The following is a 69,940-nucleotide window of genomic DNA, read 5'->3' as shown; positions in this document are numbered from 1 at the left end:
TGACTGTGTTACTTCACTTAGCATAATACCCTCCAGTTTCATCCACGTTGTTGCAAATGGCCAGATTTCATTCTTTCTCATTGCCAAAGTAGTATTCCATTGTGTATATAAACCACATCTTCTTTATCCATTCGTCAGTTGATGGCCATTTAGGCTCTTTCCATAATTTGGCTATTGTTGAAAGTGCTGCTATAAACATTGGGGTACATGTGCCCCCACACATCCGCACTCCTGTATCCCTTGGGTAAATTCCTAGCAGTGCTATTGCTGGGTCATAGGGTAGTTCTATTTTTAGTTTTTTGAGGAACCGCCATTGTCTTCCAGAGTGGCTCCACCAGTTTGCATTCCCACCAACAGTGCAAGAGGGTGAGGGAAGAGGTTTTTAATCTTTAGATCTGTCTGATGTGATATGATGTGGGCTCTGGGAGCAGATGGTCAAGAAAGAATTCTTGAGACATTTTCAGTGCAGAAAAGTGTTGTGCCCAGAATTCGTGATCCCCAAAGACCACCAGGGAGCCGAGTCCGATGCAAAAGCAAAGAGCCTTTATTTGAGCTAGTTCGAGCTCCATCCCCTACCCGCAGCGGTGAGATGCCGGGGGGGGGGGGGGGGGGGGGGGGGGGGGGGGGGGGGGGGGAGAGTTTCAAAAGCACAAAGGTTTTATAGGGATCTAGGGGCGGTTGGTGGGGTAATGGTCGTGGCCTTAGCCGATTGGCTGGGGAAGGGTCAGAGTCCCGTTGCGCAGGTTGCCGGGTGTGGTTTGAACGGGAAGTTTGAACAGGTGAGGGGAAAGTTACTCAAGGGGAGGAGGCGTGGTCTGAGGTTTGAGCTGGAATTTCTTTCTGTGGTTTTCCCGGAAAGGGGGCCATGTTGGGGATATAGTCACTCAAGATGGAGGACACAGAACAAAATGAAGTCGGCCGGCCTAGGTCCGCCCTTTCAAAAGGTGGTTTTACTAAAGCATGGGGAAAGGACCCATGGGTACAAGGAGCCACCCAGGATTTGTGAGGAATGATTGGTCATACACTTTTAAGTTGAGGAGGGACACAGAGAAAGGAAGTTTCCAAAAGAATTTCCCTATGTTAAAGAAGACTTAACAGGATCCTGGAGGTCTTGCTATCTTAAAGCTAAGGTTGCTTTTTGCCTCTAGCAAGGCGTTAACTTTAAAAGACAATTGTCAGTTTCCGGATGAATGTCATACTTTGCCTGTCTCAAGTATTTGTTAATGGGCTGCAAGTTGTAAGGAAATTTAATTTTACTTACATTTCCTTTTGCCTTTATTCTCTTCCTCCTGTGCACTCACAGAATTCATTCTTCACCATTGTGGGTGAAGAACCCAGTCTCTGCAGGTAGACACATCTGGCTTTATCCCCAAGCTATGGACAAGCCACTTTACCCCTCTGTACCACACTTCCTCAATTGTAAAATGGGTAAAACACAAAGTAGTTGTTGATATAAATATTGTTAAATTATTTTTTTAAACAGACAATTGTGATCCAGCCACTTTGGAAGATAGTTTGGCAGGTTTTGTTTTTTTGTTTTTTTTACAAAACTAAATGTGGTGTTACCATACTATCCAATAACAACACTTTTAGGTATTTACTCAACTGATGTGAATATTAAATGATGAGGTTTTTGGGGTGACAGTAGGGTTTGTGGGGTCCGGAGCTGATGACCAAGAAAGAATTCTTGAAGACATCTTTGGTGCAAAAAGGTGATTTTATTAAAGCATGGGGAAAGGACCTGTGGGCAGAAAAGAGCTGCCGGGGAACATGAGAAGAGACTGGTTATATACTGTGGAGGTCAAAGTCCTGGGGAAGTTTCCAGTGGGATTTTCATATGTTATAGAGGACTCGCAGGATCCTGGAGGCCTACCTATTGTCAGGCTAAGGTTTTTCCCTCCAGCAAATCATTAGCATTAAGACATAGGGAGTTCCTGGAGAAACTTTTTACTCTGCCGACCTCAAGTATTTGTCAATGGGCTGCAGGTTATAAGGAAATTTAGTTCTACCTGTCATTTCCTTCTGCCTTTGTTTCCCACATCACTATGGAGGGGTGATGTTGGGGCTCCAGGAAACGGAGTCTATAGTTTTCTGGAGATTAGGCTATTGATGAGATTGCCTTTTTCTTGTGATTTACTAAGATATTTGTAAATAGATGGAGACTTAGGTCCTGCATGACTGTGATCTCTCCCAGTTAACCATTTGTTTTTCCCCTTTCCTTTGTTCTTGGGCTGCCTGAGGAATATCACACATATCCCCCCTGGGGGTGTGTGGGGGTATTTGCAGCCTGTCAGCTTGCCTTATGCTCCTTCATCACTAAATATACATATAAAACCTGCACCTGAATATTTACAGCAACTTTATTCATAATTGCCAAAATTTAAAAGGAACCAAGATATCCTTCAATAGGCAGATGGATAAACAAATCACACTATGGTATATTGTGTATATACCGTACAATGAATATTACTCCACAATAAAAAGAAATGCGTCATCAAGCCATGAGAAGAATGGATAAATCTTAAATACACATTGCTAAGCGAAAGAAGCCAGTCAGCAAAGCCTACATGTTTTAAGATTTCAATCTTGTGACATTCTGAAAAAGGCAAACTATAGACAGTTAAAAGGTCAATGGTTGACAGCAGTTTGGTGGTAAGGGCGAGAGGGTTGAATAGATGAAACACAAGGAGTTTTTTAGGGTGGTGAAACTATCCTGTGTGATACGGTATAGGAGGATGTATGATACTATGCATTTGTCAAAACCCATGGAATGTCACAGCACAAAGAGTGAATCTTAATGTGTGCAAATTAACCACAGAAAAAGAACCACTTAGGAGGCTGGTGGAATCCCAGCATGGAAGGCAGAATGTGACAAAACAGTCTAAAGGTTTTACAAATATATGAAACAACCTTGCTGAAATGGATGGGAAAAAAAGGTGATGAGACAAGTAACAAGTGAAAAATCATTTGCTATATATGCGAGGCTTTATCTTTGGTCCCTCCATTCTATTATATTGGTCTGTATGTATATCCTTATACCAAACTATTTTTTAAAATTCTCTATGCTATACTTTTCATCTCCATGACTTATTTATTTTATAACTGTAAGTTTGTATCTCTTAATCCACTTTACCTATTTAACACGCCACCCCTCTGGCAACCACGTTTGTTGTCTGTATTTTAAGAGTCTGTTTAGCTTTGTTTTGTTTCTTTGTTTGTTTTAGATTCTACATATGAGTGAAATCATGTGGCATTTGTCTTTTTCTGTCTGACTTATTTCATTTAGCTTAGTACAACCTAGGTACATCCATGTTGTCCCAGATGGCAAGATTTCATTATTTTTTATGGCTGAGTAATATTTCATTGTACACAACATATACCATATCTTCTTTATCTGTTCATCTATCCATGGACACTTTGGGTTGCTTCTGTATCTTGGCTATTGTAAATAATGCTTCAGTGAACGTAGGGGTATATATATCTTTTAAATGAGTGTTTTTGGTTTCTTTGGGCAAATACCCAGTAGTAAAATTACTGGATCATATGGTATTTCTATTTTTAATTAAAAATTTTTAAGTTTATTTATTTATTTTGAGAGAGAGACAGAGAGAGAGGAGAGTACGGGCAGAGAGAAAGGGGGAGAGAGAATTCTAAGCAAGCTCTGCACTGACAGCACAGAGTCCAACATGGGGCTTGAACTCATGAACTGTGAGATCATGACCTGAGCTGAAATCAAGAGTCAGATGCTTAACTGACTGAGCCACCCAGGCACCCCTCTATTTTTAATTTTTTGAGGAACCTCCATAGTGTTTTTCATGGTGGGAAGTATAACCAAGCCTTTGTGGGACCAGAGGGCACAAGTAAGCAACATGAACAGGTAGCCTAAGGCCTCTCTATTACACACAACAGTTGCTCCAGAATCCCTCCTCACTTTGTACCAAAGGCTGTATGGAGGTCCCATTTGACTAGCTGAAGGAGGAGGAAAATACTCAAGCTTGATTTATGGATGACTAGGCTCAGTATACAGGTACAAGGCAAAAATAGACCATAGATGATACATCATAGCTACTTTCAGGGTTGGTCTTGAAAGACAGTAGAGATGGAAGATCTTCCCAATGGGTGGGGCAGTAACCAGTAATCTGCTCTATATGGAAGATAAAGTGGCCCAAGAGAAGAATACACATAGATTCCTGGGCAGTAATTAATGGTTTGGCTGTGGGGTAGATGTATGTTGATGGATGTGATGGTGAAAGTAATAGAGAAATCACTGATCCCCCAATATGCCAGTATTCTTTGAGGCAGACAACTGGCCACTCAATGGCAGTTTAGCCACAGTGTACACTCTTTGTCCTGGAAAGGTCACTGGTTTGTCCTCACAGAGATAGATACATAATCTGGGTAAGGGTTTGTCTTTTCTGCCTGGAGAGTCTCAGCCAGCATCACTATCCAGCAGCCTATGGAATTCCTGATACATGTCATTTCATTCAACCAGGGGACCCATTTCACATGTAACGTTATGTAGGAGTCAGCAGGTGGCCATGGGATTCAGTGGTTGTATCACTTATTGCACCATCCAGAAGCAGCCAGCATCACAGAATACTGGAATGGTCTTCTACAGGCATAGCTGAAGCATCAGGTTGGAGAAAATACTCTGCAACAATGGGAACTCATTCCAGTTATACCCAATGACCCACTGGGAGGATATTATACTTCTCATCCTCGTAACTCTGGGCTCTGCAGAGCTGGAGACCCTGGTTCTCAAAGGGGACATGCTTTTTCCAGGATCCACAGAAAAGGTCCCATTGAACTATAAGTTATGGCTGCCACCTGGATGCTTTGACCTCTTGTTGTCCAGGGACCATCGGGTTTGAAAAGGAGTCACTGTACTGCTAGGAGTAATTGACTCTGACCAGCTGGAAGAAGAGGTCAGGCCACTTTATTCAGTGGGGACAGGGCAATATGTACAGAGCACAGGTGAATTGTGGGAGCTTCCTTGTATTCCATTGCCCATTGCAGCTGTGAGTGGACACATGAATGCCCTGCCATGAAGACAGTTAGCATTCCAAGGGCTCAGGACCCTCAGCAATAAGGTTTGGATTACACCACTGAGTTAGCCATCAAGACCTGCTGAGTTGAGAGCTGAGGGTCAGGTAAATTTAGAATGGATAGTGGAAGACAGAGAGGAGGAGTACCAGTTGCAACCCCGAGAACAACTGAAACAATGGGGTGTTGTAATTTATTCCACGAACTTCCCTCTTTTAAAGTTCTGCTCAGGAAACGAGGCCTGTGGAGCTATTCCCTGAACCTGTGTGGATAAGCCAATATATATAGCACAAGGGGTGGACTGTAATGGCTGCAAAACACACCCCTTAGATCTCCTACTGTGGGAAGCACAATTGTCTGACTGCCCCAGCTGTGCTATGAAGTTTATCACATGTTAGTGCCAAGATGACTCTTCCCATGGGGCTGCTCTCAGCCAATGACTGAGCACAGCAAGGATACAGACTTGTTCCTTAGGATCACAGGACTCCTCTATTGGGTGATTGTTTTGTGTCCATCTCAGCTATTGATAGTGATGCTCTCAGCTACGAATGTGAGGCACTCCTCTGGGGCTGTACAACTTGTGGTGGGCCCCCACAGACATTGCCCAGACTGGAGCCAGTGTTGTGGTCAGACTGGCCCTTGTGCTTCCTATTATGATTGCAAAACATACCTCAACAATAACCATCAGGGAATTAAAAAAAAAAGGCTATTACTCACAGATTCTAGAGGGTACATGACATGCCCAGGGCCATGCAGCAAGGTCATGGGTAGAGGGAGATAGAGCATGCACCAGGGGTTTTGCCTTTATTAGGGTCAAGGATGGGTTGCCTATGGTTTTGAGGTTTCACTCTTCATTGGCAAATTAAAAACATAAGAACAGGAAATAGGGCACCAGAGGAGAAAAGCAGGGTGGCTCAATGGGCAGTCATATAGGTTATCCAGGGCTTAATAACACGGAGACTGCATGAATGGGGGCTGCCTCTCTCCTTATCTGTTTGGTTAGCTAGTAACTGGATCACATAAGTTGGCAATATGTTTATTTCAGATGAATGTCCTTGAAATGGATGCCTTGGCAATCAAAAGTTTAATGTCAGGCACTTCTATTACAATTTTTAAAAAGCTTATTTTCAGACACAGACACTATAGTGACTGATTTGAGGGCTCATTATCAGTCTTGTTAAAACTTTCTTAGAGCTATACACCAGCCTTTGATCTCCCTTACTTATTTCCTTCTTTCCCTCTCTCCTTCACAGGGTTTAGACCTGTACCCAGGCTGATGGGTCCCCTGGCCTCCTCTGGCTCCCTCCCAGAGAATTCTCCCCAGTCAATCCTATGCACCCCTAATCTCATCTTGGCATCTGTTCTTGGAGAACCTGGACTAACATAGCCAGTCATAGGTTCATAGCTTGTTGATGGTTCAAAGTAAGCATATCCATAGAACCAGCACCCAGATAAGGAAACAGAATGTGACCAGCAACCTGGAAGCCCTCCCAACTGTGTTCCCTTTTAGTTCCTATTCCTCAAAGAGAATCACTAATTTGACTTCCCAAATCATACCTTAGCATTGCCTGTTTTTGAACTTTGTATCAATTGACTCTCGATTGTTTTGTTAAGAACTGTGAAGGGTCCAAGGTGTTAACCCACTCTCACAGATATGTAATTTTATATATAAACACTGCAGAAACATGAGGCCTCTGGGTCAGGGAAAGAATTTTTGCTTGATACCCACAACCAGATCAATAGCTAGAGTAGTACTGTAGCATTGGTTCCCTGCACCTAGACCCACAGACAATTCAGTAACAGCTAATGGAGGCTTTCTGTGTGAGTGGTGAGTCATACCTCATAAGTGAGAGATGGAAAACAATGGTTTTTCCCCACTTCTATATGTAGGAAAAAAGCAGCTGCCTTCTCCTTCCCTCTTGAAAGAGAAACATCGCTGTTTATTGGACACTGAATGCAAAAGCTCCTAGGTACTTACCCTAATCTGACAGATTGTAAATACATCCTTCCAAGAACTGGATAAGCCCCAGTATCTGGCTCTTATGATGTAGAGATGTTTGGGGTATCTGGGCTTTATCCATTTTGACAAGTAAGTACATGGGGAGAATAGCACTCCAGTCTTCCTGGAACCTTGGGAGCTTAAGCCAGGGGCCTAGTTAGATTGTACCCACGTGGCCTTCTCAGGGAAATAAGAGATGTTTTATTATGCTTTTGGATAGGACTTAAATTAACTAGACAAATGGCTACAGATTAAACTCTCGTGATACCTGAAAAGTTGAATGTTGAAAGTGAGCATTGCCTATCTTTATATCATATACATGTCCACATCTTAGGAGACTAGGGTTTTCTATAGGAGCACCGAGACAGCCATGGATGTTTTATTTCCTTCCACGTTGTTTTGTTTTTTTGTCTGGCTTCTTTCATTCAACATTATGTTTATGAAATTCATCCTTGTTGTGTGAATGTCCATTCATTCTCATTGCTATACAGAATATGCCATACTTTATCCATGTTATTTTTGGTGGAGACTAGATAGTGCAAAAAGTTCACCAACTGGGAAGATAGGGAATAGTTCACACTTCTGACAATAATTACAAGTTCAGGGGTTCCCAAGATCATCCTCAGGTCTGACAATTTACTAGAAGGATGGATTTTCAAAACTCAGTGAAAGCTGTTATACTCATGTTTACAATTTATTACAGGCAAAGGATGCAGATTAAAATCAGCCAAGAGATGAGACATATAGGGTGGAGTCTAGGAAAGTACCAAAGGTAAAGTTTCAAATTATCCTCTCCTTGTAGACTCAAGACACTGTTAGTACATGGACTGTGATAGCTGATATATTTGGGTTTATGTCTTCTGTCTAACTTTTGTTCTATCTATTCACTTTTTCTAGGTTTCGCCCCCCACCTCTCCACTGCTTTTTGTTTTCTTTTGGATTCATTCTCCCCATACTAATTCTGTTTTTCTCTCTACTAGTTTATATACTGTTACTGTTCTTCTAATGATTACCCCCAAATTTTAACTTACACCTTTGACTTAGCAGATCCTAAAGTTAATCATTATTTTATTCTTCTCAGGAAAAATACACAGACCTTTATTTCCTTTAATTCCAATCTGAACCCTCTACACTTATATACAATTGTACTTTATTTTTATCTTGATGTTATGCCCTGTATATTAGACATTATTTGCATTGTTTTACATAGTCAATATTTGTTTACATTTGTCCTCAAGCTTGACATTTTCTTTGCTCTTGTTCTTTCTTACATCTTAGACTTTCCTTCTGTAAACATTTTCCTTCTTCTGGAGGTATGTTAGTGAGGTTCTGTTTCAGGTAAACTCTTGATTTTTGGTTGTCTTAAAATGTCTTCATTTTACCCAGTTTTTATTTTGAATGATAGATCCACTGGGTATAGAATTCCAGCCAATGGTATAGAATACCATTCCAATGGTGTATTCTCTCAACACAATGAAGACATTAATCTAGTGTGTTTTGGTTTCCATTGTTGCTATTGAGAAGTTATCTGTCAGTAGAATTATTATTTCTTGTAGGAAATGTGTTTTGTTCTAGTTTCTTTTAGGATAATCTCTTTATCTTTGAATTTTAGTTTTGTTATGGTGTATCTAAGTTTGGATTTGTTTATATTTCTCTGGCTTGAGATTCACTGGTATTCCTCATTCTGAGGATTTATATCTTTTCTCAACTGTAAAGTTGCTCTTCCTTCCACTTCCTTTCCATACTGTACTCTTCTGAAGGAAGTCACTATGCATAGCCCATACTTGTGGAGTGGGGAGTTATGCTCCCCCTTCAAGAAGGCAGAATATCTACACACATTATTTGGAGTTCTTCTGCATAAGATATTTGTCTCTTATCCATTTGTCTTAGTCTGTTAAGGCTGCTATAACAAAATACTGTAGACTAGGTGGCTTATACACAATAGAAATTCATTTTTCACATTTCTGGAAGCTGGAAAGTCCATGATCAAGATGCCAGCAGATTTGATATCTGGGGAGGATCTACTTTCTGGTTTGTAGACAGTTGTCTTTTCACTGTGTTCTTCACATGACTGAAGGAGTAAAGGAGCTTCCTGGGGTGTTTTTTATAAGGGGACTAATTCCACTTATGAGGGCTCCTAATCACCTCCCAAAGGCCCCACCTCCAAATACCATCACATTGGTTGCAGATTGGATTAAGTTTCAATACATGAATTTTGGGAAGACATAAATGTGCAGCCTATGGCACCATTTGTTTACTTATTCAATCATTTATTAAATCAGTATGGACTTAATGATATTGTTGTTTTGGGAGTTATATTCTAATACTTCTTTATTTTGTTGCTCAAATTGTTCCAGCTTTGGCCATTAGGGGGTTCTTTTCATTGACTTCTCTATTCCCTTGGCACACTCCATCAGATGCATACATGCCTCTGTGTGTGTGTGTGTGTGTGTGTGTGTGTGTGTGTGAAAGAGAGGGGGGGGGCTGCCATGTACACACTTCTTTACTTTCTGGCACTATAAGGTGTTCCAGGCTCATCTTGTATATTTCTTGCCCCAGTCCTAGAATCAGGCTATTTTCCAGGGAGCCCTCCTCTCTCTTATTGGAGAATAGTATTATAAACCAAAATCTGGGCACTAGGTAATCTTATTGCTACTGTGGTGTCTTTGCTTCTAGGCCTTCACAGCTGATAGCAAAAAATATATGTATGTACGCTGTTAAACTTAGAAGTAAAAGTGCCAATTATTTTACTGGCAAAAGATGGCTTTACTTGGGAATAGCTGAGAATTGCAATCCAGGACAGGCAAGCTACAGCAAAACCATAAGTGAGTCAGGAGAACAAATGAGAGGAACACTTTTTTTATAGAGAAAAGGGGGATTTGGAAGGGCTGTTGTAAATAGTCCATTGGTGTAGACTGGGAGTTCTAAGAATAGTGGCTTCTTATTTGCTGAACTTTGACTGTCTCTCATTGGCTATGTGGTTGCCAGGGGAGGAGGAAATCTTCCTTCCTCCAGCTAGGACACTAGGGTATCCACGTGCAAAGTCTCTTAGAGGGTCTGCAACTGAAGACAAGTGGTAGGCCACGAGAGCTCCCCCTGCTGGCTTCCCAATGCCATTGTAAACAAGGTTTCCTTTTTTTAATTTTCACAATACTGTTCTGTTTTGTACACACAAATCTATACATATTCTATATGTGACCATCTTTGTCTACGTTAAGCTAAATATGACTTCATAGTGATGCCTCCAGCGCTAATCCATTATCATCTGGATCATTCTAACCTCCCCTTGCTTATCTGTAAATTCCCACTCCATCTGTGAGAAACCTACCTTCCATAATCTGCCATCCATTTACTTAATTGTTCAGTTCCAGTACACATGCCTAATAGTATCAGAATTAACTCATACCCTCATGATATACAACTTAGAGTACAGTGCTTATGTGCAAATCCTTTTGCCATTATTCTTATGATCCCACTCATTTTCAAAGTTTCTTAGGTCAGCATCCTTTCCTCCACCCCTTCAGTGAGGTTGTTTCATATATTGGTAATACAGACTAGATTGCTTATCACATTCTGCTTTCTATCCTGGAATCTCCTGATCTCCTCAATCATTTTTTTTTAATTTGCATGCACTAAGTTCACTCTATGTGTTGTAAAGTTCTATAGGTCTTGAGAAATTCATATATTATGTATCCACCATATTACTATCATACAGAATAGTTTTACTGTGCTAAAAAAATGCCCTGTTCTTGCTTTACCTATTCAATCCCCCTACCCTAGCTTTTTCCCCCCAGTCTCTGGGAACTCCTGATCTTACTATCTCTATAGTTTTGCATTTCCTAGAATGTTATATTACAATCATATACTAGGTAGACTTTTCAGACTCTCTTCTTTCTTCACTCATTAATAGGCCTTTAGGTTTCATTTGTGTGTCTTTGTGGCTTGTTTTCCCATTTCTTTTGATTGCTATTTAAATTTATACCATATTTCATTATATATGTGTGTGATAATTTGTTTATCCATTTACCCATTAAAGAATATCTTGGGGGACGGTGCCTGGGTGGCTTAGTCAGTTAAGCATCTGACTTTGGCTGAGGTCATCATCTCGCGGTTCATGGGTTTGAGCCCCGGCTCTGGCTCTGTGCTGACAGCTCAGAGCCTGGAGACTTCTTCAAGTTCTGTTTCTCCCTCTTTCTACCCTTCCCTCACTTATGCTCGCTCTCTCTCTCTCTCTCTCACAAATAAATAAACATTAAAAAATTTTTAAAAAAATATCTTGGTTGCTTCCAGTTTTTGGTAATTATGAATAAAGTTGTTGTAAAGTTACACATGAAGAATTTTGTGTGGACCTCCAGTTGGGTAAATAGCTAGTAATATGACTGCAGGATCTGATAGCAAGACTATGTTTTGCTTTTAAGAAACTGCCAAACTGTCTTCCAAAGTGACTGTTCCACCTTGCATTCCCACCAACAATGAATGGCAGTTTCTGTTGATCTGCAGACTCACCAGCATTTGATGTTGTCAGTGTTTTGGATTTTGAGCACTATTGGTGTGTAGTGGTATCACTGTTGTTTGAATTTGCAATTTCCTAATGACATATGACATGGAGCATCTTTTCAGATGCTTATTTGCCATTTATTTATTTATTTATTTTTAATCTTTATTTATTTTGGAGAGAGAGAGAGACAGTGTGTGAGCAGGGAAGGAGCAGAGAGAGAGGGAGACACAGAATCTGAAGCAGGCTCCAGGCTCTGAGCTGTCAGCACAGAGCCCGACACGGGGCTCGAACTCACGGGCTGTGAGATCATGACCTGAGCCGAAGTCAGACACTCAACCGACTGAGCCACCCAGGTGCCCCTTATTTGCCATTTATATATCATCCTTGATGAGGTGTCTGTTCAGGTCTTTTGCCCATTTTTAAAATGGATTGCTTGGGGCCGCCTGGATGGCTCAGTCGGTTGAGCGTCCGACTTCGGCGGGGTCACGATCTCGCAGTCAGTGAGTTTGAGCCCCGCGTCGGGCTCTGGGCTGATGGCTCAGAGCCTGGAGCCTGCTTCCGATTCTGTCTCCCTCTCTCTCTGCCCCTCCCCCGTTCGTGCTCTGTCTCTCTCTGTCTCAAAAATAAATAAACGTTAAAAAAAAAGTTAAAAAAAATGAAATGGATTGCTTGTTTTCTTAGTGTTGAGTTTTAAGAGTTCTTCGTATATTTTGGATAACAGTCTTTTACCATAAATGTCTTTTGCAAGTATTTCCTCCCAGTTTATGGCTTGTCTTCTCATTCTCCTGTGTCCTCAGCAGAGCAGAAGTTTTTAATTTTAATGAAGCTCAGCTTATCAGTTATTTCTTTCACAGATCATGACCTTGATGTTGTATCTAAAAAGTCATCACCTCAGGGCGCCTGGCTGTCTCTGTCAGTAGAGCGTGTGACTCTTGATCTTTGGATTATAGGTTTGAGCCCCATGTTGGAGGTAAAGATTACTTTTATTTTATTTTATTTTATTTTATTTTATTTTATTTTATTTTCAACGTTTATTTATTTTTGGGACAGAGAGAGACAGAGCATGAACGGGGGAGGGGCAGAGAGAGGGAGACACAGAATCGGAAACAGGCTCCAGGCTCTGAGCCATCAGCCCAGAGCCTGACGCGGGGCTCGAACTCACGGACTGCGAGATTGTGGCCTGGCTGAAGTCAGACGCTTAACCGACTGCGCCACCCAGGCGCCCCAAGATTACTTTTAAAAAACTTAAAAATCTTAAAAAATGAAAGTAAGAAATAAAAAGTTATTGCCTCTTCTAGAAGTTTTATAGCTTTGTATCTTACATTTAGCTTTCATTTTTTAATAAGACATATCCCTACACAGACTTTTTTTTTTTTTTTTTTTTGCTTATGGACATCCAATTTGTTCTAGCACATTTGTTGTACTAGAACACAAAATTACTATCCTTTTTCCATTGTCAATTTCCTTTGCTTCTTTGTCAAGATATCAGTGGACAATTTTTGTGTGGGTCTATTTCTGGGGTCTTTATTCTGTTCCATTAGCCAATCCATTGATTCTTTCACCAGTTCTATACCATATATATATTTGTTAATGTTTATTTATTTTTGAGAGACAGAGCACAAGCAGGAGAAGGGCAGAGAGAGAGGGAGACACAGAATCTGAACCAGGCTCCAGGCTCTGAGTGGTCAGCATTAGCTCAGAACCTGACACAGGGCTCAAACCCATGAATCACGAGATGATGACCTGAGCAGAAGTCAGACGCTTAACTGACTGAGCCACCCAGGTGCCCCAACACCATCTTGATTATTGTAGCTTTATAGTAAATCCTGAAATTAGATAGTGTCAGTCCTTCAACTTTGTTCTTTTTCAGTAGTTGATTATTCTCGGTATTTTGCTTCTCCATACAAGCTTTAGAATCAGTTTATCAACATCCACAAAATAGCTTACTGGGATTTTGAATGGGGTCATTCGAATTTCTAGATCACATTGACATCAGTGTCACCATGACATCTTAACAAAATTGAATCTTCCAGTCCATGGATACAGGATATTTCTCCATTTATTTAGATCTTCCTTGATTTCTTTTATCAACATTTTAGAGTTTTCTACGTATAGATCCTATACATTTTTTTTAAGTAGGCTTCACACCCAATGTGGGGTTTGAACTCATGACCCTGAGATCAAGAGTTGCATGCTCCACCAACTGAGCCAGCCCAGAGCTCCAATCCCATACATATTTTGTTCAGTTTACTGTTGACATTGTTTTATCTCTTTGACTTTTGGAATTCTTTGAAGCCTATGTTTGAAGTACATTCTTTTATTTTTTTATTATATTTTTTATTTTTTGAGGGAGAGAGAGAGTGAGCGAGCTGGAGAGGGGCAGAGAGAGAGGGAGACACAGAATCTGAAAACAGGTTCCAGGCTTTGAGCTGTCAGCACAGAGACTGACTTGGGGCTCAAACCCACGAATGGTGAGATCTTGACCTGAGCCGAAGTTGAACACTTAACTGACTGAGCCACCCAGGTGCCCCTGAAGTACATTCTTAAAGACCTACCATTTCCTTCTGCCATGTGCTGAGATGGTTGTCCAAGCCCATTTCTTATAAAATGGGAGTGTAATACTGTACTCCTAGGTTTCTCATTAGGATCAGATGAGAATGTTTGTGAACTGCTTAGCACAGTGGTAGGCATATGGTTCAAGCTCATTCCATTTTAGTGCTTATTAATGGCTAACTATCAAAATCCAGGAAAGAATGCTACAGGGGAAGAGTTAAATGTCCACTTAGCAAGTTTCCCATCTCCAAAGGTCTGGATTCCAGCTTAGTAAGAGAAAACAGACTTGCACGTGACACAAGACTGTTAGACTATCTTAATCCATGCAATGCTGGGCAACATCAGACAATCTGAGTAATCCTGTCTGACAGCCTTTCCTTCTTTTTTTTTTATTGTAGTTTTTTTTTCAATATATGAAATTTATTGTAAAATTGGTTTCCACACAACACCCAGTGCTCATCCCAAAAGGTGCCCTCCTCAATACCCATCACCCACCCTCCCCTCCCTCCCACCCCCCATCAACCCTCAGTTTGTTCTCAGTTTTTAAGAGTCTCTTATGCTTTGGCTCTCTCCCACTCTAACCTCTTTTTTTTTTTTTTCCTTCCCCTCCCGTATGGGTTTCTGTTAAGTTTCTCAGGATCCACATAAGAGTGAAACCATATGGTATCTGTCTTTCTCTGTATGGCTTATTTCACTTAGCATCACACTCTCCAGTTCCATCCACGTTGCTACAAAGGGCCATATTTCGTTCTTTCTCATTGCCATGTAGTACTCCATTGTGTATATAAACCATAATTTCTTTATCCATTCATCAGTTGATGGACATTTAGGCTCTTTCCATAATTTGGCTATTGTTGAGAGTACATTGAGGTACAAGTGCCCCTATGCATCAGTACTCCTGTATCCCTTGGGTAAATTCCTAGCAGTGCTATTTTCCTTCTTTCACCTGAAACTCCCTCCATCCTCAAAGGCTGGTTGTTCTGACCAGGACCCTTGGAGAGAACACACTGGATCCCTGCTGGCAGGTCCCAAGAGAACTTCTCAGACAGATCCTCGGGACTGTTTTGAATCTGCAGGCTCCTCTGTGGAGCAGAGCAACTATGGGGGTCTGACCACACAAACAGAGAGGTTATTGAAGTATTTGGCAAAAGGCTGTGGTTAGATGAAATGTAAACCAAGCAGTGTTTCGATAGACTCAATGCATTGCAGGGCTGCGTGAGAGGGGTCAACTTCAGACCTGGACAGCAAAGTGGACCCAAAGTCCTGTTCCCTTGGAAATTACAAGGATGGGTGTGTAATGTTGTGTCCAGAAACTCCTTACCTGAGGCTGCTTCTCTGTGTCAAAGTGACTTAGCTCCTCCAGGCATGTTTCTTTCTTATAATTACGATTTCAAATAGCAAATTTATGATTTTAGGGGGAAAACAAAGAAATCTCAGTAAAAAAGTAATAGTCACTCAAAGAACATGATTTTTGGGACACTTTATAGCTGTAACATGACCTTGGGAAAAATGTTTCCTGTTAACATTGCAGCTGACTTTATCGGTACCTGTCTTGATGCATGGACAGGGCAGACTTTCACTTGTTCATTCCAAGCTAACTTTTACTTTCTTGGTGTAGATCCCTAAGTAGAAATCCTGAACCAAACATTTTAGTCATCTTTCTTTTTCACTTTTCTAGACGGTATTACCTAAAACAGCCCAGCTTTGCCCCCAGTGATTCTGTTTCTGATAAGCTATGGGAAATGTGCCTCCTCCCTGGTTGGTCACCACAGTACTTTTGAGTCTGTGGGAATCAGAGGTGATCCTCCTAAAGGAAACTGTTTCTCACCAGAGGCTGGGGGATGGGGAGTTCCTCCATCATGGTTACCTCCTCCAGGCTGCCTTCCTGGAAGTGGCAGGGATCAGAATCACCACCACCCACCACAGGCAGAGGGTTGGGGGGCCAGGACGGTCCTGTCCCAGATCAAGACAACTCCATTGCACACAAATTGCTGAGGGTCCACTGGAGGTCCAAACCTGAGAATCTGCAGATGTTGGGCCTCCAGCTGGCCTCCCTCCTTCCCAAGAACCCCACTCCTATGGGCCACACCCAGTCTTCTTGCACCAGAGAATCTAATTTTAATTTGTAAAGTATTTCTGTAAACAGATACATATACTTGTATTTATCGATGTCAAGAGTTTGAATTGTGATAAGTCAGGCACAAAACCAGATTATCTTGAAAGGCTAAACCTTGGCAATTAGCCATAATATGACTGCATTCCTCATTAGAGGAAATGATTATAGGTGTTTTAAGATCATAACATTTTCACAAGTTGAGCTGGAAAGGAGCTTAGAATGATCTCATCCAACCCTGTCATCTCACACAGAAGAAACTATTTCAAACTCAGAGAGGTTAAGTGACCTGGCCAAGGCCACACAGTACCACCAGGGTTAACTCTTAGACATTGACTCTCCTGTGTAGTTAGGCAGATGAGGAATCCTTTGTTCTCTCTTCTCCTTACAGATTTTTTTAAGGTTACTTTCCTAGACCTAATAAGTAGCCCTGCTACCCAGCGCTTCGTGTCTCAAATGATTAAATCCTGTTCCTTGTTTCGTTTTGTCTTCAGGAGGCCTCCAGCTTTCCTGGCCGGTTGAAAAAACTGGCCCGGGTCCAGCCCCTCCCACCCCCAACTCTGGGCGGGCAGGCAGAGAACAGCTGACGCCAGCAGTCACTCATGTGACCACTACAGCTTTCTGTTTGCTCCCTGTCCCAGAACTGGGTGAGCACTTCCAGGGTCTCCTTCTGTTGGGGGTGGGGGGGTACCAGGTAGGCACCCCAGTCCTTCCTGTCCACAGCTGGAACAGTGAAAAGGATACCACACAGGCACAGTAGGACAGACTTGGGCAGATCAGATGTCAGGCCTCTGTGCTTGCCCAGGGCTCTTTAGGCAGCAAGACAGAATGTGGCTGGCCTCAAGCTGTCTCATACCATTCCTACTTGCCCCCCCTCTCCTCCCCTCCCTCCCCCCGCTGCCGTTCCCTACCTCCAGGAAGACTGCTCTGCCCTTCCTTCCTCTGTTCTTTGCCCTTCCTTTTCCCTCAGCTACAGATCTTTTCCTCTTTCTCTCTGTTGACTTAGCAGTTCGATGCTTGGCGTGGAGGGATTAATCAGTGACAGGAAGCTGCCTCTTCTAGAGCCGTGACCGGCTGTGGTTAGGAAAGCCTCTGCAAGACCAGCCCTAGGAGTCTGTCCAGCTTCCCGCCTGCTGCTCACCCACCTGCTCCTGCCATGGGGCACCTTGGAGTCCTCCTCTTCCTGCTTGGGAGCCTGGGGGCTCTCGCTGATATCTGCGGTGAGTAACCAGATCTACCCTGCGCCTCTTTCCTCCTGGGTCCTTAGGAGGGAGGACTATAATGTCCAAGCCCCTGATTATATAATACCTGGGGAAGTAGGCTGGGGTGTGTGGGAGGGTGCACTATATCTGCCCCTTTGGGCTTCATTAACAGTTGGGACTTAGCTGGACCTCAATGTTTGACACACTATAATGAGATTAGTTATAGTTGACCCTCGAAAAACGTGGGTTAGGGCTGCCAACCCTCCATGCAGCCAAAAATCCATGTATAACTTTTGACTCCCCTAAAACTTAACTACCAATAGCCTACTGTTGACTGGAAAGAAGCCTTACTGATAAGGTAAACAGTCAATTAACACATGTTTTGTATGTTATATGTATTATATACTGAACTCTTATGATAAAGTAGGCTAGAAAAAAATATTATTAAGAAAATCACAAGGTAGGGGCACCTGGGTGGCTCAGTCAGTTAAGCGTCCGACTTTGGCTCAGGTCACGATCTCACAGTTCATGAGTTTGAGCCCTGCGTCGGCCTTGGGCTGACAGCTCAGAGCCTGGAGCCCACTTCCGATTTTGTGTCTCCCTCTGTCTGCCCCTCCGCTGCTTGCACTCTGTCTCTCGCATTGTCTCAAAAATAAATAAACATTAAAAAAATATTAAAAACAAAAAAAATCACAAGGTAAAGAAAGTACATTTTTTTTAAGTTTATTTATTTTGAGACAGAGAAAGAGTGTGAGCAGGGGAGGGGCAGAGAGAGAGGGAGAGAGAGAGAATCCCTGCACTGATAGTGCAGAGCCAGATTGGGCCTCGAACCCACAGACCGTGAAGTCATGACTTGAGCTAAAACCAAGAGTCAGGCACTTAAGTGACTGAGCTACCCAGGCACCACAGAAAATACATTTAAAGTACTGTACTGTATTAAGAAAAATTCACATATAAGTGGACCCATGCAGTTCAAACACGTGTTGTTGAAGGGTCAACTGTGTATGTCTGATAGCCCACCATACAAAAATGCTCCCATTCATTCACTCATGGGTTTATTTATTCATTCAACATGCGTTGACTAAGACTTCTCTGTGTCAGTGCAGTGTTAGACTTTGGGGAAAGAACAAGGAGCAAGACAGGTCCCATCCTTGTCTTCCTAGTCCATCTGTTCTAGTAAAGGGGACAGACAAAAGAAGTCAAGAGACAAATCAGTGCTGTATTTGGGGGCCGTGGTAAGCACCAAAGGAAGTGAGCCAGGCATGGAGGTGGAGAGCTGGGGGCCACTGATTCAGGAAGAGCGTTCAGGGAAGGATTTCCGAGGACCAGGGGTGACAGGGGGATTGAGGCCCAGAGGAAGAAAAGGAGCTGGCAAGAAAAGGAGTGTGTTTGGGGGGTAGAACGGGCATCCCAGGCAGAGGGAAGCTAGTATGCAGTCACTGTTACAGGAGACAAGCCCAAGAGAGGCACAGGTGGCAGGTCATGGCAAGGCATTTGCATACTAGCATAGGAGCCTGGCTGCTTCAGCTCTGTGTGCCCGTGTCCCCAGGAGTCTCTCTGGGAACCCTTGGGAGTCTGAGCACACAGGCCTGGGGCTATTTGTGCACTGGCGATGGGCAGAAAGCAGAAGGCAGGCAGGGAAGCCTCTGTGTTTTGGGGCTACCCACCTCTCCTCCCTCCTTATATTCTGCCCACGGCCTTACACTGTGCAATATGCTTTCACTCCCAGTGTCTCTTGTGATCTTTGGAGAAATCGAGAGGCAGGTTCAGCCATGTCCCAAGTGACAGATGAGTCTGTCAAGGGTTGGAGGAGCCCGGTGACCTGTCGGGGCTTTGTTGGACTCAGTTCTCAGAATTCCAGGCCAGGGTCTTCCCTGAGCACCAGGAGCCTCCAACCTGTGTTCCATAAGTGCAACCAGACCCCTCACTATTGGATCTTGGTTCCTGTCTAGATAGTCTCCAGGGGAGACCTGGGACCCAGTCCTCATCCTCACTGGGCATGAACCATTCAATAGTGGGTCCATAGTCAAGACAGAAGCCCTGGGCAGGGTTTGGGGGTACAGCCCACTACTGCTGAGCCACTTACCTGCCCAACCCTCATTCCCTCACCTGCAAAATGGTCTAAGAATGCTTCCTGGCCTTCCTCCTTGGTGTGGTGTGAAGGATCCCACAACATCTGCTTTACCAGCTGAAAGCTCTGTGCAGTTGTGAAATTGACAAGGATGCTGCACTAATGCTTGCCCAGGGTAGGCTTCTATGCTTCTGAATGTCAAAGCCAGTCAGCTGGCAACGCTGGGTGGCCCTGTGAGCAGGAAGCACCATGGGAGGGAGCTTGCCCAGCGCCACTTTTATTACTGAGGTGAATCTGCCTGGCTCCTTCCTTTTAAGGAGGCTGAATTGTGGTTATCAGCCTCTCTTTATAGCTCTGGCTCCTCTTTTTATCACTTGTAACCCCAGGGCTGACTCATCTGCTGGAGGTCAAAGCCTGGAGTGGGGGTGAGGCTCCCCTACCAGTTTGAAGAAAAGAGAGAGGGAAAGAGAGGTACAGAGAGACAGATGACCAGAGAGATAGGCTGAAAGAGATAGAGACTAAGACAGATCCAGAGAGAATGAGGGAAATACCTACAGAAATGGAAGCAGATACAGAAAGGCACTGAGAAAGAGAAAGAGAAAGAAAAGTCACCCTTACCCCTTACCCCCACCACCTCCACAGGTAGCAACAAATACCTATGACTTTTGGGAAAAGAGGCATAAGATGGTGGGACCCATTAGGCACCTGGCTAGCTCAGTCTGTAGAACATGGGACTCTTGATCTTAGGGTCGTAAGTTCGAGCCCCACGTTGAGGGTAGAGATTACTTTAAAAAAAAAATGGTGGGACCCAAACCAAGAAAGATGGGCCTGTATGAGAGGAACCCTGTCCTCGTATCAGAAGGCCCAAGAGGCAGGTGAAGAGCTCTGGTTGGCAGTTCCATTGCTGAATCTCCTGGGAGGGGTAGCCTGCCCAGCATCCTGAGATGTGGCCCAGTGGAAGTAGCTGGAGCCCTACAGCAACTGGGAGGCAGTAAATGGGGAAAAGTCCAAAGTGCCTCCAGGGCCACCTACTGAGCTCAAGTTTCCTTCCCTAAGGGTGGAAGGCAGCAGTCAGCTGGAGCTGGAAAATATCCCTGAGGCTTCCGCTAGTATGTCAGCATTTTGGTTACACAGTTTCAGGCAAATCCCAAAGCACACAGAGAAATGGTTGTAAACGATGATGACTTTCCAAGGATTCACCCCTCAATCTCAGGTCCCTTTCACCTAAACAGATGTGATAGGAAAAGCATTATTTTGAGATCTATACAGAGGAAGCTCACCAGGCAGCCCCAGTTAGCCGGAGGCAGCCAGCAGAGTTTTAAAACTGTATGTAACATGTTCTGCATGTGGGTTGCAGTTTGTGTAAATGGATAGAACATGAATTTAGCCGAGCACCAGAGAACAGGGGTTTTGTAGGCAGGTTTATCCTTGGCCGTGCAACCTTCTGGAAGACACAACCTGATTCTGAATGGCTGTTTCCTCTTTTGTGCAAAGCAATGATGACAGTACTTATGCCACAGGGCTGGCATGAGGACCAAGTGAGGTCGGGCACAGTGGCTGGGGCATATCACACGGCTTGGCCTCCATTCTCTGTTACTCCTGATGGCAGACTGGTTGCCCGGTACCAGCTTCCTCTGCCCTCAGCCCGCCACCTCTCCCTGGCCCACTCCAACTGCTCTTCTGGGAAATCTACTTTCCCCTATTTACATACTGCCTTTTATTACAGCCATATTTCCCCATACAAGTAGGGTGTGTACTGGATGGAGAGGGAGTAGAGCTGTTTATACCCCGGAGAAGGCCCTGGTAAGGTAAAAGCAGTTCCTTGCTGGTGGCCTAGCCTTGTGACCTCACTTGGTCTGTTCTCTTTCCTAAGAAATACCACAGGTGGATAGCAAGCTGGTGGAGAGGCTGGGCCAGCGCCTCTTGCCCTGGATGGACTGGCTCTCTCTGGAGCACCTGAACCCCAGTATCTACGTGGGTCTGCGCCTCTCCAGCTTGCAGGCCGGGGCCAGGGAGGCCTTCTATCTGCACATCCTCAAACTCAGTTACCAGCACAGCCTCCTGGGGTATTGCTGTTCACTTTCTTCTCCTTTCCCCACACCTTGCTCCACATCCTAAGAGACAGGAGAACTATATTCTCGTTTGGGCTGCCATTGATTTGTTGGGAGATTTTGGGCAAGTTTGTCTCCTTTGGCACTTTCTCCATCTGTAGAATGGGGTTGGCTTGACCAGATTGGAGGCAGACATCACTAATCCATGACCACAGTTCCCCCTCTGCCCCCCATCCCATACTGAGCCCAGAAGCAGCATCCGTCTGTGCTTCCCTCCCATGCTAAGGCAGACATCACTAATCCATGACTGCAATCTTCCATACTAAGCCCAGAAGCAGCATCTAGCAGCATCTAACTCTGTGCTCCCTTTCCAGGGGCATTAAGGAAGACCTGTTCTGAGGCTCACTGTGAGAGTTTGAATGAGAGGTGAAGGATCAGGAACACCATGAAGCCTGTCCTGCTTGGACTCCCTCTCAAAGAGTGGATGCAGGGCAGGGAGAGGGAAGAAAGGGGAGACTGTGTAGGCAAAGTGTGATCAAAATGGTGGGGTAAGCACAGGTCATGTGGATGTGAGAACCCTCAGGGTTTGTCCTTGAGTCTAATTTTTCATCTTTATGAAATATGTGTGGCATGCACCTTACAACTTGCACAGCTGATTACATCTGCTTTGGGCAGTTCAAAGTTTCTTATTGTTAGGTTTTTTTTCACTTTATGATGTTGAGGGGGGTGCCCCAAGCCAGGCTCACCAGGGTGGCACTTTCTTTTCTTTTTTTTTTTTTTTAATTTTTTTTAACGTTTATTTATTTTTGAGACAGAGAGAGACAGAGCATGAACAGGGGAGGGTCAGAGAGAGGGAGACACAGAATCTGAAACAGGCTCCAGGCTCTGAGCTGTCAGCACAGAGCCTGACGCGGGGCTCGAACTCACGGACCATGAGGTCATGACCTGAGCCGAAGTTGGAAGCTTAACTGAGAGGGTGGCACTTTCTTACGGAAGTGTTGTTAACTGGCTTTTTCCTAGGCTTACCTTCAACGATGACAACAGTGACTACCAGGACAAGCCCTCCATGGGCCAGCTGGCCCTCTACCTGCTAGCTCTCAGGGCTAACTGTGAGCTTGTTGAGGGCCGCAAGGGGGACAGGCTGGTCTCGCAGCTGAAGCGGTTCCTGGAGGACGAGAAAAAGGCCATTGGTGAGGGGGACGTGGTCTGCCAAATGTTGGGGGTGGGGCTCATCAGATAGTATTCTGTGGGGAAGCATCTAAGTCAGAACTTTGGGTTTTCTCCTCAGGCTTCTTTCCTATCCCCCATTCTGCCTGTGTCACTATCCACCTAGAGGCTTAGGCCTGCTGCAGTTGCCATCCTTGATCAAGCCTTTCCTGCACTCTACATATACTCTGTTGACAAGTTCTACTGCTCAGCCACCATGACTGACCTGACTGTCGACCCCTGGCACAGCCCCTGTACTACTTACTCCTCAGCCTCTCTCTGCCAACTGTCTTGCCTCCTGATTCGGCCCGGCACATGACAGCCAGAGCAAGCATTTTAAATGTAAATCTGATGTTATTAGCCCTGCTCAAACCCTGCACAGGCTGCCCACTGCTGTGTCCACAGCACCTCAAGCCCAGTCTGTCTGCCCTTCTTCTCCTCTCTAAGACCTGCTCTCCCATTCTCTGGCTCACCCACTCACCTGCCCCTCTGGCTCTGGCCACACTGATCTCTCAGCTTGCAGATCAAGGTCTTAATATATGTTTTCTCAATCTAGAAGATTTCCCTCCCCTTCTAGCTTACTCCTGCTCCACCTTAGCTCCCCCCCCCCCCCCATCGCCCACCATCCCAGCATCACTGTCTTAGAGAATCCTGCTCTGACTCCCCAGCTAGTCAAAGACCTCTACCATATGGCCCCAGAGACCTCGGTCCACATTTCAGTACTAATCATGCTGTCATGAGTACAGGTTGTGTTACTGTTGGAGACCCTGGCTGTGCTGTGGCTGGCCGGTCACCACCGGCTTGGTCATCACTCTGAGCACAGCACCTGACACGTAGTGGATCTTCAGCAAGAACGGATTGAGGGAATGAAGGAATGAAGGATCTCGCGACCCAAAGGAGGGTGTCAGGAAGCATAGGCAAGGGGGTCCTGTGTGCCGGCTGGGATGGTTGTTGGGAGTGGGCAGAGAGGCAACCCCTCAGGCCTGGTATGAAGTCCCTGCCCCATGGTTTTCTCCCTCCCAGGACACAATAACAAAGGCCAGCCCCACACCAGCTACTATCAGTATGGCCTGGGCATCCTGGCCCTGTGTGTTCACCAGAAGCGGCTCCATGACAGTGTGGTGGGAAAGCTCCTGTATGCCGTGGAACATGAACAGCATCTCCACCAGGGCCACCTCTCTGTGGGTGAGTGGGCTAGACCCTGCTAAAGCCAGGCTGGCACTCCTCCAGTCCCCAGCCCCAACTGAGGGCCTCTACCCCTCGGCCCAAGATCACCTTTCCTTGGGGCCCCTCCTCATGAGTCCCTTAGGAGTGAAATGGTGAGGACTCTTGAGTGTGGTACAGTGGTTGTGAGCCAGTGTTGGAGCTGAACTGAGATCCTGACCCCTGTTCTGTCACACACACTGATTGTAGGACACCCTGGGCAAGCCAGCTGGCCTTTCTGGTTCAGCCTCTCCTGTAAAATAACCTCCCAGCAGTATCTTGATAGAAGGTGCCTTATAAATAAAGGACTTAGATTGGTGCTTGGCACAAAGAAGTTCTGGATATATAGTTATGATCTTGTCATTATATGAGCTTGGAAGCCTGAGACGTGGATTTTGGAACTGCTACCTCACTATGTGACCTTGGGCTTCCAGTGCCCTTTCTTGTCACTGTGATTCAGGGTCTCTTTCAGTTCTGGCATTCTGTGAGTGAGTGTGTGTGCCTCGCATAGGGTGGGGGTAGGATGGAGTAGGTTGGGAGGGCAAGGAGGTGCCCCAGAGAGAAGGCAGTAGGAAGCTTTCTCTGCCCGAGGCTTGTAGAAAAACCACTGTGGACACAGTAATCACCTTGGGGCCCAGGAAGCTCCCTGGACCTATTAAATCTAGCTGGAGGTAGACCCAGCTATCAGTGAGTTCCAGACTTCCCTGGTGATTTCAAAGGGCAGGCAGGTTTGGGAATGAGTGGTGTAAGATAAAGTCCTCTTGGATCTCTCTCCTCCAGGTTCTCTCCCTAACCTCTAACCCTTAAATAATAGACAGGGGTAGGGTGACCTATCATCCCCATTTGCCTGGAACTAAGGGGCTTCCAGGACTCTGGACTTACAGTGGCCAAACTGAGCAAACTCTAGGCACACTGGACTGAGTTGTTCCCTTTAGCTGGTGAAAACTTTCTAAACTGCTGATCTGATTATGGCCCTTCTTCGAGGCCTTGGGTGGTCACCTATTCCCCCAGGGCCCTGCCTGGTCTGACCCCAATTGGCTCTGTCCCCTGCAGACACAGTGGCCATGGCAGGCTTGGCCTTCACCTGTCTAGAGCACTCCAACCTCAACCCCAATCGGAAACACCAGATCACCCGGGCCATTGAGAACATACGAGAGAAGATCCTAAAGGCCCAGACCCCTGAGGGCTACTTTGGAAATGTCTACAGCACCCCTCTGGCACTACAGGTAGGAAGGAGAGCTTGGGGCCATAGCCCACCCTGGTGTTTGGTGGGAGGTGGCCTGGTCAGAGGCTGGAAGACCTGTCCCCTCCATGCCAGCTGACCCACCTCACCTCCTCCTTCTCTTCCCCGTTTTGTCACCAGTTACTGATGAAGTCCTCCATGCCTGGGGTGGAGCTGGGCACAGCGTGCCTTAAGGCAAGGGCTGCTCTGTTGGCCAGTGTGCAGGATGGGGCCTTCCAGAACGCTCTCATGATTTCCCAGCTGCTGCCTGTCCTGAATGGCAAGAGCTATGTGGATCTCATCTCCCCAGACTGTGAGGCACCAAGAGGTAGCTAGGCCTTTCAGGGGAGCCCTGTTCTTTTCAGTCTGCAGGGCCCTTCCTGAAGTCTGCATGTGTCAGGGAAGGGAAGTTGCTTAGTCCTGATTTGCTGAGTCAACAGGGGTTTGGGGGTGCACGTGGGACATACTGTCAGCTAAGATGCAGTCACAGCTTCTAGAAAGCCACAGTGTGAGGAGAGAGATATCAAATAGAGAACTCTGGGTGGGCCATGAATCTGCAGCCCCTTGCATGATGCCCGATATAGAAATGTTTGAATGAATGAATGGGAGAGACACATTTTGGGTAGCTCTGATACATCGTAATGAGTTCCAATTAGCAGCTTGAATCAGGGCTTCATCTGGGAGACGGACTTGAGTTGGAGAGTGGGATCTGCTAGTGGAGGAAGAAGGTAGCAAGGGCAGAGGAGAGAGGAGGCAGCAAGAACAGGCACTGAGGTGGAAAAGACTGAAATTTTGGGGAAGGTCTTACTAGAGAGTAGGGTCTGGGAGAATGAGCTGGGCTTACAGGCAGGAGAATGAAGAGAGGAGACCTTCGGAGGTAACAGGGGAGTCATATGAATAAATGCATGTTCTAGAAAGAGCCCTCTGGGGTGCTATGTGGGAAGGGGGATACTGGAGGCAGAAAAACCAGTGAGGGGCCCAACTTTGGGCAGCTGGGGAACTGGGGGGCTAAGGGACAAGGGAGGCTGGGATGGCAGCTGGTGGTGCTGGCTGAGATGGGACCAAGGGGCAGGAAGAGGTTCTGACGAGCCACAGTGTCTTCGAGGGAAGAAAGGAACACCAACACCTGGCTCCTTGCCCTCACACCAGCTGCCCCTTCCTCTCTCCCTGACATAGTCATGTTGGAACCAGTTGTGGAGACCCCTTCACCGCCCCAAGAGGTCATCCGTGTCGTGCTGAAGGTCCCCAGTGTCTCGCCACCATACATAAACTCCATCTCTGTCCCTGCTGGGTCCTCCTTGGAAGATGTCCTTAAGAAGGCCCAGAAGCTCAGAGGATTCATGTGAGACCCCCACCTCCCAGCCCTCACCCCCTCCTGACCCCACATCCCTGAAACAGAACTTGGATGGGACGAGGATAGAAGAGAAGGCTCCCTCAAGAGAGGTGCCGGCCCAGGCTCTGCTTCCACCTTCTCCAACCCTGATAGCTCACGCTGTAGTGGAAACAGACAGCCATGGGCCAGCGTTGTTCTGTAGCTATGAAAACATGCTCTGGAGGCAGAGCACCCACACTGGAATCCCAGCTTCACCACTCCCCAGCTACAGGCCCAGAACCCGTTATTTCCAATGAGCCATTGAAGACACCAGCTGTACCCTGCTCCTCATGGGGCCCATGCAAAGAGTCTAGGAATTAGTGCACAAAGAAGACATGGAACATGCTTATTATATATGCAGGGTCCCACACTTAGTAAGCTCAATACATGTTAGCTTTCATAAGAATAAGAATTTTTATTATCAGATGGGCTTGGTCTACTCCCTGTGATGAGTTACCTACTAAGCCCACCTCAGTTCTCTTCCTGGTAGCTTGCAGCTCATACAGCAATACTGCTGGGAGCCAACACAGTCCCAGACGGCCACACACACCGAGCACCTTTGGCAGGCCACAGTCCAGCAGGCATTGAGATTACCCAGAACCTGCTGGCCTTCCTGTCTGTAAAATGTCATCAAAATGAAAAATAAATAAATAAATAAATAAAAGAACTTAACGTTTTAATTCAGAATTCCAAAGCCTCTGAGAAGACATCAGGGATATTAATCAGAGAAGCAATTCTGTTAGTGGAAGTAGGTGTCTGAACTGGGTGCAGAGGCCAGGCAGGAAGGCCATGTCTGACGGCACATGAATGCATGGCAGGGAAAGCTGGACTGCAGAGAGATTCCTGAGAGAAAGAGAGGAGAGAGAGAGAGAAACAGAGAGACGTGCTCCAAGCAGCCACATGGACCCATAGAGTTAGGGAATGACAGGGCAATGGGGACTGCTCCATGACACCCCCTCAAATAACACTTTCCCTTTGACTAAGTCACCATGAGTGGTTTTCTGTTTCTTAAAACTGTAAAAACCCTCCCTCTCTAAGACAGAAACGTTGATAAGCCTTTTGGGGAGAGGAAGAACATGGCCTATGGATTTAAGAGGATCCCTTTGGCAGCAGCATCCACATGGTCTGGAGAAACACAGAGTTGGAGACCAGGAACTCAGGGTGGGGGTGGTGTGAATAAGGAGTCTCTTGGTTGCAAAGGTCAGAAATCTAACTCCAACTCTCTCTGGTAACGGGGAGCATGGGGTGTGTAGAATCAGAGAGAAGACTGAGCGATCTTGCCACAAGAAGAGGGGAGTGCCACTGAGTCATAAAATTTCCAGAACCAGAGACCCAATGCCACCACCAGGTGTCTCCATCTCGCATGTTCCTGCTTTTATCTGCATGCTGGCTTCACCCTCTCTCATTGGGCATTGGCATCTTATATATGGGGCTGGCATCTTCTGACCGTCACCCCTGCAATATCAGCTCCCAGAGAAGGGGCAGCTGCTGAGTTGTTAATATAATAGGTGTCCCTTCCTGTAGGCCATGGTCCTGGTCAATGCAGAGGGGGTGAAGTCCCCTGGGTGGGCAGTGTCAGAGGGCTGCAGAGGAGGCATGGAGGTGAGGCCTATGGCCTGGGAAGGACTCTGGCCCTAAGGGAGAGGCCAGGACTTTCTTGGTGGGGCAGTTCTGCTCCTGCTGTTGGGTCAGTGGAAGCAAAAGTCACTTCTCCCTCTCTTTGTCCCTTTGGTAGGTATGGAACGCAGAACACCTTGTCAGGCCCCTTCCTGACCTCTGTGATGGGAAAAGAAGCTGGGGAACGTGAGTTCTGGCAGCTCCTCCGAGCCCCTGACACCCCACTGCTACAGGGTAGGTCTGGTGGCCAGCTACCTCTGGACATTTCCCCCATCCAGCCTTGTTGCAGTGAGGCCAGCACACCTCAGCTTTCCTCTGAATCTTTCTGGGCCTCAGCTTCAGATAATCACTGATGCTCAAGGTTGCTTGTACGTTATTTAACTGAATGCTTAAGAATTTTTATGTAAGTTACTGTGGCAACTCTAGGAAATCAGGCAAAAAAGAAGAAAGTTAAAATCACCTATAATTTGCTACCCGGAAATAACTTCTTTTAACTATTGATATATTTTCTTTTCCTTTCTTTTTTCTTTTTTTTTTTTTGTTTTTGTTTTTTCTTTTTATTTCTTGTTTTTAACTGTTGGTGTATTTTTTCTACCTAATTTTTTAAATACATAAGTTTATTTTTTCATAAAAATGGAGCCATGCTCTGTAGCAATACTGTCCAACAGAAGTAAAATGCAAGGCACATGTGTAATTCTAAATTTTCTAGTTGGTGACACTAATATTAATAATGTATCTTATTTAACCAAATATATCCAAAATATTATCATTCCAAGTTATAATCAATGTAAAATTATTAGTGACATTTTGCATGCTTTTTCTGTGCTAAGATTTCAAACACTGTATAGCTGCATGTGGCTAGTGCTAGCATACTGCATGGCAGAGCCCTGTATATTGTTTTGCAACTTATTTTTTTAAATTTTTGTTCTTTTTTTTAAACATTTTGTTTGTTTGTTTGTTTGTTTGTTTGTTTGTTTGTTTTAAAGTAAGCTCTGTGCCCAGTGTGGGACTCGAACTCATGACCCTGAGATCAAGAGTCACATGTTCTACCAACTGAGCCACCCAGACGCCCCTTTTTTCATTCTTAATGTATTGTAGACATCTTTCTGTGTTGCTGTATGTAGATTTCCCCCTTCCTTTGTAATAGCCACGTAGAATATATCACTCATGAGGATGCTTTGAGCTGCAAGTAACAGGAAACACGATGCAAACTAGCTTCCACTGTATGACATCCATTGGGTTGTTGTGACCCAAGTCCAGAGTGTCTTGGACTGAGGACTTCAGGGCTGGTGTAACCTGGTCTCCAGCCCTGCTCCCCTGTGATTCCATACTCCTTTCTCTGTTGGCTTCCACACCCTTCTTATGTCTTCCCAGAGCTGCTCCCTTTTAGAACTTTGTTTGCCCCCAGCAGACAAAGGTGGAATTGGGACACAGGCAAATTCCTGGACCCATCCCTGTTGCTAGGAGCTGGTTCAGGTTCTGCACTCACCATTGGCTGGAGAGCAAGGATTGCCACACACCTGGTTTAGGCCAGTCAGGGCCTGCCCTGGCACTGTGTGCTGCGGTGGGGCATGGAGTGAGATGGATAGGCTGCAGCTTCTTGATTTCTGCTAGATATTTGGGGTGTCTCCAGTTTTAACTCTTACACCTCAAGCTGTCATGAGCATCCTTGTGCATCAGCCCCCAGTCACCAGGCAGACTCTTAAGGGTCATCTGTCCCTGCTCTTGCTACCTGGAGCTTCTGTTGGGCACCTGTCATGTGCCAGGAATTGAGCTAAGTGCTTTCCAGAATGTGGGACTTTCTGAAGGAGTCCAAGTAAAAGCATTCTCTTTCTCTGCCTGGCTTCTGAGAAGATTGAGTAATAAAACAAAGTGAAGGAGTCCAAGAAAAAGCATTCTCTTTCTCTGCCTGGCTTCTGAGAAGATTGAGTAATAAAACAAAGACGTGGCATATGGAGACCCCAGATCTGGCCTCTAATTACTGAGGCTGGGCTGTGGGGAAGGAAGGGGGTGGCGCAGGGAGGGTAGCCTGGGACAACTCAATCATGAGGCAGATGTGGGACATGTGTCCTCTATCTCTCACCCCCTAGCCCTCCAGTCCAGCTTGAACCCCCTCTCATGGGGAAAAAGGAATACCTGGTTGTTGATACCATTATTGTCCCTATTTCAGAGATGGGGAAACTAGCACTCACAGAGGTTAAATAACTTGCTCAAAGTCATACCACTGATGAGTGAAGAGCTGGGGCTTGAACCCAGGTATCATGCTGGAGCCTGGTTTGTCTCTAGTGATCAGAGGCTGGCCCTGAAGGAGACTTCACTCACGGTCTTGGTTCTTCCTTCAGACCACACTGAGCAAGTCCCTCTTCCTATTGGCCCCACAGGGGACTATGAAGACAGTGATCCTGCCCACCAGGTGTTGTCAAGGGGTCTCTGGCTCCTTTCACCCTGTGTTAGTTATCCAGAATGCTGTCCTGTATACCCCCCTGGGGGGGGGCTCCCCCACCTTAAAATAAGCCTGTGGGCCTTAGGGACCTGAGGTTACAGCTAATTTCAGTTTCCAGACTGGCTCTGGATTGTTCCCACTTTCCCACCACCAAGCCCTGAGTGGATCTTATAGACCCTGGTCTCAGGGTGCTTGTCCATAAGAAGAGGTTGGGGATAGGATTCTCTTCCCTGTTAACCCCCCTGCTCAATCTGTTTCTACAGGTATTGCTGAATACACCCCCAAGGATGGAGAAACCATTGAGCTGAGGCTGGCTACCTGGTAGCTTCTGCGCTCACTCACCCCAGCAGCCTTGCCTACTCCCTGGGCTTCTGCCTTCCCTCCAGACATCGCTGTAACAGCCCAACCCTGCTGCTACCTCATGTGCACTTGGATAGGGTCCCCTGGATCATTCCAGCTACCACCGTTGTGAAGGTCCTAAGCTATCATCCACCCTGGATCAGTTAACCAAGCGCTTTCCCTGGGAGGGCTGTCTGCTCCAGTCTGGCCCAGTCTGGCCACACAGGCATCCTTTGAAGGCCATGCATGGTCTGTAGGGTATAAAGCATCTCCGACTCCTCAACACAAGGAGGAGAAGTCACCGGCTACTGGTGCTATGAGGACTGCCCCTCTGGGATTGAAGCCCTGCAAGGAGACCTCTATGGCCCAGGGGCTACAGCCCTGATCCCAGCTCTCAACTCCACCTTCATGGTGGTGGCCCCAGTGCTTGCTGTGGCATAGTAGCTGGTGGGGGCTCCGCAGAGACGCTCAAACCCTGCCTATGAAATGATTAAAGTGTTTGTACACCTGCCCCAGCGTCCTGATGCCTCAAGTTGGCGAGTGAGTGCCGGGGGCTGGAACACAGAAGGAAGAGGAACCTGCAGGGGAGCAAAGGAAGGTGGGTGAGCCTTCTCCTGGGTGCTGGGGGAGTGATGCAGGCCGTAGCAAAGGTGATTGCTGTTTAGGGAACATGTACTTGCTAGACACTTTCTTGCATGACTCTGAGGTTGTGGATATTTTTGTTTCCATCTCTGCCTTACAGTTAAGGAAATTGGTACTCAAAGAGGACATGTGACTCACCCACAATGTCAGGCAGGGGACGTGCCTTAGGAGACAGACCTGGCCTGGGGTGGCCTCCTGGCTCTTCCACTCAAACACTGAAAGTTGGGGGTTCCCATGGTTGTTATGACTATATGGCAAAACCCAAAGGCAACCTGAGGCCCAGGACCCTAGAGCTTGGGCTCTCGCTTCTGCTTTGCCCAACACACAGTCAGGGTACCACTCCAGGCCCCAGCAGCCAGGCCCCAGAACCTTGCCTGTTAGTGGGAGGGCCCTGAACCCCGAGCTGACCTTGGGAACCTCAGGAAGTGGGGTTCAGGCCAAGGAGGCACCCCACATGCCCCACCTCACCGAGGTTAGGAAGGGGGCTTGTCTCAGAGGGGCTTTCTGAGCTACAGCGCTACAAAGTTATCAAACCTGCATATTACATATATGCCTCTTCCTAGGGCTCCAGTTTCAAATATTTAGCATCTGGATTGGAAGGGGAAGTAGGTGATTTAAAAATTCTTATATTGAAACAAACGTCAAAGTACCAGAAAGCCAAATGAAGATATGCAGCCTGCTTTGAAGGTGAAATGTATGTGCCCAGAACCCCAGAGTGCTTGTTCCCTTGCCCCACCTTAGTCACCATCAGGAGCACTTCTCAGAGGCTTCAGAACCTGCTCTGTGCTCCTTGGTTTTACAATCCTGACCAAGAAGGGTGGAGACTCAGAGAGGCCTGAGGCTTGCCTTAGGTCACATAGCCTGGAGGTGTCAGAGCCATTGATGCCAGCCCTCGGGCACTTGCCACTGTACCACCCTGCTGCCTCCTCACCAGCTGGCGGTGGCAGGTCTCAGGCCAGGCTAGGGAGAGCCCCCTGCACGGGCTTTCAAGGGCATATGTACTAGGTGTGATCTACCCCTTCCAAAGGGATTATTGTAGTCAAGGACGTGTTTGGCTCTGAGGAGCAGGGACTACTCAGTCCTGCTCAAATCAAAGCCTATTTGCTGAAAAAGCCCAGCTCACCAACTCAGGGGCAGCCAAGGGTGGTAGAGAAACAGAAGTTGGGGCTCAAGGTTCCTTCAGCTCTGCTAATGCTCCCTACTCTCTGTATCTTCCCCCTCAGTCAGCTTCTTCTGAATGTGGCCCCAGCAGTGGCTTTGTCACTTTCCAGTTCAATTTCCCAGCCCCCTCTCATTTTCTCAGCCCATGTCCCATAGCCTGAGAGGGGTCTGCCCAGCCCAGCCCACCTGTGGATTCTGGGCTAGGTGTCTAGTCTGGCACAATCTGCTGGTCCCCTGAGAAGGGGTGTGTGTGAGAGCACAATCATGTCTGGTGCAGGGCCCCACCATAAGAGATAAACAGAGATAAACAGAGGCCCTCCCTGGGGATTGGGGACCAGGTTTGTATTTAGCCTTAACTTAGATCTGCAGACCTCCAGACAAACCACTTCCCCTCTTTCACAGCTATACGATGGTGCCTGGGTTTACATAGCATGTTCATGCTTATCAGCTCATCATGTTGCAGGATTTTTTACCACAATACCCAGGATTCGTTGTCTCACTGCTTTGAAGAATGAAGAGGTGGACACAAAATGAACAGCCGGCAAAAGTTTATTAGAATATAAGATTAGAAAGGAAGAAGAATAGGAAAGCTCTCTTTACAGAGAAGAGACATTCAAAAGTGAACGCCCGAGGACTATAAGGCAAGGGTCCCTGTTTTATAAGGTTCTGGTCAGCCCTCCCCCTTCCTTTCCCCCTTGTTCCTTCCCAAGTTCTACCCTTTTTGGCTTGATAGTTCTAGGTGCTGGGTTGTCCATTCCTGATTGGTGGTGAGGGATGGTCAATGGCCATACTTAGGTCTTTTGTCAAATTCCAGAAGGGAAACCTGAGGTGGAGTAGCTGGGGCCTGTTACACTCTTAAGAGGAACCTGGACACTCCCAGCATTGTTCCAAAATAGGTGTTTTTCCCCACACAGGGACCTCAGGCCCTAATCTTTTCCTCTCTGCCTACTGAATCCTGTCTTCTCCTATCATAATCATATCACAGATGGGAAACTGAGGTACTAGCAGTGATTTATCTAGGGACATGCAGTGACCAGAGGAGAGGTCTATCCCACAGCCTCTGTAACACAGTTGCTAGAAATGGGTTCTCCTGCCCCTGGTGCCACCCAGAGTCCCTCTCTGAATTACCTGCTTCCCATAGTACCCTGGACCCCCCATGGGCAGAACTTGGATCTAAAGGATTTGGGAGTCTGTGGGCAAGGAGAGGCTGCTCTGGGCTTTTGGGTGGACCCCAGGGATATGGAAGGAACCCCCTGCTCCCATTTTTGCACAAGGAAATATTCTATAGAGAATCTTGCTGCCTACAAGTCAAGGCAGGTTAAAAAACTGGGGCTCTGGACCCAGGCAAAACTAATCTGAATGCCCCCACCAGCACTCAGGCTGCACAATCCCTGCTTTGGGCTGTGCTCTCAGCTGCTGCCTCGCCTCCCACCACAACATGGGCAGCTCTCTCTATCCTGCCATGGCCCACTCAGGCCTTATCTTGATTAATCTTCATTACTCATAGCCCATCCCTTACCAGGCAGGGCAGGTAGGAGGTGAGCTGCTTTGTGGCGGTCTTGGAGGAGTTGTAAACACTGTTTACCACTCCCTGGGAGCTCAGCTCTGAGAAGGTCAGGGTATTTACTATCTTTAAAATCATTATTATTATTTTTTTAATTAAAGGAAACTTACTGGAAAACTGACAGAATCTCAAAAAGAATATAACTCTTAGGTGGCACTGATTCCTCTTCTTCAGGAAATATGGAAGAAGGGAGGTTGCCCCCTTGGCTGGCTCAGTTTCTCTCCCACAACCCTTCCTAGAGAAACCCTGTCCAAATACTCCCTTATTTTAGTCCTTGACCTAGAAATCCCTTACCCTACAATTTGGGCTATTAAGCAGCTATTTGCAAGCTCCAGCAGGCATCACAATCACCAGAGGCAAGTGTAAAAATGCAGATTCCTGGGCCCACCAGAAACCGTATGATTCAGCAGCCCTCCAGTGAAGCTGGAGACAAGCGTCGGGGGAGGACACGGTACTAATCCTTGCCCCGTGATTGTGATGGGCCTTGGGGGACGCTTGCTGTCATCCCGCGGTCTGACCACGGCGGGGCGCCGCGGACCGAGCTAAGTGGTTCCCCTTTGGGATCTTGTTCCTCAGAACAGGCTGCGGTCATCAGGACTTGCTTTTCAGACAGCAGGCCAAGGTTGAGCCGTGTTCCAGTGGGCAAGAGCTTCCGCAGGAAAGGAAGCCGGACGTCAGGAAAGAGGCTCACAGTTGGCAGTGGGCACCTACCTGCTCCAGACATCCATTCCACCTTGGTTCTTGGCGCACACTTCAGAGCTCAAGAGTCGAGCCTGGAATCCGAAATAGCTTGTTCTGTTCTGGGGTGCGTTGTTTACCCAACTCTGAGCTCAGAGAGCATCCGTTGTTCAGATGGGAAAACGGAGACCGAAACAGGGGCAAGGGCTTAGTGGCTGCTGCTCTGGCTCCCAGCCCACCCAGGGCTCTTTGTCCTGTTAGGGGGCAGAGGGTGGACCCCAGAAAGTCCAGCTATGAGTCAGCTCTGAGTGCCCAGGGGACGGGACAGGGGCTGTTGGCTAGGGACAGATGCTGGCTGGCACCCCGCTTCCACAAATGTCGGTGGCCTTGGTGATTCAGTTTCCTTGCGCCTGCCTAGAAGGGGCCGGCCCTGGGCTGGGAGAGGGAGGAGGTGCTGAGAGTAGGGAGGGGCTAATGGAGGGGCCTAAGGGGCCCGGTGGTCCAACTCATCTGGATGCCGAGGTCCCACGGAGTAACTGTAGCCAGAGATCGTGTGGCCCCGAGACTGGTCCTGGAATGGGGGTTCCTGGGTGGGGGTCCTTGAAGGTGCAGTCTCCTGTGAGGCTGGGGGATTTTATTGAGATCCCTCAGAAAGGCACCCTGTTGTCCCCGCCTCGTGTTGGTCTCTATGGGGGCTTGCCTTGGCGCTGGGTGTGAAGGGGTCTGATCCCGCACTGGTGGGAGGAGTAAGGAACAGGCAGCATGAACACCCCAGCTGGGGGGCTCGGCTGAGGGGAAGACTTCTTGGAGGATGGAGGAGGGGCTGTGAGCAGGCGGCGTGGGGGCGGAGCGAGACCGCCCACCGGGCTCCGGGGGCGGTGCCTGGCCAGGGGCGGTGCTGGGGGCTCCCCCCAACTTTCCGGGTGGGGCGCGGGCGGCGGCGGTGGAGGCGGGGTCTAGAGCGCGGGGCCTCGCCCGCCGCGCCGGCTCGGGCTGAAGCCTGGCGGGAGGTGCTGCCGGAGCCGGAGCCGCAGCCGCAGCCCGAGCCGCCGGGAGCCGGAGCCGCCAGGAGCTGGAGCCGGAGCCGGGGCTAAAATACAGGCCTTGCCGCAGCCTAACCGAGCCGAGCTCGTCGCCTGGCACCAGCCTGAGCGCGGGCCGGTGTGTCAGCCAGCCGCAGGGCCTGGGCGCACTGGCGGAGGGAGCGAGCCGCGACCACCGGACGCCACCGGGAGCGTGTGCCCGGATCGCCCCTGCCAGGCCTGGGCCCGGCCTGAACAAGCATTAGGTCGCGGGGTCTGGACCAAAGAGAAAAAGGAACGAGGGTTCCATCTAATTGTGGAGTGGGCTTAAAAGCGGGAAGAAGAGTGGAGACTTCACCTAGGACTGAGCAGAGGTGCCTGCAGCTTACTAGGCCAGGCTGGAGCACCAGAGAGCCTGGCATCCCAGCAGCTACGACCTGGGTTCTGTCCTGCCCGAGCCAGGAATACAGCATAGCTCCTGGACCTTGGCTGGCACAGGCCTGGCACAAGAAGCAGTGCCTTAACCTGTCTGAGACTGGGCCCAGGACCCGAGGAACTTGGGATCAGGCCTGGCCCAGAGTGGGACTCTCTGGTGGCCCAGAGCTGGTCACTGGGGAGCTGTCCTTCTGCCCCAGACCCACTGGTACGGATGTGTCGCTGCCCACTGGAGCACCATGACAGCAGGATGACCTCAGCGGAGGCAGTGGCAGTGGCCAGTGGTGCTCGGGTGGCTGGGTCCCCCGAGTGGCCCCCCGACACTCCCCAGGCCCTTGGTCGGCCTGGCCGGGTCAGGGTGGCAGTGGCAGCGCTGGTGTGGCTGCTGGCAGGAGCCAGCATGTCGAGCCTCAACAAGTGGATCTTCACTGTGCATGGCTTCGGGCGGCCCCTCCTGCTCTCAGCGCTGCACATGCTGGCAGCAGCATTGGCATGCCGCTGGGGGGCACAGCGCCCCATGCCCAGCCGCACCCGCCGCCAAGTGCTGCTGCTTAGCTTCACCTTCGGCACCTCGATGGCCTGTGGCAACGTGGGCCTGAGCGCTGTGCCCCTAGACCTGGCACAACTGGCCACCACTACTACACCACTGATCACGCTGGCCCTGTCAGCGCTGCTGCTCGGCCGTCGCCACCACCCGCTACAATTTGCTGCCATGGGCCCACTCTGCCTGGGGGCTGCCTGCAGCTTGGCTGGTGAGCTCCGGACACCTCCCGCTGGCTGTGGCTTCCTGTTGGCTGCTACCTGCCTCCGTGGCCTCAAGTCCATTCAGCAGAGTGAGTGGTTGAGGAGGTGGGGACTGGGGTGGTTGTGTGGCCTGGGTCATCCTGGGAGGGGCATGGCTGTTATCCCATTTTCCAGATGAAGAAACTGAGGTTCATGACTTTGGAAGAGGCAGAAACTGAGACTCAGGAAGGGCCAACAGCTCAGTGAACTCCAGGCCCCAAACTTAGGCTCTAGACCCCAACCGATATTTAATAATAGTTGCCGTTGATCTGTGTCTCGTGTTTTATCTCTTTGGATCTCCATACTGCCCTGATTAAGGAAGGCACAATATTGTTCCCACTGACAGGTAGAGAGACTTGTCCTGGGTCATGTGGCCAGTGAGCAGCAGAGACAAGATCTGAACCCAGGCAGTCAGACTCCATGCTGTCCAAGTGATGTGGTATAAGGCTGTGGACCCAGAGGGGAATCTGATAGTGGGGACCTGGGAGAGAGAAAGAGGGCAAGACCTTGAGCCGGGATCTGGGAGGTGAGGTGATATTTAGTGGGAGCTGCAGTGTAACAGGCCCCATGCTGGGTGTTGACCTTGAATTGTCATGGCAACCACCACCTTCATCCCTGTTTTATAGCCCATGGAACTGAGACCTAGAGGTGCCCCGGGTCACCTCACCTCTGAGGAAAGGAGCCAGGGGGCTCTGGGAGAAGGTGAAGTGGAGGCTCCAGGCCTAGACCCTGCCAAATCACTGTGTCTGATGGTGGAGGATGCCTTCCTGTGGCTTATCAAGGGGCATCCAAGTCACAGTCCTCACTCTCTCTCTTCCTCAACTGAAGGGAGAGGCTGGGGAAGGCAAGGTGCCCATTTGGGGTAGGAGGCCTGGGTGCTAGCCACACCCTTGTTCATACTTGTTGGTCAGCCTTCAGCAGATCTGGGTCTTATCTGGGCCTCAGTCTCCTTATCTGTTCAGTGGAGGAGGGCTGGAATTGTTGGGAGTCCCAGGGGTCTCCTGCTGTCTCTCCCTTCCAGCTCTGAGATCTGTGACCCAAGCCTGGGAGAAGGAAGAGGGGGCTCCAAGGGTGCTAGGCTGGGGTTTGGGGCAGCCTGAAGGCAAGAGAAAGTTGAAGTTAGAGCTCAGCCCCTGCCCTGGCATCTTTAGAGCCAGCACTCAGAGGCCTTGTCCCCATACTGGGCCCTGAGGCATGGCCAAAGTCAGTTCTATTTTTGCCCTCCCAGTTACATGAGAGCTGGTGACTAAGCTCGGGCCTGAGCTCTGGGCAGGAGTCGCAATGGGAAACCTGACCTCTTGCCCCCCCACCTTACCTGGGAAGGCCCCAGCTTTCAGACCCATGCCATGCCTGCTGAGGCCAGTGCTTCTCGCCCAGGCCACAGGCACACGGGCACGGAACAGCAGGTGCCTGGCATTGGGCTGCTTCTTGGCTGCTGCCAGCCTTCTCTCTCAAGTGTCAACTGCCTGGCCCTCGAGGTGGCTTGGTTGGGTGCTTCCTCCAGGCTCCCACAGCATCTTCTACTTCCCCTATCACAACTCTGAATGTCCTGTATTGTAGCCACTTGGTTACCTGTCTGTGTCCCCCCAGACAGGAGCTCTGAGTGGGCATGGACTGGTTTTGGGCATCTCCTTGTCCCCAACACCTGGCCTGAGGCCTGGAACAGGGCAAGTACTCCTTAGGTGGTGGTGTTATTAATGGCTCTGACAGAATAATTGGCAGGCTGGTTAGGCTACATGGCCTAGAGTGTTAAGGAGGGCGCTTGGGAGGCTGGAGGCCTCACCAACAGAGGTGGGATGGGGAGAAACAGACTGGAGCCAGGAAATGAGTTGGGTTTTGGACAAGAGGAGGTGTCTACTTCCAGGGGTTCCAGATTCAGACTAGAGTGTAAATGACAGATATCCGCTCCTTTCCTGAGAGCAGACTCCATGGCAGTAGGCATGAAAGTCCAGGAAGAGGAGCATCCAGGCAGCCACAGGCAGGGCCAGTAGCTTCCTTCCGACCTGGGCCAGTTGCAGGCCCAGGGGGTCTACACTCACAAAAAGACTGGAAAGTGGGGGGGCAGCTTGCTGAACTTGCTTTTAGCTGTACCCACCTGCATCAGAGAGCAACCTGACCTGATCCCTGCCTGAGCTCTCCGGCTGGTGGGGAGATGCACTCAGAAACAGAGATTACTATGGCAAGAGAAAAGTTCTAGAGCCAAGGCGGGCACAGGTGTGGTCAGGGGCGGTTTCTTCCTCCTGGGGAGACCAGGGGAGGCTACCTGGGGGAGGAGGCATGCAATGATGATAAAAATAAGATCATAGTAGTAGTGAACACTTGCTGAGCCCTCACTATGTGCCCCCACTGTGCCCAACTCTATGCAGGAGGGCATTCTGGGAGTGGGAAGCAGACCTTGCCAGGGCACAGGTGTCAGCCAGCAGGAGCTGTGTGGGGGATCATGACAGCTGTCATAGTGAGCAGTTGCTGCTGGGCACCAGTCCATAAGCTCAGCATCTCACACACTCCAGTGAGGGGGCTGTTGTCACCTTCCCCAGGCACACATGAGGAGACGAGACACAGAGTGACTTGTGTGATGTCACACAGCAAGTGAAGGAACAAAAATGGGATAAGCCAGCAGGCAGTGGAACAGAGGGTCTAGAGGACATGTTTGTCTGAATGTGGCAGAAGCCTGGGTGTGTTCAGATGCTGAAACAAAAATGTCTTTAGAGAAGGAGAGGTTGAGATAGAGGGTTTGGTGGGACTAACAGGGGAGAGGTCATTAAGGAGGCAGGATGAGAGGCTGGCATTTGGGGGGCTTGGGTGGGGTGAGTGGCCTGTGGTGGAGAATCATTGCTTTTTCCCCTGGGCTGCAGGGAAGGGAGGCAGAGGGCTGGGTGGGATGTAGAATAGGCACAAGGGGCTGGGGATGGTGGGGGGAGGTTAGGACTTCCCTCCCTGGCTGCCTCACAGAGGTGAAGTTCACCTGAAACCCTAAACACCTTCCAACGATTGGACCTTAAACGTACAAGCCACACACTGCTTGTAATGGTGCTAAATTTGGAGTGAATGAGCAGGAGACATTTCAATTATCTGTTCATTTCTAGAAACGCTGGAGGAACTGTTGCCTAGAGAACAAAGCCAAAACATCAAAATGAAATCGAGAGAGAGAAATACAGTTTTCCTCTTCTAGCCTATGAGTAAGCACCCCTTGTAGCTCTTTGGAAAGCGTGTGTCAGAAAATGCACAGAGGCTCCAAGAGCCCTGGGAGGGGGGCCTCCATCGATTACTCATCTCTCTCCACTAAAGCTTGGAGGAGGCCCCAAAACATCATTGCCCGTGCAAATACTATCATTTCACCGAAGCAGTGTCTGACTTTGGTGATGGGCACTGCTTCCTTTGTGAACCAGCTGGGCAATAACACATATGTGCGCGCGCACGCACACACACACACACACACACACACACACACACACACATGCAGGCAGACAATCACACGTATGCAAGCTGGTAGGATCCTCTCCTTCTCTGCAAAACTAAAAGGTTTCCTCTTAGGCCTGGATTCATCTTGACAAGCCTTAGTGATCAGTTATAAACAGTGAGTGACAGCCAAGCGCAAACAATGACTTTCTTGTTGTTCTTAGTCATCCCAGGGGTCATAAGTGAATGAAGCAATGAATGAACCCACCATTTGACTCAAACAATTCATTATTGTAACACTTTTTTTTTTTTTTTTTGGCTAGTCAGTGGCAGAGCTGGGACCTTCTACTGGTCTGTCCCTGCTTTGGTGGTGGGAGCTGTGGTGTGGGGTAGTGGGTGTGGTAAGGACTAAGGCCAAGAAAGGTGGGTCGGTGTCCCTTGGCACAGGACCTTCTGAGCAGGTTACGAACCTCGGATATTTTTCTCCAGGGCCTGCGAGCCCCTGAAGATTTTTTTTAGAGCCATGCTTCATGTTTATTGATCATATCTTTTTACATTTACTGAGCATTTACCTTACAAAGGCTTTATAATGTTATCTATTTTAATCTTTACAACAATGCTGCGTATTAGGTGTGGTTATCACTGAACTTTGCAGGTGATACAGAGGTTAAGTACGAGGTCACAGCTGGTAAGGAGTGGATACAGGTCACAACCCAGGTGGTGTGACTGGGTTCTTGTCCGTCATGTTACGGAGCAGGAGCCACTGATTCTGCCCGAGGGATTGAGGCAGGCTTCCAGAGTGATGGGCCCCGGAGGCCATGCCGGATTAGCCAAGTGGGGGTTGTCTGCCTCCGGTTGCTGATGGCTGCTGTCCTGGTTGCAGGTGCCCTGCTGCAGGAGGAGAGGCTGGACGCGGTGACCCTGCTGTACGCCACCTCGCTGCCCAGCTTCTGCCTGCTGGCGGGCGCGGCCCTGGTGCTGGAGGCTGGTGTGGCACCGCCGCCCGCTCCCACCAACTCCCACCTCTGGGCCTGCATCCTGATCAGCTGCCTCCTGTCCGTGCTCTACAACTTGGCCAGCTTCTCCCTGCTGGCTCTCACCTCTGCCCTCACCGTCCATGTCCTGGGCAACCTCACTGTCGTGGGCAACCTCATCCTGTCCCGGCTCCTGTTTGGCAGCCGCCTCAGCGCCCTCAGCTATGTGGGCATTGCACTCACCCTTTCAGGAATGTTCCTTTACCACAATTGCGAGTTCGTGGCCTCCTGGGCTGCCCGCCGTGGCCTCTGGCGGAGGGACCAGACTGGCAAGGGTCTATGACATCTAGGGGAATATGTGGGCTCCTGGAACAGCCCCAGCCTGAATCCAACCTCGGCCAGTGGCCATGGGAAAAGTGGAGAGCAGGCAGCTACTGGGGCCATGGGAGAGAGAGGGGCCTTCTGGAAAGGCCACCTTGGAAGCTGGCATGGGGATTCCCAGACACCCACCTCCTGTCCCTGCCTGCCTCTCATCATAGACCTCACTCACCACTGGATGGTGGGTCCAGACCTGGCACAGTCACTGTGCTTGTCGGACTGATTATTATGATTAGCATCAACTACTACTCCAAAAATTTGGAAAACCTCACCACGTTCTGATGACGACGATGATGATTCTTGGCGATTGCACAATCCTTCCTCCAGGAAGTGGGGGAGGCAGCTAGGGGGCCCAGGGAAGGGCTTCTTTGTTGCTGGGATCCCCTGGGGATTGGGGTCATCTATGCCAATTCCAGGCAGCTGCTGTAGCCTCACCCCTGGGCCCCCCAATTTTGGGTCTTCCATCCTTAAATAAACTATTTTTGCTTGTATACCTGTGTCATTGCTCAGGGTTACAACCAAGGAAATACAGGGAGAGCTCTGGGCCTGCTGGTGACCGCCACCCACCCAGAAACGGGGACATCCTTCCTTACCTGTCATAGCCTGTCTGGGTCCCCAACCTAGCCCCCTTCTCTAAAGTCCCTCCACTGGCCAGGCCACCATTGCTCATATTCTGGATGGTGGCAGTAGCTTCCTCCCTGCTCTGCTCTGGCCCCTCCACTCCACCTTACACGTAGCCCCAGAGGGATCTTTCTAAAACACACACCTTCTGGGGCTCTATACTGCTTCTGGGACAAAGTCAGAACTTCCTGCCCCAGACCATAAGATCCCCGGGTTCTGGCCCCTGTGGCCTCACCAGGCTCCTGTCTCACTTCTTCTCTCCTTGGGCTCTACCTTCCATCCTCACTGACTTCCTTCAGGCACCTGGCCTGGGAAGGACAGGCACAGGGTTTCCTGGCCCTGGCCTCCACCCGGCTGGCCTTGTGGAGGGGAAGTGGGCCCAGGCTGAGTCACTCACTACCCACCCTGCCTGTGACTCAGAGATGCCACTGGCCCAGCCCTGTCCCTGTGCAGCCTGGGCATTTCCAGCCTCCACTCTGAGGCTTGGCCAGAGAGGACAGATTAGATATCTTTGGTTCGGCAGAACCTCACTGGTACCCAGGACCCTTCCCCCATTCAAGGGAGCCCACAGCCATAGCAAGATCCTCCCTGTAGCACCCTTGCCCTGGCTCCTGGGTCCCCATGGAATGCTTGGCTGAAGAGTGAGCCTATCCCACCCCCATCCCCAAACCCGGCAGATCAAAGCCAGCCCTTGGTGGTTGTGGGGTTAGGGCAGGGGGGAATTGGAGCTGTGCTTGGCGGGGGGCTGGCTTGTCACCAGACTCAGGACCATCCTGCATTGAGGAGATTCCCTCAAGGTCATGTTTAAAGCACACCCTCCCCCCCCCCCCCCCCCCATCAGAAAACCCTTTCTCACAGTGTGATCTGTTTTGGTATCTCTTGGCATCACAGAGTCATTTCATTAGGAGTGGGCAGTGAGGATTGCTAGAATAACTGGTAAGAAAGGCTTAGTTGGGGGTGATCCCCACCAAGGGCCCCTGCCCCTCTAGGCTCTGCTTCTTACTAGATGATTGCCCCAGGCAAGTCACTCTGCCTCTCCACGCCTCAATGTCTGTACCCAGGAGAACAGATGTCCCCTTCCTTGGGAAACTCTTTCCTAACCGCACCGCTGCCCTGCCCCATGCCAAGCTAAGTTGAGAGCCACAGCTAAAGGTCAGCCCAGCTCCCTGTACTTCAGGGGGGGTGTTGAGCACATCCCACTCTTAGAACTAGTTTATCACCTCTCTTCTCCACCAGGAGGGGCTCTGGGAGGGCGAAGACAGCTGTCCTGCTCACGGCTGTCTCCCCAGTACCAATACCTGGCATGGATAGAGTAGGTGGAAGAGAATACTAGGGGTCAGACTTGGGTTCAAACCCCAGCCCTGGTGTGTCTAAGCTGTGTGACCCGGGAAAAAGGCCTTCGCCTGTGCCTCTGTGTGTTAAGTGGGGGCAGCAGTAGAACCCAACCCTGTCTAGCTCCAGGAGGCTGCAGTGGGCTAATGTGTAGGAAGTGCTTAGCAATAGTGCCTGAAACTTAATAGGCCTTAAGAAATGTTAGCAGACTAACTCACACAGACACTTCACAGTTCCTTCCCAAGGCTTTTAACACTAGCCATCCCCCTCCCACCCAGCCTTCCACTGCACACTGAGAGCCCCCAGAGAGTGCTTTTGGAGCACAGCGGGGTGGATGCCCTAGCTCCCACCCCCTTGCCCTGCTTTGGAGGAAGCCAGGGAAGCTGGGTCTGTGCTGGGCATCCTGCCATTGTGGATTCAGAACAAAGCTGCTGCCTTGTCTTAGCCCCAGCTGCCAGGAGGCCCCTCCCGGCCTCCCCAGGGGGCCCTTGGATTGTCATTCCAGGGGGCCAGTGCAAACAAGGACTCTTCTCGCTCCCTGCTCTGCTCCAGAATCAGCTCTGGGATGCCAGAAACTCCACCATCTCACTGCTCCTGCTCAGTTGCCAGTACATCCTGGAAATAACACAAAATGTGATGGAGAGCCATGAGAGGTTTTGAGCAGGCAAGAGCCATGATGTTCAATAAGCATTTCCTGATAATGGCCCTTTAGTACAGTCTGGATCCTATGTGGAGGGGATATTGACAGGAGGTAGAAAGACCAGGGAAGAGGTATTGTAGTGGTTCAGATGACAATGGGAACAGTGTTTTGGGCACAGCACAGAGTACCATAAATTGTATAGGTTTGGGGTAACAAATTATCTCTAGACATTATGGCTTAAAGCAGCACATATGAATTATTTCACAGTTTCTGTGCATCAGGTATTTGGGAGTGGCTTAGTGGAATAATTCTGGATATCGGCCAGGGCTGTGGTCATATGCAAGTTTGGCTGGGGCTGGAGGGTCCACTTCCAAGATCGGTCATTCACATGGCTGCAGGAGGCCTCAGTTCCTTGCCACATGGGCCTCTCCACAAGGCATCTTGAGTGTCCTCATGACATGGTAGTTGGAGAGCAAAAAGCCACAATGGCCTTCTTGACTCAATCTCAAAAGTCACACTTATTTCTCTAATATCTTCATTTATTATTTAATTCTAATACTGTTATTTCTCTGCTAGCTTAAGTCAACTCCATTCAGTATGGGCCCTCCCACCTTGACTACCATTAGGGCATGAATGCCAAGAGTAGAGGATCTTTGAGGTCATCTCAGGCTGGCTACCACATTAGTGAATGTTGGCTGAGTGAGTGATTGAGGAGGACACAGCTTGGGGCCATGGGGAATTAGTCTGGGAGCCTCCTGCTCCAGGTGGATCTTGTCAACCATATCTCCGCATCCTCCCCGATAAAATACTATATGATCCTGCCCACCATGGTCACTTGGCAAATGTTTGCTCAATGAGGGCTGGAGGCTGCTTTCTCTGCTCCCCACTTGCAGACTCCTTGGTCTATTTGAAGCCCTGGATGCTCTGATATCTCCAAGCCCCCTCCCTCTGATTTCTTCCAGTTATATGAGGCCAGATCTGCTCCCGGTGCCTGATGGAACCTTCCAGTATCTAGACCTCCTACTGCCTGCTCCTGACAGCCACAACCCTCATGTGACCCTCCTTCCTTCTCTAAGCACTGCCAAGCATCCCAACTGGGTAGATTCTGGCCCAGCAGCACCTGCTGCCTGGACTAGGCCATTTCTCTTTGTACATAAACTTTCTTTGGTGGAAGAACACTTGTCCCTGCATACTATGCTGAAGTCGGATAGCAAATGAAAGCTGAGTGGCCTTAGATGAACCAGGAAACCTCTTACCCCTGAGGCATTGCTGCTAAATTTCCCAGGAACCCTGTTTGAAAACCACAGATCTAATTCAGTCCTTGTCAAACATATGAGGAAACTAAAGCCCAAAGAGGAGGAAGAACCAAGATGATTATCTTAGTCTGTTCAGGCTGCTATAACAAAATTCCACAGGCTCCAAAACTGTAAGAAATAAACAACAGAAATTTCTTACAGTTTTGGAGACTGGAGGTCTGAGACCTGGGTGCCAGCATGGTCGGTGAGGGGCCTCTTCTGGGTCACTTTGTTGTATCCTTACAAGGCAGATGGGGCTAGCTGGCTCTCCAGGGCCTCTTTTATAAGGGCACTAATCTCATTTATGATGGGTACACTCTCATGACCCCAACACCTCCCAAAGACCCTGCCTCCTAATACCATCATCTTGGGCATTAAGCTTTCAACATATGAATTGAGTGGGGGGTGCGGACACAAATATTCAGACCATAGCAAAAATCTTATGCAAAGAATGAACAGCAGGGCTAGGATTTCACCTCCTAAGTTTTTGGATTCTGCCATATCCTGCTCCCCACTGTGCTCCGAGAACAGAGCCAGGGTGTGAAGTTATGGAGGGTATGGCTCAGGTTGACAGGGAGTGTCTGTCATAGAAGCTACCAGCCAGGTATCCCCCAGCTCAGTCAACAAAACATTTTTGTCTTCAGGGGGAAAGAATTACAAATGTTTTGTCAAGGGGAAGTCTAAAAAGATTTGTGGCAAGAGGCTGTTACATGTGTTGAGAGCTTTCTGCTTTTGGATGTCTCTTGGAAACTCTGAGAGGTGGTAGGATAGTGTATTACTCTGGGTCCTCTGAGAAGCAGACACCAAGGTGGAATGAAAAGTACAAGGGTTTTATGAGGGCAAACGTTTGTGAGAGAAAATGGGAAGGAAGCTGGGGAGGCTGGGAGAGTTGTCAGATCATGATTTAAATCAGACTCTGAGTGGAGAAGAGAGGGGAGCATGGTTGGGGAGAAACGTTCCTGACCATGCTGCAGCCTAAGGAAGGTTCGGCAGGGCCATCAGAGTCCTTGAGCCAAAGAAGCCAACCAGAAGAGTCCCACGTCTCCTAGGACTGGGTCTGCCTTACTGAGTACATCCCTGCTGTACTCAGGAACTGGCTAGAAGGAGTTTGAGGGAAATCAAGCCTCAGCATAAACATGGTGATGGATTTCACCCTGCCCTTGGTCAGTTTTTCTTTCTGTTATTGGAGGTCTGTGGGACACATTCTTAGAATCACCATAGATGCCATTGTCACTCGCATTTTACAGAGCGGGCAGAATTCCAGAAAAATTCCAGGGTCTGCCTGAACTCACAAAGCAGGATGAAAATCCATCTTTTGATTCTCTTTCAAGCTTGTTACGTGATATAGATCCTAAATCCAGAGGTGGAGTTTGAAGGATTCTTAGGGCATTTGGATGTAATATCCCAGAGATAGGTAAGCAGGGTTGTGTGCTTCAGGGTCGAGAGCTAACTGTCCTTGGGGTTTGTAATAGGATCACCATCTTAACACATGTTGTTCAGGGAAATCACCAGGGCCACTATCATGTCACTATTTATCTGACAGGGTATTATGAATTTCACAGAAACTTCTTAAACCACATTAATTCTTTAATTCATCATAAAAAAAGAAAGTAATTCTGGACTTTTAAGGTGGGAAAGTTAGGGGCACCTGGGTGGCTCAGTTTGTTAAGTGTCTAACTCTTGGTTTTGGCTGAGGTCATGATTTTACAGGTTCATGAGTTTGAGCCCTGAATCAGGCTCTGTGCTGGCAGTGTAGAGCCTGCTTGGGATTCTCTCTCTCTCTCCCTTTCTCTCTGCCCCTCCCCCACTCTCACAGTCCCTGTCTCTCTCAAAATAAATAAATAAGCTTAAAAAAAATAAAGTGGGAAAGTTAAAGGTTCATAAAATCTCACAGAGACCTGGAATCCCTGCTCCAGGCCAGGATGTTGGGCTGTGAGGATCACTTCATTTTCCCCTATTACAGGACTATGTCAAAGCTCCAACATGACCTACTTTTCCTATGTTGTTTGAGTAAAGGGCTACTCTCCTGAGTCTGAAGGAATGAAGCGAACTTTTTGGGAAAAGGACTTGAACCCTCCCAAGAGCCCTTGATCTCAACCTCCTCCACTTAGGATGTGAAATCCTGGTCCTACCACAACCAATTCTGAAAATTAAAAAGATTATTTTCAAAAGGAAGATCCAAAATTATATTTCTCCAACTACAAAAAAAAAAAAATGCATAGAAGGAAATATACCAGTACACTAAAATGCTGACTTCGTTATTGCCTGAAGATAGTATTGTAGGTGGACTATATTTGTTTTCCTTTTTCTGCAAATGGGCACATATTTTTAAAAATAAATTTCTTAGGGTTCCAGTTCTGAGTAAGATAGAGTAAGCATCATCTGTCCTTCCCCCAAGTGCAACTAAAAACACTGGACAGAATGGAGCAGCTCTCTGAGGACTCTGAAAATGAAAGTATAGCAGGTGGTTTGGGAAAGGGAATCAGAGCTTGAAGTATTAACAATCTGGCGGTGAGCTTCCTGTTTGTTTTTTGTTCCTGTATCTCCTGGCCTGGTCTCAGAGGCAGAGTGACTCCTAGACCTGTGCACTGGACGTGGAAGAAAACAGTCCAAGAGAAGCCATCTTCCTGGTCTGAGGAGTAGAAAGGAGGGCCCCTTTAGAACAAAGTAAGGGAAATCCTCCCCCCCCCACCAACCCCGACTTTTCTCTTCTTTTGCCCTATCCCCAGGCAAGCCTCATACTTAAGCTAGAACTCAGGGCAGCAGCAGTGGCAGTGGCAGCTAGGAAAGCACACCAAACTCTGAGGGGAATCCTGCTCTCTGAACAAAAGAACTGTCGCCATAAGAAAAGTGTGTATGGAGGGAGGAAGGGAGGGGCAGGGGGAGGAATTCTCATTACCTTTTATCTCTTCATCCTGTCGCTTGGCCCCAGAGCAGACCCAGTCACAGAATGTATGCTGCAGAGCAGGCAGACCAAAAGGCCCTGATTTCTAGCTGGAGGAACAGGGAATGGGTGGTCTAGAAAACTCGTAAGTGTGGCAGAGATCGTGGAGAAGAGAGAGCTTGAGAAATAGATCCCATAAAGTTCCACATGAACTGGTAGCCTCCATGCATGGATCTGACTCTAAACAGTATTCCAATGACTTCCAGAACTAAACTAGGTAGCCCAGATTTCAGACTGGCCCCTGAGTGGCACAAACTTAGGACAGATCTAAACTACATTGCAAAAGTTTTGAAAATTGAAATGACGTTGGCACTATGGCTCTTTTAAAACACAAACTTCAACTGAGTAGATTTTAAAGATCTTATAGGTTTTATTCAACAATTCATGAATCTGGCAGCATCCAATCTAGCAGAAAGAAAGGAGCTCCAAGGAGCTGTACAAAATGAAAGACATTTTTAAACAGAAGGGAGCAGGTACAAGAAAGTTATTTTAGGCAAAACAGTGGGTAGGTTATTGCAAGGTAATTTTTCTTTAGGGGATGGCAGGGATTTATCAGGCAGATTACCTAACTAGTACTGATCATGCAACTTCTGATTGACTGGTTTAATATTCCATTTCTGGTAGAGCCAAAACTGTAATTAAATAAAGTCTCAGTTTGGTGACATGGGGCTCAGCATAAATGAATCCATTTTGCGCTTTGTGTTTGTAGTGTTGTTTTTAACAGTCTATAGGAGGCAGATCAGAACTGAACCTCAATGGGGCAACTGCCTCTTAAAACAAAAACTCACCATTTTCCATAGGATTTAACTAAGAGCTACAGCCTCATAACATAGTATTCAAAATGTTCAGGATACAATCCAAAATTACTCTATGTAGAAAGAACGAAGAAAGTCTGAACACTGAGATGACCTGGACGGAATTATTGGAAAAAGACTTTAGAAATGAAAAAACTTAGCAGAAAAATAGAAGCTATAGAAAAAAAACTAAATAGAAAGTTTTAAGCTAAGAAATTATATTCATCAAAATTAGAAAATATACTGGATGGCCTTAGTAGCAGAATGGAGATGATAGAGGAAAGTCTGTAAACTTGAAGACAGATCAAGTGGGTGAAATGCCCAACCCTCTCAAAGATGTCCTGCCCAATTTTCTGGAAACAGTGAATGTTACTTTATATGCCAAAAGGAACATTTAGACCTAATTGAGCTTATGGACTTTAAAATGAGGATTACCTGGGGTGCCTGGCTGGCCCAGTCGGTTAAGCTTCTGAGTTCGGCTCAGATCATAATCCCGAGGTTCACAAATTCAAGCCCTGTGTCGGGCTCTGTGCTTACAGCTTAGAGCCTGGAGCTTGCTTTGGATTCTGTGTCTCCCTCTCTTTCTGCCCCCTCTCCTTCACTCATACTCTCTCTCTCTCTCAAAAATAAAAAATAAATAAAAACTTTAAAAATAATATGAATATTATCTGGAATGTTGGGCGGGCCTAATCTAATCACATGAATCCTTAAAAGCAGAGAATTTTCTCTGGCTAGATTTAGAGTGATGCAACAGAGGGAAAAGTCACAGTATTCAAAGTGTGAGAGGGACTCAACCTGCTGGAAAGCCTATGAAGGAATGTGGGCAGCTTCCAGGAGAAAAGACCAGCCCCCACCTGACAGCAAGGAAATGGGTCTTTTGTGTTACAATTACAAGAAACTGAATTCAGTCAACAACTTCAATACACTTGGAAGCAGAATCCTTCCTTAGTGCCTCCAGTAAAAAACAAGACAAAAAACAACAACAACAACAAAAAAAATGCATGTAATTTCAGCCTTATGAAATATCTTGATTTTGGCCTTGTGAGACCCTACGCAAAGGATTCAGTCAAGCCCAACGAGACTTCTGACCTACAGAAATTGTGAAATATTGATAGGTATTGTTTTAAGCCACTGAGTTTGTGGCAATTTGTTCTAGCAGCAAGAGAAAACTAATACATTATCCACTGAACATCAAAGGGAAGTGATTAAGATATTAATTCTAAATAGATTCTGAAAAGTTAAGTATGTATATTATATTCTCTAGTGTAACCTCTAAGAAAACTATATAAAATTAAAATGGAATACTTTAAAAGTATTCAATAATCCAAAAGACAGCAGGAAAAGGGAAACAAATAGAAAAGAGGGCAAATGGAAAACAAAATGGTAGACCTAAACCCAAATATTGATAATTTTGGTCTAAACACACCAAGTTAAAGACCTATTGGATGTGTAAAAACAAAATGCAACCATAATGTGTCTCAAAAAAACCCATTTTCAATGTAATGATATAGTAGGTTCAAAGTAAAAGGATGTAAAAGTATGCAAATACTACTCAAAACAAAGCTGGAGTGGCTATATTAATATCAAAGTAGACTTCAAAAACTTAAGAAGGATAAAGAGACATTGCATATTGAAAAAGGGTCAATTCACCATGAAGATATAACAATCCTAAATATGTATGTACCTAACAACAAAGCTTCAAAATACATGAAACAAAAATTAATAGAATTGAAAGGAGGTATAGACAAATCTACAACTTCAGTTAAATATCTCAACACTCTTTTCCCCGTAATCAGTAGAATAAGTAAACAGAAAATCAGGATGAGTGTAAAAGAATTGACACCACCATCACCATCAATCAATAAATTTCAATCAATAAATTTACATTTATTGACCACTCTATCGAAAATAACCTTTTTTCCTCAAGTGCACATAAAGCATTCACCATGATAGACCATATCCTACATGATAAAGTGAACATTGACAAATTAAAAAAAAGTTCATGTTTTTTTAAAACTTTTTTTTTTCAACGTTTTTTATTTATTTTTGGGACAGAGAGAGACAGAGCATGAACGGGGGAGGGGCAGAGAGAGAGGGAGACACAGAATCGGAAACAGGCTCCAGGCTCTGAGCCATCAGCCCAGAGCCTGACGCGGGGCTCGAACCCACGGACCGCGAGATTGTGACCTGGCTGAAGTTGGACGCTTAACCGACTGCGCCACCCAGGCGCCCCTGTTTTTTTAAAATTTAGTTTTGAAAGCAAGAGAGACAGAGCATGAGCGGGGGAGGGGCAGAGAGCAAGAGGGAGACAGAATCTGAGACAGGCTCCAGGTTCTGAGCTGTCAGCACAGAGCCCAATGTGGGACTTGAACTCACAGACTGAGAGATCATGAACTGAGCCGAAGTTGGACATTTAACCCACTGAACCACGCAGGTGCCCCAAATTTAAAAGAAATGAAAGCATACGACTTATGATGTCCTCTTATGATGTTTCATCATGATGGAATTAAATAGAAACCAATAACAGAGAGATGGTTGTAAAATTTTCAAATACTTACAAATTAAAACTATACACTTCTAAGTAATACATGGGTAAAGGAGGACATTTCAAGAGAAATTAGAAAATATTCTGAAATGAACAAAATGAAAATGCAGCATATTAAAATTTATGGGATGCAGGTCTGAAATCAATAATCTAAGTTTCTACTTTATGAAATTAGAAAAAAGAACAAAATAAATTTGAAACAAGCAGAATTGTAGAAATAATAAAGAACAGAAATCAAGAAGTAGAAAAGGGGATTGGGGCACCTGGGTGACTCAGTTGGTTGAACATCTGACTTCAGCTCAGGTCATGATCTCGTGGTTTGTGAGTTCAAGCCCCACGTCCAGCTCTGTGCTGACAGCTTGGAGCCTGGTGCCTGCTTCAGATTCTGTGTCTCCTTCTCTCTCTGCCCATCCCTCGCTTGTGCTCTGTCTCTGTCTCTCAAAAATAAATAAGTAAATGTAAATAAAAAATTAAAAAAAAAGAAGTAGAAAAGGGAAGAACAATAGAGAAAATAAAAAACAAGATAGGTAGTTCTTTATTTCTTTTAATGTTTATTTACTTTTGAGACAGAGAGAGAGAAAGAGAACAAGCGGGGAAGGGGGAGAGAGAGAAAGGGAGACACAGAATCCAAAGCAGGCTCCAGACTCTAAGCTGTCAGTACAGAGCCCAACAAAGGTTCGAACTCACAGATTTCGAGATCATGACCTGAGCTGAAGTCGGAAGCTTAACCGGCTAAGCCACCCAGGTGCCCCGTAGGTGGTTCTTTAAAAAGACTTTAAAAGTTGATAAACCTGTAGCCAGACTAATAAAGAAATAAAGAGAGAAGACAAATTATCAGCACAAAGAATGAAAAGGTGATATCTCTGTGGACCCTGCAGATAATAAAGCTAATAAGGAATACCACACATAAGTCTACATCCATAGATTTGACAATTTCAATGAAATGTAGCTATTCCTCAAAATTCACAAACTACCAAAACTCACCCAAGATGAGATAACTTGAACAACCTTCTAACTATTAAAAGAATTGAATTCATTGTTAAATACTTCTGAAAAAGACATCTCTAGGTCCAGACAGTTTCCCTGGTGAATTCTATCAAACATTTAAAGAAATAACACCAATTCATACATCTCTTTCAGTAAACAGAAGAAGAGAAAATACTTTCCTACTCATCCCTAACTTCCTTAATAAAGGGTTTCCTTAACTACAAAAACCTATAGTTAACATCATAATTAGTGGTAAAAGATTGAACATTTTCTAAGATCAGGAACAAAGCAAGAATGTCTATTTTCATCCCATATTCATCATCATACTGGAAGTTGTAGCCAGTGTAGTAATAAAGACATTCAGATTGGAAAGGAAGAAATAAAACTATTTCTGTTTGAATATTACATGATTGTCTACATGAAGATTGCCAAGGAATCTACAAAAATGTTCTTAGAAAAGTCATAGGATACAAGGCCAACACACAAAAATCAATTGTATTTCTATATGGTACCAACAATGAACAATTGGAAACCAACATTAAAAAAAATTTTTTTTTTTACAATTCCCTCTCTCAGTGAAATACTTAGGTATAAATACAGTAAAATCTATAAGATTTGTATGCTGAAAAACCACGAAACACTGATGGAAGACATCAAAGACTAACTAAATGGAGAGATATACTATATTCATGGATCAGAAGATTCAACAGAGTAAAGATGGCAATTCTCCCCCAAATTGGCCAATAGATTTAACACATTTTCAACTGAAATCCCAGTAGAAGTTTATTTTTGTTGTTGTTGATACAGACAAGTTGGTTCTAAAATTCATATGAAAGGCAAAGAAACCAGAATAACCCAAACAATTTTTTTTAAAGAAGAAAAATTGGAGGACTCATACTATCAGAATTTAAAACTTACTATAAAGCCACAGTAATCAAGACAGTTATGGTACAGGTGAAGAGAAAGATACATATATTGCACAGAATAAAGAATCCAAAATAGACCTAAACAAAGGAGCAAATGCAACCAATAAAGACAGTCTTCAACAAATGTAGTTGAAACCATTAGACATCTATATGAAAAAAATATGAACCTCAAACTAAACCTCACACCTTATACCAAAGGATAATAAAAATAAGTGAAAAATTTAACCCCCCCAATCTTTAATATTGGAGAAAAGCTTTGTGCTCTGGGGTTAGGCAAAGAATTCTTAGACATGACACCAAAACAACAATCTATAAAAGGAAAAATTGGCAAGTAGCCCTTCATCAAAATGAAAGACTTTTGTTCTGCAAAAGACATTTCTAAGAGAGATGCAAAGACAAGTCAGACTGGGAAAAATATTTACAAATCTACATCTGACAAATGACTTGTATCCAGAATATATAAAGAATTCCCAACCCTTAAGAGTGAGAAAACAGTCCAATTTTAAAATGGGCAAAAGAGCTGAATAGACATTTCACCAAAGAAGGCAGGTGGAAGGCAATTAAGTACACAAAAAGATGCTCACCATCATGAACCATTAGGAATATGCAAATTGAGCTAATACCACACATCTATCAGAATGGCTAAAATAAAAAGTATTGGCAATACCAAATCCTAGTGAGGAAGTGGATCTCTCATAGTGGAACACAAAACGGTATGCAGCCACTCTGGAAGTCTGGTAGTTATTTTATGAAGTTAAATATAACCTTTACCATATAACTGATCAATCCCACTCTTGGCATATACCCTAGACAAATGAAAACTTATGTTGACATAAAAACCTATACACAAATGTTTGTAGCAGTTTTATTCAAAATCACCCCAAACTGGAAACCCAAATATCCTTCAATGGGTGAATATTAAAAAACAAACTGTGGTACATCTGCACATTGGAACACTACTTAGCTATAAAAAACAACCTGAATGAATCTCAAAGACATACTAAAGAAGCCAGTCTCCAGAGATTACATCCTCTATGATGCTATGGATGCGACATTCTAGAAAAGGCAAATCTTCAGGAATGGAGAACAGATTGGTGTGTGCCAGAGGCTTGAGTGGAGCAAAGGTTTGACAACAAAGAGGTGACATCAGATAATTTTTTGGGTGATGGAACTGCTGTGTTCTAACTGCAGAGGTAGTTACACAAATGGGTTAAAACAGAACTGTACATACAAAAAAGTTAATTTTATGGTATATTAATTCAAAGTTTTTAAAAATGAAGATAAAACATGTCCCAATCAATTTCTTTTTAAGAAGGCTATAGAAGAAATTTCCCACTTGGGTTTATTCCAGAAAGTCTGCTTTGTGGGGGCTCTGCCACACCAGCCCTGGTGTTTGGGGGTCTGTTTATTCACCTATAAAACGAGAAGTCAGTCTACAGCAGTGATTTTCCTTCTCCCCCACACTCTAAAATTGTACCCTTGGGCATGCCCGTCATGGAAGTGGGGGTGGGGTAGAAGGCATTTGGCTTCCACTGGACTCGACCCACAGAGAAGTTGTGCTTTTGTCTCCTATATTGTTCATTTGAAAACCTCTGGATTAGAATTGCTGGTCTTGAGTCAGATCCTCAGGTCCTTGGGAGGTTTGAACCATCTTGGATTTCAGGGTCTATAGGTTGGGCCCACTCATTTGTCCCTTTGTCATGTGCCCTCATAGACCCAGGTGGTTAGCCAGACCAGGGCACTGGCTTTAGTGGTCAGCAATCTAAACAAGGCCTTTGTGGGGAATCTGGAAGAGTGCTCCTTGCTTTAGGACCCCCAGGGCATGCATGGATTAAATGCAATGGGATCTCTGAAAAGGCTAAGAAGCTAGGCCTCTTCTAAAGTAGGGTGTGAAGGGACTTAAACCATTTTTTTTTTTCACACAGGAGGACTTTTTGGAAGAACATTTTGTAAACAGTAAAGGGTTGTGCAAAGATAGGGGAAATGCCATTGCGAGGATGACCGCGATAACCGGGACCAGCAGGGTCAAAGCATCATTCATGCCTAGAGTTGCTACCATAAGCCCTGACCATGTGTCAGGCACCAAGTTAAGGAATTGCTGAATCTTCATGACAATGCTGGGAGAAAAGGGCTGTAATTGCTTGGACAGATGAGAAAGCTGAGGCTCCAAGAGGTCCCAAATCATATAGGGAGGAGGTGACAAGGCTAGGTTCCAGTCTGCAGCTCTGGCCTTCCAAATCAAGACCTGTGAGAGGAACCCCTGAAGCCTGATGTCAGGCCTGCTCTCCACATGTGTCTCTAAGAAGGAAACTAATGCCACCATCAAAGGCCGGCGGGGGACTGCCATGGGTACTTTGAGACCTTGCCACCTACAATAGCACTAAAAAAAAAAATTTTTTTTTTAGTTTTATACAATGGAATGCTTTCTTTGAAAACTATGTCATGTGTAAATCCAATCCAGAAAACCAGAGTTGGGTCCCTGTGGCTGAAGGTAGAAGCAGGGTTGGCCTGGGCCCCCAGGGCTCCCAGAGCACCACCTGAAGGCCATTTATCTAGTAGGTTGGCACTGACTGTGAGTGGCACAGGAGGCGCCATGATGCTTAAGGCTCTGGCTTTGGGTTTGAAAGAGTGAAGTGGAATGGTGGCTGCCTCGTTTGTGGGTTGGTCGGTCTGTGGGAGGGCAGCAGGCTTCCAAGCTTGCCATATGCTTTAGGCACTGGTCCATTTGACCTGGGCACTTGCCTTTCTCTCCCATCTGGCCAGCAGCCATGACCTGTCACTCACAGGGTAGGAAACTTACCTGCACCATCGTACAGTTAGTGAATTTAATCTTTGAAGATATGGATAATAAGGTTAAAAACTACAGCACCTTTCCTTTTTTTCCTGATCCTTATAAAAGGCATCATCTGTTTTTTCTGTAACAACAGTAGAACGTTTAAGTTCAGATCTCGGTCAACAGCAGATCTGCACCTTTGACCTGGGCACAGAGGCTGGTGAGATGGCTCACAGTGGAATCATCAAATGGACCTCCTTCTCGTAGATGTCAGGGATTACTCCCATAGGGGAGCTGACCATGTGCACGGAGTTCTTGCCAAAGAGCTGGAACTCATAGTGGATGAGCTGCTCCCAAAAGCCATTGTTGGGCCGGATGATGGGCCGGCATGACTTGGTCCACGTGTGGGCGTCCAGCAGGGACATGGCATGGTACTTCATGAGGTAGGCAAGGCAGAGGGCAGCTGAGCGGCTCACGCCAGCAGCGCAGTGCAGCAGTGTGCGGCCCTGCTTCATCTCCACACTGTGGATGTGGTCAGCAATGGGGTCAAAGAAGTCACAGAGACGTGAGATGGGTGTGTCAGCCACCGGCACCTGTACATACTGGATGTCCTCGTATAAAGTGTTCACCACTTCTACCGAGACATTGATGACCGTGGTGATCCGGTTGCTGGAGAGCATGAGCTTGTTGTTGGCAGCCACCCCATTGCTGATGTATAGGCTGCTGGTGATCTGTGAGAGGCCGCTGACTGATGGCTGCCGGAACTGAACCGGAAAGGTACACGGGGGTGCTGTCATCAGGCCAGTGGGTCAGCGGCCAGTGAGGCACAAAGGCTGCATCTTTCTGCTAGGCTGTGCCATGGGAAACTGCAAGGAGGGAGAGAATGTTTAGAGAGCAGGAGCCCAGCTGGGCCAGAAAGCCAGCTGCAGGGGATTCCTGGGAAATGGATGGATGGATCTACAGCAGAATCCCCAAGGTGGTCTTCTGGCCATCACAGCAGAATTAGCCAGAGAACTTCAAGTCTGGAACTCAAGGCCTCCTTTGAGGGGCTCCATGTCTCTAGCTGGGTAGGCTGACTGGTGTCCATCAGATGTGGCCTGGCCTCTCTACCTAGGTTCACACGGCCCTCTTCTCCCTCTAAGTGGGAACTTCTCACACAGCTTTCCTTCTCTTCTGACTTTATGCTTAAATCATGAGACTCTGAACCAGTGATATGGTACCAGAGCCTACTGTGCTGGGAGTCACTAGTGGTATAAGAGGACGTAGGGTCTCAGCTTCCCCCCTTCAAGAACTACCCCTTTGAAGAGACCAGATGTGCCCCTGTAAAAGTGACGTAAATCACAGAGTACTACATCACTAACCAAGTTCCTACACCTTGCCTCTAAGGAATGCCTGGGGAAGAGGGTGGCTGAAAGCTTCCTGGAGGCCAGCATAAGGCACACTATATAGCAGCTCCCAGGAGCAAGTGCAGAGAAGCAGAGGGGCCTCAGGTAGACAAGCTACACCAGCATGATGCTGTGTGCAGCAGGGCTGTGGCATGCACCCCATGGAGGGGCATAGCCCTGCTTTCTCCTAAGAAATCCCTGGCCCTTCACTCTCCTAGTCTTGAACATAGCTGTAAAAAAATAGCACATTTTCACATGTTCCACTGAAATAGGAATATTCATATTTAAAGCACACTTCTCAAGGCCAAATAGCAGCCTTCATCAGGCATAGACAAATGAGGAGCAGAAGTTCTGTTCCCCTGCTTAATATATTTCACTGGCTGCCCACTGTCAGGATGAGATAGAGCCCCTTGGCTTGGCTGTCAAGGCCATTTGTGGTCTGGCTCCTGCCCATCTCTAGCCTCTTATTAGCTTTTGCTACATCCTGAAGGGCCTTAGCTAGGCTGAGCCATTAGCAGTGCCTTATGGACACCTGGTTCTCTCTGGCCCAGGGCCTTTGCTGCTCTCTCAGCCCAGAACCCTCTTTCCCTACAAGCCTATCAGATCCTGATCTATTCCATTCAGCAGAGGACTTGGGATCTTAGTCAAGGGTCACTTCCTGAGGGAAACCTCCTGGAACCATACCCCTCTCCCACATTTGATCAAGTCCCTGCTCCAGGCTTTCTAAGCCCTGAGTGTTCTTCTTCCTACCATTTCCTGAAGATGGGGTTTTGCCTTGATTTGTCTGTGAGTTCTATTGAGATTCACTGTAACTATCTTTACTTCTACCATATCACTAATGCTAAGTTCTGTGTCCCTACAAGTAGGTGCTTGATAAATATTTGCTAAATGAAGGAATGACTCTAACAGCCACAACTCTGCGTTCTGAGAGATCTTCTGGAAAAGATGAGTTCCCTGGCTTTTTTTTTGTCTAGAATTTGGGCGAAGAGCTTAGAAGTAAGCTGCTGGAGAGGATGGCCAAAGGCTACATAGGCAAATCCTACCAGCCAATGCCCCAAAGCATCAGGCTCACCTCAGGAATGGCAGATGGGGTGTTTGTTCTAAAGGTCATGTGGGGGCAGAGAAAAATCCCCTCAAAACTCAGTTGAAAGCCTAAATGCTATGGGATGTCCATTATCCAAAATGAAGGATCTTTATCGCCCGAAAATCCAGAGAAAAGTGGACTGAGGGTCCCCCAAATTAGTGCCCAGTGGGTAACAGGTATAGAGGATGCTATTGATCACAGTGACAAAAAGTTTGCAGAGAATACACTTCTCTTGAAGGTGAGGGTAGTGATGGGAGGAGACATTTTCATGCTAGTCAAGAAATATTTATCAGGCTCTGTATTAGGTGCCAGGAAAATCGAGTATAAAAGAGAGTCATGGCCCTTCCTCTCACAGAGCAAAAAGTCCAGTAAGAGATACAGAAGACATTAAATAGACAATAATAAGCACAACAGAGCTGGAAAACAGGGAAAACAGTGCCTATCTTATAAGGATCTTCTGAGGATGAAATGAGGTAACCTAGCTAAAGTGCTTAACAGGGCCTGCCTGGCACAGAGTAAGCTATGGTAACTAGCTGCTGTTAAGGACGTTGAAATGCAGGGCATTATGGGAGTGAAGAGTAAAAGGATTTATTTCAGGCTGGGGGTGAGGGAGTTGCAATGATTGCCTCAAGAAATGACACAAAGATTTGAAAAATATTCAGCATGAAGGGGAGGGTGGTGGAGATTAATTTCACCGTTTTATAGCCTACAAAGCCTTTGGCTTCCCTCATCTGGTTCTGTCTTCAAACCGACATAACAGGCTGGTGTCTGGAGTTAGTATCTCCATTATACACACGGGGAAAGTGAGATAGAGAGGAGAAAAGGATCTATTTAGGGTCACGAAGCAAGGTCTTAAAGCTGATCTTTATGGTCTCATTATGGGCGAGAAAAGTCAGCAAACACCGCGGGGCGTTCATTAATACTGGGTTAAAAGCAAGGGACGAGGTTCACGGGTTGACAAGAGCAAATAGCCCCTTCCAGGGGTGAGTCACATAGGTTTCCTGGGGGAGTTAATGTTGGAATAGGCTCTTTCGCCTGCTGGGTGTTAAGACCCCCAAAATCTTACCTTTCTCTTGGGGGCGAGAGAGCAGGTTCGTTCAGGAAGCAACCTCGCCCGAAGTGGGCGAGGGTCTCGGGGAGAGAGAAGACCGGTCACCACCATCCGGGAGCCACAATCCCGGGCCGTCCCACGCTCTGGTTTCCATAGCGATGGTCCTTCCTCGCGGTGAGGGATCCTCAGGGCCGGGTCTTCGGAGAAACCCCGGCCTCCTCTCCGCTCTCTGGAGCTGTCCCGCCCGCCCTCGCCAGGTTACCCGCCCCTCGATCACGCCCGGGCCACATCAGTTTTAGCGGTGAGGTAGTATCTGCCACGCTCTCCGCAGCCCGCTGAGTCTCGCCCAGCTCGTTTCCACGGCAACGCGCCCGGCCGCAGCACGGCGGCCGCCGAGGGACAATCCTGCCGCGTCCGCAGCCTCCGGGGCTCCCGGCACAAGTCCCGCCTCCAGGTCCCACCTAGTCCGCCGGGCAACGCGCATGGGTTTGCGCAATGTGTGTGCCCTGGCACTCACTTTGTGTCCGCCCGCGCCCTCCGAGCATGGCTTATCATCTGGTTACCATTTCTGAGTCGTTCTCCAGTGTAGTAGACGCGGCTGCCCAGCAACCCAGGCCCTCGGTCACATGGAACCTGGGCTCGCCTTTGGGTTATTCGACCGCCGCCCAGGCCACCACCAGTTCCGGCACCACCCCGGCCTGGACCTTCCAGCGCGATAGGCTCGGCTCTCACCCCGAAATCAACGTAGGGACCCACCCGCAGATCTGCTTCCTGCGGCCGCGGACAGCGCAGCTGCCGGTGCTCTTCAGGTGCGGCCCAGGTGCCCAGGGCTTTGCTCAGACCTGGAAATCTCTCAGATCCCCGCTCCCCCAGCGGCCTTGGGACTCCCTCCCCCCCACCCTTGGCTCTCCCAAAGCCCCGAGCCCCTCAGAGCCTGGCACTTGGTGAAACTACAAGAGAGTCTGGATTTCTCGCAGGTGCGAGCCCCTCAGCTCCTTCCCAGTCCAGCTCCTCGCATCCCCGGGAGCCCAAACGCCCTCAGCCCGGACTCCCAGGAGAAGTTGGAATCTCCATCTCCCACCCACATGTCTTCCAAATCGTTGGAATCTCCATCTCCCACCCACATGTCTTCCAAATCTCCCGGGCCCTTCAGTCACCCAAGCTTGACATCACGTGGCGCCAGGGTCCCCAGCGCTCTTTGGGCCAGCCTTGAATTTCCTTAGAGCCTAGCAAGTCCCAGGCCCCCTCAGGCCTCTGACATCCCCGTCCTCAGCCTCTCTGTTCCCCAGTAGTCCTGACAAAGCCCCTCAGCTCAGCTCCAGTCCCCACAGACTCAAACTTCCCCTCCTTCCCGTCCATTCCACAACCCTGGCAGCATCCTCTAGGCTCCCACAAAGGCTGGAAAGCAATTTGGTTCAAAATGACCACTTATTACTTGAAAGGGGATACGTACAGTCACTGCCCCCGCCCCCCCTTTTTAAATTTTCCCAGGAGGTATTGGTAAATTTGGTGCACCACTGAGTGGGTGAAGAGTGTTTTATATTATCTTTAAATATTTTTGGTCTTTTTTTTTTTTTTAAATAGGAATTAGGAGACTTTCGTGTGTGAGCATCTTTTTGTATGTGAGCCTTTTTCATTTCGTGCCTTTGCTGTCAGAAAAATGTAAATGCGGGACTGGGGACATTTGTTTATACTAGTCTGAAAATGTAAAAGCATTCATAAAACGATAGTTTGAAATTGGCTGAAAGTAAACTAGAAAAACATTTTTTAATCCTTCAAAATGTTTTAACCTTTAAAAATTGCCCTTTTTGTCCTATCAAAGTAATATACACTTATAGGAAAACCAGACCAGACAAACAAGCAAAATGTGTGGCCACATACAACCACCGTGTATATTTTTCCAGATCCATTCATATATATGTACCACAACATAGTGATACATCTTTTAGGGGAAAATTTTGTCACAAGAAAGTTCACTCTTGTGTTACCTATCTGCTCCTCCCTCCTCTAATACACCATGGATGTCTGTTTTATTCATGGCTGCATAGTATTTTATTGCATGACCTAATTATGATTTATTCAATTGCTTCCCTATTGTACATTTAGTTTACAAGTTTTAGGAAGAAAATATGAAGAATTATTTTGAAATAGGCAAAAACACTTAAAGGTACATATTTGCAAAACCATTTCATGGTGCAACCAAATTATCAAAAAGTGAAAACTTGGCATATCCATTTTTGACCCAAATTCTTCATTTTGGCCAAATTTTTATCTCTAGTTTCACCTGGAGCACTTGGCTCCATTCTGTTCCCCTCCCCACCCCACCCGCCTCCCTCCCATCCCATCTTTATTTCTCGTCTCAGAGGGTTTTCTCAAACCTTTCTCCACCACAGATTTCCCTCACTTTTCTATACTTTTTCCAAACCTTCTTCCCTTAGAATTTCCCTATTAACCAGCCTAACCTCCAAACCTCTCTTTTTCCCTGCTTCCCCTGATCCCTCCCCCTTCCAGTCTTTCTTAGACGTAGGCTCTGGAGCAAATGCTCCCCTCCTCACCTCCCTCTGACCCTTATCATACAACTTTTGCTCCTTCCCACTAAGACCCCCACCTTCCATCTCATCCTACATTTTCTCCTTAAGATGGCTGCTTCTGAGGACAGTTCTGAGTCCTGTTCACACTTTTCTTGTGGACTGCTCTGGGCCTTTCTACATCCTTCTCAGGATGGCTTTTCCTTTCAACATCCAGGAAATACCCCTTTAGTGCATTTTCTGCAAGAGGAGTAGCCTAGGCCTACTCCTTTGCTCCTCTGACAATTATGACAGAGTTGTGTCTCTCCTAAGAATATCCTGGAGAAGCCTTAGTCATTCCCCTAGGACCCCAGCAAATCAGTCCCTGTCCTAGCCCTGCCATATGTCCCCAGCCATCTCACCCCTCACCACTTTTCCCTTCCATTTCCAGCTTAATGAATTCCAGTGAAGCAGCAGTGAAAAAATTTTTACCCAAGAGCCACTTACCCCGGGTGATTATTCGTGACAACCTCAGTGCACAACGAGTCTATGAGATGGAGGTAAAGTCATCAAAAGCTTTTGGCTTAGGGGACATTAGTGGCTTGACCCGTGTTCACTTCACTCTCCCCAGTAGCCTTGGGGGTGCAGATTACAGATCTCAGAGGTGATAGGGGGCCATCAAGGTGCTTTAAAGCTAGTCCCATTTTACAGAGGAGGCAACTGAGATTCAGGGTTACTGATTTACCCCAGATGTCCTAGCTATTCTTGGGCTGCGGGAGCTAGGGAGAGGATTCTATGTTTGTTGGCTCTTGTGGCATTTCTCCCCCTCCAATCATGTTATTTCTCTATTTAGGGAATCCATAAATGGATTCTACTATATCCTATAGAAAGAAATCTTGGGTCTTAGAGTTTGAAGTGGCATCAACACTATTAGGTCTGTTTTTTTCCCTCAGAGATTCCCCCTGTTTTCCAGAGGAGAACTGAAGCCCCCCCCCCTTTTTTTTTGCTTTTAAGTAGGGTTAGACCTGCTTACCCAAAAGCCCACAGAAGAATGGGAAAGAAAACAGTGTTTTCACCACACAGGCTCAATTAATTCATTAAATATATCATTAGGGGCTTTTTGGGATAGGCACTGTGTTGGGCACTAGAAAGAGGCTGGTGAACACAATGGACTATGAGAATGTACTCATTTCTTTTTTAAAAAAAAATTTTTTTTTCAACGTTTATTTATTTTTGGGACAGAGAGAGACAGAGCATGAACGGGGGAGGGGCAGAGAGAGAGGGAGACACAGAATCGGAAACAGGCTCCAGGCTCTGAGCCATCAGCCCAGAGCCCGACGTGGGGCTCGAACTCACGGACTGCGAGATCGTGACCTGGCTGAAGTCGGACGCTTAACCGACTGCGCCACCCAGGCGCCCCTGTACTCATTTCTTCAAGCAGAGCAGGCAGCCCAGAGTTGAGTTGCTGCCCTCTTCTTGACTCTACTGACTTCTCTCCAACATTCCAGGCCCAAATCTGGATGGGCCTATGAGATTCTGACATTAAAAAGAGTAGAAGAGGCTCGGGAGATGATGCTAAATCCTCTTAAAGGTCCTAGAGGCCAAAAGAAGAGCAGGGGTCTGGGTGTTTCTCCTTCTGCTAAACTTCAATAGCACAGTTAGTGGAAAGAGGGTGGACTTGGCAATGGGCAAGCCAGCTTTGTGTGACCTTGGGGAATCACATTTCCTGTAGGACTCTTTCTCATTTGTAAACTAGGGTCTATTAGGATCCTATTGGTTGCAGGTGACTCAAACTGAACTTGAACTAGTACAAGTAAATGGAGAACAATGTGTTTACATAATCAAGGATAGGTAGGGCAGGATCACCAATGTTTGGGATGAGAGGAGCCAGGGGCTCCAATACCATTGGATGTATCTTCCATTTTCCCTTTTCATCTCTTTCCTGTGTCTTTTTGCATGTTGGCTGGCTATCCCTGGGGAGCATGGCCCCAGGAAACCTTGGCCTGTAGCCTAGAAAGGAAATGGAGTGTTTCCACTGTTGCTCACATTAGACAATTCCTGGAGAAGGACTCCTATTGGCCCAGGACCAGTGTCACTGGTCCATTGTTGCCCCGGTCAGTATGGCCAGTGGGTATGAGCTATTCTGATTGGCTCAGGATGGATTGGGGGTCAATTCCTATGACCAGTGGGGGAGGGGATGTTATACCTCTGGCAAATGGGTTGAGGATCCCTGAGATACTATAACTGGAGACTCTCCTGAGGTGCTTTATATGTACCAGAGGGCTGTGCCAAGCACCCTCCAGCCATCCAGAAGTTCTCCTTTTAAAGCTATATCGAGCCCTTATGTGTTTTAGATACTCAGTGTCCATTATGTATTATTAACCTACTTACTAGTTCAGGAAATTGAGGCTCAGAGAGATGGAGTAAATTCATTAAGATCATACAGTGCATCATTGTAGAATTGCAAACCTGGGTCTGACTGACCACGGTATGGGACATCTTCCCTTAAGGACAAGGACTATCTTCTCCTTATTTGTAGACCTGGTGACTTGCTAAGGGCCCAGCATGGCAGTCTTTCTGTCTCCCCACAGAAAGGAAAAGAGGCACATTAGGCAAAGAGGCAGCTTTGACTAGCCACTGATTTCTCAGGACCTTGACAAGAACAGCAAAGGCCTTGTGTCTTGGGAATAATCTGAGCACACAGAGAGAAATCACCCACCCTCCCTCTTTATCCCTTGTTCCCAAGATCCACTTAGGTTCTTTAACTCCCTTTGTCACATAATCATGGCAACACTGACTGGCCTTTATGGAGTTTTCCTTTGCTTATATTGTGCTGGGTTTTGAGACAGCATCCATTTTTAGAGTCCCTGGGAGAGTTTGTGAAAATGTCAACCCCAAGATCACCTCCCACCTGATTCTTATTTCACACGCCCAACACTTCCCCATCCTTCAAAACCCAGCCCCAATTTATGTGTCACTCTTACAGGAGGCTTTTCTTGATATCTCCCTTCTTTGAACTCTGTACTTTTAGGGATATGGCACCCTGTGCCTCACTTAGAAATATTTGGGCATGTGCCCCACCTTCCTGACTATGTTGTAGTTGTTATGAAGACCTGTGGTTGATTTTTGTTAGTATCCTCCTCACAGCTAGCTCATTGGAATAAGTACATGAGTGAATAAGATAGAGAATGTCCCTTCCCAGAGCTTCTAGTCTTGTTGGGGACAGGACAGAAATGATATGATAGATGAAATAAGTAGAGTTCAGTGTGATACAGAGGATGTCGCAGACAATATGTGGTAAGCACTGAATGAATCATAGGGACGGGATGATAGGATTTGAGGAGGAGGAGGAACAAGATGGTCTTTTCCTCCACCCTCCCCACCCGCACCTCTTTCTGACCAGTTTTCAAATAGAGATGTTGAGGTCAAAATCAGGCCCCTGGGCTGCAGACTGTTGGAGGTACTCTAGGGGTAATCTAGCTCGATGCCCACATTTTACAAATAGGGAAACTGAGGTTCCCTATGAGTCAATATATTTATGGAATATTGGGTCCATCTGGCACATTTTCCACCCCCATATCAGCAGCATGAGCATTTCTCTTTCTGTGAAGTAGCCTCTTCATCCTAACGTCGCCTCTGTTTTTTGTCAGATAAGAGCTTCAGACAAGACCAAGAGAAAGACGAGCCACTTGTATGACCATCTGAAGAAAAAGTTCATGACCGACCAGCTCAGAAAGCTGGGGTGCTAGAGACGGGAATCCATGAACATCCAGCAGTACCTGGGAAGCATCCAAGTATGCAAGGTCCAGTTCAACCTCCATCCTCACAGGAAAAGCCAGCCACCCTAGTCAAAGCAGAATAATCTGCCCCTGAACCATGATGACACTAGACTACAGGAGGAGGAGACTTAGAAACTAGCCAGCCTACACCATCACAGAACCATAATAAACTAAGATCAGCGGACAGTGGAGCACCAAAACCCTCAGCCACTGTAATATTCCTTCCCCTACCCATCCCATCTGTACTGGTAAAGGTGATCCTGAAGGTCCTGTAGCTGCCTAACTGGGAGGAGGCTGAATCAAGCTGGTTTCCATGGTTAAGGCAAAGATTGACCTCTGGTACCCATGTGTCTGAAGTGAAATGCTAGGCCAGGTGTCCTGGGACAGTAGTACCTTAAATGGGAAGGATTCAATAGTGCCGCTGCCTAGTGGTAAGGGGGTCAAGGTGGGGCATTGGACAGACCTAGGTTAAGGGCTATATCTGCTACTCCTCAGCTGTGTGACTTTGTAACCTCTCTGAGCCTCTGTTTTCCTATCTGAAAGAGTGGGCTAGTAGTGAGGGAACCAACCTCCAAGAACTGGTGTGAGGATGTGGTGTGTGGTGTGGTTGGCCTGGGGCCTGCTGATGGCTCTTATCATGATGGCTCCCGTTGGCTTCCAGCCTTGCCAGTTCTCACTTCCTGGCCTGCCTGCTGTTCCGACTACACTCTCGACAGTCCTCACATTGTGCCTTTACATGCACAGGCCCCTTATCCAGAACACCCCTTCAGCCCCCCAGGGCTGTCAGAAAACTCTTCATCTTTCAAAGTTTATCTCAATGCCATTTCCTGCAAAGTGTTTCTGACCTCCTCTGCCTCCTGCCTGACCCTTCTCCCACCCTGCCTTTGTCACATGGGCTTCTTCTCCCCTCTGAACTTGGATTACCTAGGGTGGCTTCATTCTGCCTTAGGTGGTAGCTGTTTGGGCATTTGTCCTAACCCCGATTAGATGGTACGGACTTCAAGAGCAGGGACGAAGGATCCTCCAAGATTCAGTCCAGGCTTCTTCTGTGACACTTGCCCCACCTGGCCCCAGTGGAAAAGGCCACTCCTTCCTGTGCCCACACCTCTGTCTGCACTGAGTATATGGTTGGCCATTTCTTGTTTGCTCACTGTCTCCCTAACCAGATTGTGAATGTCTTAATGGCAGGAACCCTGACTTACTCATCTGTAACCACAATGCCTAGTAAATGGAGTAGGCACTTGGTGTTTTTTTATTTTTTTGTTTTTTTTTTAATAAATGACTGGTTCCTCTTTGTATTATAGCTTTAGCACAGTGCATAGAGCAAGGGCCTAGTATATATATATTTTTTAAGTTAACCAAGTCCCCTCATTTTCCAGATAAGGAAACTGAGGCCAGAAAGGTGACCTGATATACCCAAGGTCATGCAGCATGTTAATGGCAGAGAACTAGAAGCAGGTTTCCTTACTGCCATGGAGTGGTCATTCTGCATCACAACACCTGCTAGGTAAGGACATCAGTACTCTCAGTGGCTGTCCTCACTGTCCTCACCATGCCCTCTCCAGTCTTGCTGCCTGGCAGCAGACCTTCCTCTAGGCTGAATCTCCAGGAGTCCCCAGCCCAGGTGGCCTGCAGATGGAGGGGGAGGGGGAGATGTTCATGATGTTTTTCTTTTCCTCCTTTATGGTCTTCCTTTGAGAACTGGAGTGTGCTGCTTTTCAGTAGGGGTAAAAGCAGTCTTTTCCCAGACTCTTGTCTGTTTCCTTGGCTGATCACAACTGATTAGAATAATTGATTTTCAATATTTAAATTTTATTTTAATATTTTCAATGTTTAAATTTTATCATACAAGCAATATGACCATATTTGCCGAAGACCTCTTCTGTTAGATCAACCATTGTTAGCGCTTTGGTGTCTTTCCTAAATTTGGTGTATTTGTTTCCTTTCCACAAATATTTTCCCTTGACCATCAGCTGATGTACCAGGAAAGGGGAAAGGCTCTGGGGATCCTGGAGTCTTTACAGGACACACAGAGCAGCCCCAGCCCCTCTTTCTCCAAACTGTCCCCGGGGTCTCCCTGCTTCCTGGATCTCATTTAATGCATTCTCTCTGAGCCTTACCCCAGTCTAGCCTCCAGCCACATGCACCCTTCTCCCCTGGATGGCTGGCCTTGGCTGAGGGTCTTTGCATCATCTTGCTGTGGCTGGAAGGATTGGGGGATCCTTGGGAGTGGAGCAGGTGGTGGAGCTGAGATGTCAACCTAATGAGTCATGTTATAGGTCACTACTTCACCTCTGATTGTGTGGACTTAGTCTTCCCATTTTCACATTAAAAGCCAGGGAATGTTGTGGCACCTCGGTGGCTCAGTCGGTTGGACGTCCAACTTCGGCTCAGGTCATGATCTCACAGTTTGTGGGTTTGAGCCCCTTGTTGGTCTCTGTGGTGACACCTCGGAGCCTGGAGCCTGCTTTGGATTCTGTGTCTACCTTTCTCTCTGACCCTCCCCCACTCATGCTTTGTCTCTCTCTATCTCTCAAAAATAAATAAATGTTAAAAAAAAATTAAAAAGGGGTGCCTGGGTGGCTCAGTTAAGCGTCCTACTTTGGCTTAGGTGATGATCTCGAGGTCTGTGAGTTCGAGCCCTGCATTGGGCTCTCTGCTGACAGCTCAGAGCCTGGAGCCTGCTTCAGATTCTGTGTCTCCCTCTGTCTCTGCCCTTCTCCCATTTGCACTCTGTCTCCCTCTCTCTCAAAAATAAATAAACATTAAATTTTTTTTTTTAAATTAAAAACGGGATGTTGCATTTAAGCAGGGAACAAGACATGATAGAATTCTGGAGACTCCACTTAATTGTTGGGTGGGAAAAAGAAGTTTAAAGAGAAGAAAAATCAGCAAGGAAAGAATGGAGGGGTGTTGGATGGGATGATATTGTTCAAGAAATAGAATCTTGAAGTTAAGGAGGTTTAGAGATTCTTTAGTTCAGTGGATACACATACATGCATGCACACATGTGTGAAACTATTAGTTCAAATGAAATTTTGCCTGGAAGCCCATTATGGTAATTAAGACTTTTGCCATATTAACATTTATTTAGCACTCATGTGCCAGGCACAAGGCTCAGCTCTTTTCAAACATGAGTCATTGAATCCTCCCAATGACAAAGTAGGTAATTTTATTAGCCCCATTTTATAGGTGAGAAGGCTCAGAGAGTAAGAATCCTGTCTAAGGTTGGGCACCTAATAAGTGACAAAAGCCACCCTAAGCCTGTCTCACTCTGAAGACCATCTCCTAACCACCATGTGTTAAGTT

General features: G+C 47.1%; 4 protein-coding genes across 6 annotated transcripts; 3 read left to right on the top strand and 1 right to left on the bottom strand.

Moving 5' to 3' along the window:
* The first annotated feature begins 16,700 nt into the window (after positions 1-16,700).
* TCN2 (transcobalamin 2) lies at positions 16,701-31,443 on the top strand. Of its 3 annotated transcripts, none has more exons than XM_019814773.3 (10): positions 16,701-16,853; positions 17,216-17,426; positions 21,353-21,545; positions 22,551-22,720; positions 23,760-23,921; positions 24,993-25,165; positions 25,303-25,489; positions 26,338-26,503; positions 28,269-28,384; positions 30,857-31,443. In XM_019814773.3, the coding sequence occupies exons 2-10, from the start codon at positions 17,363-17,365 to the stop codon at positions 30,916-30,918; spliced, it is 1,293 nt and encodes a 430-aa protein (XP_019670332.1). In that variant the 5' UTR covers positions 16,701-16,853; positions 17,216-17,362; the 3' UTR covers positions 30,919-31,443. The 3 variants fall into 3 exon arrangements, with proteins under 3 accessions (XP_019670332.1, XP_003994846.1, XP_019670331.1); XM_003994797.6 differs by having other exon boundaries at positions 17,213-17,426; XM_019814772.2 differs by lacking the exon at positions 16,701-16,853 and having other exon boundaries at positions 17,124-17,426.
* A 4,453-nt stretch (positions 31,444-35,896) lies between these two features.
* On the top strand, positions 35,897-42,459 carry SLC35E4 (solute carrier family 35 member E4). Its single transcript, XM_003994798.5, has 2 exons — positions 35,897-37,267; positions 41,500-42,459. Exons 1-2 carry the CDS (start codon positions 36,649-36,651, stop codon positions 41,931-41,933), a joined length of 1,053 nt encoding a protein of 350 aa, XP_003994847.1. The 5' UTR covers positions 35,897-36,648; the 3' UTR covers positions 41,934-42,459.
* Positions 42,460-54,903: 12,444 nt separating this feature from the next.
* On the bottom strand, positions 54,904-60,612 carry DUSP18 (dual specificity phosphatase 18). Its single transcript, XM_003994799.6, has 2 exons — positions 60,361-60,612; positions 54,904-57,691 (listed from the first exon to the last, which is right to left on the bottom strand). The coding sequence occupies exon 2, from the start codon at positions 57,620-57,622 to the stop codon at positions 57,056-57,058; it is 567 nt and encodes a 188-aa protein (XP_003994848.3). The 5' UTR covers positions 57,623-57,691; positions 60,361-60,612; the 3' UTR covers positions 54,904-57,055.
* A 105-nt stretch (positions 60,613-60,717) lies between these two features.
* Positions 60,718-66,822, top strand: CD3H5orf52 (chromosome D3 C5orf52 homolog). Its single transcript, XM_006938593.5, has 3 exons — positions 60,718-61,154; positions 63,304-63,412; positions 66,503-66,822. The coding sequence occupies exons 1-3, from the start codon at positions 60,841-60,843 to the stop codon at positions 66,599-66,601; spliced, it is 522 nt and encodes a 173-aa protein (XP_006938655.4). The 5' UTR covers positions 60,718-60,840; the 3' UTR covers positions 66,602-66,822.
* Positions 66,823-69,940: the final 3,118 nt, after the last annotated feature.

Source organism: Felis catus, chromosome D3 (assembly GCF_018350175.1).
Source record: "Felis catus isolate Fca126 chromosome D3, F.catus_Fca126_mat1.0, whole genome shotgun sequence".
Lineage (NCBI taxonomy): Eukaryota > Metazoa > Chordata > Mammalia > Carnivora > Felidae > Felis > Felis catus.
The sequence above is the reverse complement of the archived record's forward strand: the minus strand, read 5'-3'. Positions and strand labels throughout refer to the sequence as shown.

Bases quoted from the DNA above. Each gene is read 5' to 3' on its own strand.
- DUSP18 (XM_003994799.6), bottom strand. From the start codon at position 57,622: ATGACAGCACCCCCGTGTACCTTTCCGGTTCAGTTCCGGCAGCCATCA.
- CD3H5orf52 (XM_006938593.5), top strand. From the start codon at position 60,841: ATGTGTGTGCCCTGGCACTCACTTTGTGTCCGCCCGCGCCCTCCGAGC. The intron at 61,155-63,303 runs GTGCGGCCCAGG...TTCCATTTCCAG, and splicing joins CAGCTGCCGGTGCTCTTCAG to CTTAATGAATTCCAGTGAAG. The intron at 63,413-66,502 runs GTAAAGTCATCA...GTTTTTTGTCAG, and splicing joins AACGAGTCTATGAGATGGAG to ATAAGAGCTTCAGACAAGAC.
- TCN2 (XM_019814773.3), top strand. From the start codon at position 17,363: ATGGGGCACCTTGGAGTCCTCCTCTTCCTGCTTGGGAGCCTGGGGGCT. The intron at 17,427-21,352 runs GTGAGTAACCAG...CTCTTTCCTAAG, and splicing joins GGCTCTCGCTGATATCTGCG to AAATACCACAGGTGGATAGC. The intron at 22,721-23,759 runs GTGAGGGGGACG...TCTCCCTCCCAG, and splicing joins GGACGAGAAAAAGGCCATTG to GACACAATAACAAAGGCCAG.
- SLC35E4 (XM_003994798.5), top strand. From the start codon at position 36,649: ATGTGTCGCTGCCCACTGGAGCACCATGACAGCAGGATGACCTCAGCG. The intron at 37,268-41,499 runs GTGAGTGGTTGA...TCCTGGTTGCAG, and splicing joins CCTCAAGTCCATTCAGCAGA to GTGCCCTGCTGCAGGAGGAG.